The following is a 72,089-nucleotide window of genomic DNA, read 5'->3' as shown; positions in this document are numbered from 1 at the left end:
CCTTTTTGAAGCCATGGGAACCCGCATGTATTAGGTACAAGTAATGTATATAAGCTCAACTAGCGTTCTCTCTAACATAACTCATGCAGCTCTACAAAGCTAGTGTTAGCCTGGAAATAAGTTACAATACGTTAGATTGATTGGTGCATCACTCCTCTGTCTAAGCACTACAAGTTTAAACATTAATCACTCTACTGATTCACTGGCGACTAAACTCTGCATTGCTATATGCTGTTTTATACTGAATTACCAAATGTTATTGATTTACTGGTGACTGAAATGCGTATTGTATTTTCTACTGTTTTATACATATTTTCCCTATGTGTTGAGTTCTTGCCTTAAGGCTGAGTGAGTTTATATAGTATCCTCTGTGTTTTAGTACTACAACCACAGTGATTCTAATGTGCTATCTCTCTCCCTTGTATCATAGGAAGCCCCCCACTCTAACTAACCAACTCGTGGCTCCCAAGACCCAAAACGCTCCTACCTGGACTACAAACTAGTGCGAATGCACAGACCAGTACTCACATCCTTAAAACTACAAGTTAACCACTTTAAGTGCTTAAAGGGTAAAATTCATAGCCTTGCTATCTCTGAACTAGCTAGGGTTAGCGTTCCGGTGGCAGGAACCTGGCAGTACCCTTACATTACCTGAAAGTGCAAACTATATTCCCTGAAAATTGCTTCATTTCTGCAAGCAAAATAGAAACTTAACTACGCTGACTATTGCACTCACATACTGCTGCCTCTAAGACCCTGAGAACTCCTGGCGGTGTATTCCCCGCTCCGCTTTGCCCTCGCTTCACTCGGGCTTTGCTCCACTCCCCACCCTGCCCCCATATCCCACCCGCCCCCACTACCTCTACATTTATAAGGGTAGCCAGCCCCTCTCGCCTTCCCCCTAGCAAATCCGACAGCCCCTCAATTTCTCTACTACTCCTCCCACTCTCTAGGCCCTCCTCCATTACTAAAGTAAAATCTACAGTCCCTCCCCCCCCACTACCCTTTCCCTTTCTTATACCATGGCCAAAATCACATATACTATCACCCCTCTCACAACATTACTCCTTCTTACTGCTTATTTCTCAACAAGGTATGAAATCCAAACTCTGCTAGGAATCCCCTTCCGTAAGGGTTACACTAACTCCCAATCTAATCTTTCTACCATTACTATCCCACCTTCCCTCTACCCTGACAAAACACTATCCCCCAAAATAGTGCATCTCACCCTCCATCTCCCAAAGATACCAAATAATAAAGCTAATCTCAAATTACTATTCAAACTACAAAGATTCTTAGTTCACCTGAAAAATCGTATCACCATTGATGGTGATATCCATCCTAACCCAGGTCCCACTACTGTCCCTGACTCTATCCCCTCTAAGATAGCCTGAAATTCTTCAGACTCCCTACTTATACTACATCTGAACCTAAGAAGCATTAACAACAAGGTTCACAACCTGCATGCTATGTTAGCTACTCATTCCCCTGACATTATGTGTCTAACTGAAACATGGCTAAAACCCACCACTAAGGACGAAGAGATTCTCCCACCTGGGTACAATATATTCAGGTCTGATCGGGTAAAGAAAAAGGGTGGAGGAATAGCTGTAATGTTTAGGAATACCCTGAATATCATTAGGAATCCATTACAACCTCCTAAAATCTCTAATTTAGAACTTATTGCCCTAAAGATATGCCTAAACACTCAAAAATGCATCAACCTCATAGTAATCTATATCCCACCAGAGAAGAACACAGAAAACCTGGAGCAAACCCTATGCTGGTTAGCCACTAGTTACCCACAAGAAACCATAGTACTTGAGGACATTAATATAGACTGGTCCCACTGTTCTACCCATATAACCCCACATCCTATTAACCTACATGGTTTTTCCCAAAATATACTATCCCCAACTAGAATTGGCAATACTCTACAAAAAGAGAGCACCATTGATTGGATCCTTACCAATAAAGATTCAAACAACTATACCACCGGGACCCTTCCCAACGACCTCAGCGGCCATCTAATTACCTATATTATTAAACATAAATGCCCACCTTCCAACCCCCCCCTTTATATAGACTAATCAGAAACAAAAAGAAATTTGACCCACAACTATTCCTTGCAGATCTAAAATCCTGTAACTAGTCCATTCTAAAAACTCTACCCCTCCAGGAGAGCGTTTCCCACTTTAATGACACATTCCTTAAGATACTTGACTCACATGCCCCAAATAGACAAATCAGATCCAAAGTACGGATAGCACCTTGGCTAACCAGAGAAACCAAAACCAAAATTAAACTCCGTGACCAGGCCTGGGATAAATGGAGAGCCACTTAAACCCCCCAAGATCGCATTAAATTTCAACAGCTTAGAAACACTACTAAAACAGCCATTACCCAGGACAAAAAACAATACTTCTGCCACCTCCAGAATAAACACCAGAACAACCCAAAGAAGTTCTGGGCTGGATTTAACAACCTCCTCCACCCAGGTAAATCTACTACCCCAACCCCTGAGAAACTTATTGGGAAAGATCCGGAAGAAATAGCCAACACCTTTAACTCCTTTTTTACTGAGACTATCCAGTCACTAGCCAGTCAACTAACTTCTACTGCCTCACCCGCCACTCAATCTCATGACTCTGCTCCTACCTCCTTTAACTTAAAGCCAGTCTCTACCTCCTATATTCGCATCTCTTAAAAAAACTCAAACCAACCACCCTAGCGGCGGATCACCTCCCAGCGGAATACTTACAAATTGCATCTGATATTATCGCCTATCCCATATCAATCCTGATCAATAGAACTATAACTGAAGCTACCATTCCCTCTATTTGGAAGATTTCTTATATCATCCCTCTTCACAAAGGAGGTACCTCCACTGAAACATCCAACTATAGACCAATAGCAATACTGTCCTCAATAGCGAAAATTATGGAAAGATGTGTTCACAAACAACTCCTTTACTACCTAACCCTTAATCGTCTCTTGTCTAACTCCCAGCATGGCTTTCGCCCCCACCACAGTACAACTACTGCCCTCCTCTCCTTTGTTGACTCCATTAATAATAACCGTAATAACAAACTAATATCCTCCGCCCTCTTTCTTGATCTATCGAAAGCGTTCGATATGGTCAATCACCAGCTTCTACTTAACACCCTGGAAAGCCTACATCTGAACAACCCAGCACTAAGCTGGTTTAATGCTTACCTCATTGGTAGGCAACAAGCTGTCCAGTGGCAAAACAGACTATCTGACCTGCTCCCTAACACCATTGGTGTTCCTCAGGGCTCTATACTTGGTCCTCTTCTGTTTTCCATCTTCATAAACGACCTTCACTCAGGCATCCCTAAATCCACCTGCATTCAATATGCAGACGACTCCACCCTGATCTGTTCAGACGTCTCCCTCTCGAAACTCCAAACAACTACTCAACTCTGTTTTACTTTAGTAGAAAAATGGTTCACCGACTTGAAACTCATACTCAATCCAACAAAAACCAAACTGCTACTATTTTTCCCCAACGTATCCACACCCCTAGGAAAAGAACTCCCAAATACTAACAATATGACCTTCCATGTTGAATCCATTAATGGGACCATCATAGTCCCTGTCACCAGTACCAAACTACTAGGTGTTACTATTGACCATAAGCTTAAATTTGACATACACATTAGCCAAACCGTTAAATCTGTAAACAAGAAACTTGGATCCATGTACAGAATAAAGAACTTTTTAACCCCTACTGCCAAATTAACCATTGCCTGCACCCATCTCCTCTCCACCCTCCTGTGTGCCTCCCCAGTTCTCTCTTTCCTCAATAAACGTGAACTTAACATGCTCTCTGTTGCCTATAATCACATTGCTAGATTCATAACAGGATCCCCTTATCGCACTCACCATTGCCTTAACCTAAAGAAACTTGGCTGGTTGGAATTGCCCAATCTTCTCAAACTCAACCAACTCACTGAAACCTTTAAAATAATCAACCAACCGGATAGAACTCCCTCACTGTGCAGTATTCTGACCCCCTACTCCAACCTTAACTGCCTTCGATCATCAAATAGCGTTCAGATACTAACCATTAAATCTAAGAACTCGGGTGGTGATGCCCTCTACGTCAACTCCATTGGAAAGCCTTGGAATTCCCTCCCAAACTACCTAAGACTCATGACCCCGCATAATCAATTCAAAAATAATCTCAAAGAATATCTTAAGTCACACTAGCTATGCCCCTGTTCTGAACCAGACTAACCGAAATATCTCATAACATCCTAGTCTCATACCACCCTAGTCTCATCCCTTTCTCAGATTATTTTAATCCCTCGACCTCACAAAGTAACCATGTAATCCTTGTTCTAGACTATCTTCACTTAGTGAATGCAATATAACTAGTATGTATAACCTGCTGTTTTCTATCATGTTTATATAAAACCTATGTTAATCCTATTTTATTATGTATGTAAATGTAACATGTATTCTCATTATGTTGGAGCTTTTCTCCCCGGGCCTCTACTGAAAAAGGATATGTATCCAGCTAGACTAGCCCGGTCAACAAATGTAAAATAAAATAAATAAATAAATGTCAGTTAAAACTTATATAATTTCTGCTTACAGTTTGCTTCAAAACTTCAACGGGATACAAAAAAAAAACAATGCAGTGTAAACAATGTAGCTATTTTCAATGCAGTGTGTAAACAATGTAACTATTTTCAAACCTTTTTTATAATCAATGGATCTTATTCTATCTTTTTATATTATAGTAAGTATGATTGCACAAATTTGTTTGACAGAGTGTACAGAGCTCACCTAGCGCCAGGATGTAATAATAACATCAATATTAAGACAGTGTTGGATGCACGCTCTATTAGAGTTAAATAATATGTAACTATCTCTTTTAGAAGTTGATTTTATAATTGATTAATTGATGCACTTATGGTCATATGATGTGTATATATAAACTTGTTTGCATCATTTTAAAATTGTTAAGGATCTGAAGAAGCGTACATTTGGTTACGCGAAAGCGCTCATCCATTTTACTTTTGAATAAATCAAATATTGAGTACAACAGCTTGGATTATACAGCCGTGGTGGTTACTTCAGTTTCAGTATTCATTTCACTTTAAGTGTGTGTGTGATAGTAAAAAGTTATCCCTGGTGTCTAGTGTTCCCCCTGACCCTAAATGTGTGTGTGATAATAAAATGTTGTCCCTGTTGTTTAGCATTTCCTTCGATCGAAAGTGTCATTAAGGTACAATGTATAGTAAATTTTCACTGGGTGCTTGTCTTCCATCTCCTCTGCATATGACTCATTAAAGTGCCATCAAGGCACCAAGTTTGAGTTTTCCCTGGTGGCTAGTGTTCTCCCCTAACCCTAAGTGCCATTAAGGTGTGATAGTTAAAAGTTTTGTTCTCCTGTCTGTCTAGTTCCCCACTCGATCCTATGTTGTGGGATTTGCTCATTAGTCTAGGGTAAGGTGCAGGCATGACAACCCCAAACCCCCCCCAGACACATTCACACATTCATGCACAGACACACACACACACACACACACACACACACACACACACACACACACACACACACACACACACACACACAATCTACCTAACCTATGCTCTCACTATCCCCCCTCCCACTGAGACCTTCTAGGCAGACAAACATTCACACATACACTCATATATGCAGATATATATATATATATATATATATATATATATATATATACACACACACACACACACACACACACACACATATATGTACATACCACCTATCATTACCTGATTGCTAAATTCCCCAGCATTTACCTCTATCATAATGGGTGAATATGAGTAGCCAGGACTGGCCATGTAAATGCCTTACCACAGGTGGTTTGATGGACAGCACATGGCTAATTAGCATATGCCTCTCCCCCAGTCTGCCTCATTAGCATGCATCACAGCTCTGGAGACAGCCCACTGCAGTGCTGCATGTCTTCATGGAAAGGCATAATGGTAGGGTTGTCTCTCAGTATGGAAAGGTTACCTCAAGGTTTGCACCTCATAGACACCTCCCAGTAAACTTTCTGAATCTGGCCCATTCTGGTTATCTTAATAGCCTGTTATTTTAGTTTGTTACCATTTTAATGTATTTATTTATTTTTGTTTCATTTTTATTTTCTTATTCTCTTAAAAAGAGTATGAGCTTATTATTATGATATATGGCTATCTTATGTTACCTTATTTGTATTCTTTAAAATGAAAATAAAAAGGATATTTTGAAAACAGTGTAAAAATAAGTATACATGCACACTTAATAATGGAGAATTCCACATAATTATATAAAATGTATGTACTTCCCTAAACTTCTGTTAGAAAAGCATATGCGATCTCTCTGTGTAAAATATAATGTCCCTGACTTGCTATGAAAAGCATGGTTTCAATGGTGCAACAGGTAGCATACTCAGTTTTGGTTCTAGAAGACTGAAGACCAGTAAGCTGTGGGGGTCTTTCCCCATTTCAGACTGCTGACATTGCATTGCAACATTAGTGGGGTGCTGCACTCCCGACTTTGTGTCATCCTGTGGATGAGATGTTAATCCAAAGTCCCAGCTGCTTGAGTTGGAGGTAGCTGAAGTGAATATCAAAGATGCGATGAAACCTACTGAAAAGAGTAGGGGGAGATCCTTAGTGCCCTTATCAAATTTCCCCTAATAATAAAAATGATACCCCTACAGGTCTCCACTAAAAAGAAGTCACCAGCTGAGCTGATCAACAAAGGATAAATAAACAAAGAAAAGACTGACACTGAGATACGTAAACACAAGATGACAAGTGTAACTTATTTTCCTCACACTTATATCTGCATTATAGGCTGGCATGGAAAATCTCTCCTTTCACTAACTCTATACATTGATGTGACATCACACTTCCAACACTGCTTACAATAATTTTATCCAAATTACCTGAAAATATTTGTAGTTTCAGAGGTGCATAACTCTTAAAAGTTATTGCTTTTGATGGAGGATATTTGGCATCAATAAATTCCAGTATTCATACCCTCGTTCAGTAGCAGGGCAACACCTCCAGTTTCATGTTGCTTACACCCCACAGACCCTAGAGCATGGAACACCAAACTAAAATTGTCTTTGTTCTGGAAGTGATTTGTGCCATGCAATTATCCAAACAGTAGTTTGTGCTGTGCTGTTCGCTCCCCTTCTGACCAAGGAACAGTCACCACATACCCCAACCTCTCGCTCAGAGAAGAGCCATATAATTTACACATATCTGGATAAGTATACAATAAATACTGTGTCAAAATATCATAGCAATATTAAGTGACCAGTTGGACCAAATCAGCTGTGTAATACATGGACATAGGTGAAGTGGAGAATTATGTATGGGACATTATTTTTGGGTGGACAGTTGCCCTTTTTTCTAAGAAAGGGGAACATTGGGGAAGAAAGTCAGTGATGCCAGTGGTAAGTAAGAGTGGGAGGTTTGGTTACAGGACATGATAGACATGAATGACAAGGTTGGTAGTAGAGACAAGACAAGGGAGAACAGTGGGTATGGAGATAGGATGGGATACATTGAGATGCATAGCCTGCCAGCTTAAGACACAGTGGGGAGTCAAACCTCAATCTGTGAGCTGTCACCACTCTATCCAGCCTCAGTAATTGCAAGCAATACTGGGAAGGGAAACACCTCAACCAGATCCTGAAGCATACTTTCCATGAAGTTAGCATCATACCTCTTTTCAGGAATCTCCCCCATAAGCTCTGCCATTTCCTGATGAGTGACATAATCACCACTTCCAATGGCACTGCTCCCTGTGGGTACCAATGTACCATCACCCAGGGCAGAGCTACTTGACACAGATGATGCAGGTAGGGCAAAAGAAGTGGAAGCAACTCTGGCAGGCAGTGACCCAGGTGTGCTGGGTGCCTCTTGTTGTGGTGACATTGCAGTTGTCACTTGTGGGGGGGGGGGGGGCAGACCATGCTGAGTGGTCAGTGCAGATCACTGTATATAATAGTAATAAAAGCAGAGAAAATTAAAAACAGAGAGAGAGAGAAAAATAGGGTGGGAAAAGAGGCATAAAGAAAGTAATAAAATTTGTGTTCTCCAATATTTTTTCCTGGAACTGCTTTACAGTGATGGAGAATTATAACCACAACATAAGACATGCATTTATTATAAGATCTGAACTGTTGGTGCTGTTTACCACTGTACTACTGTTAAGCTAAATGAAAAATACATTTAGGCCTGCAACCCATTATTATCATGCAGGTATTTGTGGGGAATGAACCACCATCCATCACAGTATTCATCACTGCACGTAACAGTTAACATAAAGATCCATGTCTCTTCCAGGGTAAATGTTGACATTTTGACATCATCGGTCTTTACCTATGCAAAGTATTACCAATTACTGAGTGGAATGACATTACTAGCTAATTTTTTGTTGTGTCACTGTCAGTTAACATTATTGTACTGGTTGACATTTTGACAAATGAACAGTATATAGCAAACAAATTAAGAGTATATAGCAAATACTGACAAAGACTGCAGTGGATTAGACAAACAATGATTTCATGGCATTCATGAATCATCAAATACAGCCAGTGAGATATAAAACATTTACATCACTGAACATCATAGATTATTTAACTTGTCCACCCTTCACAAGGCATTTGACTTACTTGCAAAAAAAAAAGACATTTAAAAATAGACCATGTTAAATTCAAAGCTCTGTCTTTTTGTGGTGAGAACTCAACTCAAGCATCATTACAGTTTCACTGTATATAGACTTAACATGATTAGACACTTGTCTGACTATGCTGATGGTACTATGCAGAATCAACAATCTTTATTTGTGCAGTCATACTAATTACAATATTTACTGCCAGCAATGGCAGATGCTGTCTTGCTGTATAAATGTACTTTACCAGTATTGCATTTGTTATCTTTCTTTTTTTTTAATTTCTCCAAATCTTTTGGGTTTCTAATACCATGATGGGAATGGACCTCATTCATAAGTCAAAGCACGATTAAAGTTCATGAAATTAGTATTGTTTCACTCTTTAATGTCAGCCAAAAGTGCTCTTTGCAGTACCCTCAATGTGCCCGGTAATGACTCCTTCTGCAGTCTGTATGGAATTACATGTATTGAAAATACATCTAAATATGATTATAAACTCTTTTTTATAAGACCCATTGCTCCTACTACTATTGGAACTACCTGGGTATCCTTCTTCCACATTGCTCTCATTCTGCTTGCAAATCCTGATATTTTATAACTTTATGCCTCTGTATGCAGGACACTGTAGTCACTGGGTGTGGCGATTCACCAATCAATGCTATTTTTGTCTTCTTTTCTTGGACCACTATATCTGGTTTTCTAGCATCTATCATTTGAACTGTTGGTAATGGGCGATCCCATGCGATGTAAACCATCATTTTGTATGATGCTTTGTGGCTCAACTTTCCATTGTTTTTCAGCCACTTCAGTGCCATAATGTTTGCACAATCCCAAGTGCAACAGTCTTGCCACATTATTATGGCTTTCTGTATACAGTCCTTTTGCCATTAGTATGTCACAACCAGTAATGAAGGGTGTGGCTGGTTCCAATTCAGTTTTACAGAACCTACATTTGTTTGTTTCTCCCACATGTTCAATGGAATTTGTAAACCAGCTTGTACATAGCCCACTATCTTGACCCGCCAATATTAACCTTTCATCTCTTGGTTTGAATTCACCTCTCCTTAAGTATTTCTGTGTTCAACATGAGGTTCTTCCAGAAGATTTCTATACTTGGAACTATATTTATGTATTTTCCACATTTCTTGCCTTTTCAGGTCCTTCACCTTATATTATTTCTTTTGGTTTTTGGCACATTCAGTTGCTGCCTGCTTTTTATCTACTTCTGGTCTGATTTCCATTCCTGCTTGATGCCGATATGCTTCTGCTAGGTTAAGCAGAGAAGACATCTTAAATTTGTTCTCCTCCTGTTTCAAAACTTTCACTACATTTGGGTCTTGTGAGGTCAGCAGATATGTGTGGCGTCCCATGATTGCAAATCTATACATGTAATCAATTTCAAGGAGGCTCATCCCTCCTTCGGAATGAGAAACCTTGGTATGCACTGATTTTTATAGATCATTTGGTGAGCATGAAGCATCCTTCTTGTTTTAATATCTAATCTATCCAACACATTCTGGGGACAATCAATAAATCCAAAACTGTAAGTTAGGACAGGAAGAGCAAATTGGTTTATAGCTTGGATTTTGTTCCTAGATGTCAACACTGTTTTCAGGATTAATTTAAGTCTTCTAAAGTACTCCTTACTAAGTTTTATTCACATTTCTTCATGTTGTATTGCTGATCCTTCATCAGTTCCCAAGTATTAATACACACCCTCTTGCACACGTTCTTTTATATCACATTCTTGTCCCAAACTGATGCTTTCCTGGTGCTGCAGTTTTCCTGCTTTAAAGGTTGCTTTTGCACATTTATCAACACCAAATGACTTTCTAATATCATCTGAAAAAGTTTGACAACCTGCAGCTGTGCATTCAGTTCCTCATCTGATGAGCTATAGAGTTTTAAATCATCGCCAAACAGAAAATGAGAAGTCTTTAGACTAGTTGTTTTCTAGGAGCCAAATTATAGCAATGACCTAAGCTGTTAAGTAGACAGCTTAACAGGTTAAGGGCAAGGCAGAATAGCAACAGTGACAGAAAGTCACTCTGGAATATCTCCCTTTTAATTTTTATCCCTGGGATAATAATTTGTTCTTTATCATAGCTTAATTGCAAAGTGGTCTGCCAGTGGTTCATGGTCACTTTAATGTGGTCTATCAGTGTAGGGTGTATCTTATACATTTTTAAGCACTCTTTTATCCATGAATGTGGGATACTATCAAATGTTTTTCTTTGTAGTCAGTCCATGTCATACTTAGATTCTTCCCCTTTATACAGTTCTCCTCTGTGAATTTATTTAACAACAAATGATCATTTGTTACATATGACTTTCTTTTATCACCCTCTTGTTCTACTGTCATAATTGAGTTTTCTTCTAAATGACTGTAAACTCTGTTGGCATCAGTTCTGGTGTATAGTTGATACATCTTCAGAAGGCAAGTTATTGGTCTATAATTTTTGGGTAGCTTGCAGGTTCACTCTTAAGTAGGAGCATTGTTTTACCTGTTGTTAGCCAGATCGATGTCTGCTCGGGGTGCACATTTAAATAAATCTTGCTCATGGCTAAATCTTTTGCAAAGATGTTAATACTTTTAACCAGAAGTTAGGTGCTGCATCTGTGCCTGGTGTTTTCCAGTTAGAGGCTTTTCTTAACTTTGTTATAATCAAAGTGGCTGTTACTTCATCTCATTTCATGTCCTCAACCTTTAAACTTCTTATTCTTTCTTTTACTTCTTTTATCCATTTACTTATACATTTTACTGTATAAACATACAGATGTTTCAGAAAACTGACTTGATGAAACCCCACCACTCTCTTGGGTGATCCCTATTCATCCCCAAGTTAATTTGAATCTGTTCAGGATCTGCAAAGACTGAGAGAGCATAATGAAATATACAGGGTGCCACGCATTACCAGGTAGTATGGATAAGTGATTTATGTTAGACTGAGAGAGCATAATAAAATATACAGGGTGCCATGCATTACCAGGTAGTATGGATAAGTGATTTATGTTAGACTGAGAGAGCATAATAAAAATATACAGAGTGCAGAGTGCCACGCATTACCAGGTAGAGTGGATAAGTGATTTATGTTAGACTGAGAGAGCATAATAAAATATACAGGGTGCCACGCATTACCAGGTAGTATGGATAAGTGATTTATGTTAGACTGAGTGAGCATAATAAAATATACAGGGTACCACGCATTACCAGGTAGTGTGGATAAGTGATTTATGTTAGACTGAGAGAGCATAATAAAAATATACAGGGTGCCATGCATTACCAGGTAGTATGAATAAGTGATTTATGTTAGACCTTGAGAGCATAATAAAATATACAGGGTACCACGCATTACCAGGTAGTGTGGATAAGTGATTTATTTTAGACTGCGAGAGCATAATAAAATATAAAGGGTGCCACACATTACCAGGTAGTGTGGATAAGTGATTTATGTTGGACTGAGAGAGCATAATAAAATATACAGGGTGCCACGCATTACCAGGTAGTGTGGATAAGTGATTTATGTTAGACTGAGAGAGCATAATAAAAGTATACAGGGTGCAGGGTGCCACGCATTACCAGGTAGTATGGATAAGTGATTTATGTTAGACTGAGAGAGCATAATAAAATATACAGGGTGCCATGCATTACCAGGTAGCATGGATAAGTGATTTATGTTACACTTAAGTACAGAAGTGGTGACCAGAGCCAAACGTCATCCTTCCACTGGCTAAGGAGGTCAGGCCTTTGGCACTTAATGTCGCTGTAATGGTGACAGTACTGTTCACCTTTGCATGGGATGCTAGTTGCATAAGTGACAGCCTTGACCAATCTATTTCAGGCTTCAGCCTTGTTCTGTGACTGGGTATAGCCCTCGTGCAGTTTATGAAGGAGTCACATAGAAATCTTTGTCTCCTATTCACACTACTTTTGTGCTGTAAAAGGAGCATGACCATCATGTGGTCCAGTCATTGATCTCGTCTTCCAAGATGTCAGGAAAACTAGCATTGATTTGTTGCCCAAAAGATGTCTTGCATTTCACATCTTTCATGCAACAATACTAAATTGGGAAGATCTCATTTTTGTGATGGACATACAAAACAATCTTATGTATGTACTTTGCTGTTCTGGCTCTACTGATACTTTAAGGTGTGAAAAATGGCTTTCTTCCTTCCATCAATTTGCTGCTGAGATTACATACTCATCAGTGGCCCCAGATTAACATGGTTATTTATGGCATAGCTATTGCATTAACATTGGCAGTTGTAAGTTCCAGAACATATGCATATGGCAAGATTAATAAAACAAATAGATTTGCATAATCACCACAACTACTATTTACAATGGCACAACTCAAACATTAAGGGAATTGAATTCCTGGCTGCCTTCCTCCTGCTTTCCTGATCTGTCTAATACCTACACACAACACAGAATACATTTTATTGAAGTTGTCAGGCAGCACACCTCTACAGGGTTTTTGTCAACTGTAAGGAAAATGCAGAGTAATCAAAATTCAACAGCTTGAAAGCATCAGGGGATACAAATACTCAACATTACTTAATTCAAAGTTATTCATCACAAGTGCAGTACAATGGAACACGGGTGATGTTACAGTGCAAATAATTGTGACAGTCTGTGATTATATCATTACTGCTCTTTGAGGTTAAGATCACCCACACAATGGTTACCAAATTATTAGCATGTCCAACAGATTTTGCTTCAGTGTTTTCATGTGATTGGTAATGCCAGTTATCCTTAACAATGCATATCTGTCACTGCTGCTCTTTGCCAGACATTATGCAGCATTTGAGCAGCATAAAAGTTTTTTTTTATGGCAATCTGCCAGTCGTGTGTGTGTGTGTGTGTGTGTGTGTGCGTGTGTGCGTGTGTGCGTGTGTGCGTGTGTGTGTGTGTGTGTGTGTGTGTGTTTTGTGCTTATTCTGAGTTTGCAGCATGAAAACATCACTTCTATAACAGCACAGGTGTTAATATTGCCCATTCCAAGTTACAACAGAACTGGAAATCACTGTAAAGTTAATTCACATGACAGGATTACAACCTATGCATAGCTCATTCACAGTGTAACAAATACAGCTTTACAAAGTATGCCATTCAAGCTAACACAAAAATGTGTGAAGAAATTATCACTGTCATGGAGTGCACATAAAGATTGAAATCAATATTATGTAAAGGCATCCCACCCTCATTTGATTACAAATGTACATGCAGTACTCTGACATGTGGGTTTCACATCATTAGAACATTGAGCCATGATAGCTGTTGTAGAGAATATAATCACCTTACATTGACTAGATGTTTTTTGGGGTTTTTTTGCCACAGTTGCTTACTGACGCATGATATTGCTGAACTCTGGCATACAACTAAAGGCAAACCTCGGGATTCAATAAACTCCATGTAGGCTTTGCCCAGAGCCTACACAGAGTGTTAATGCAGACACAATGTTGCTCATCTCACAGCATCGCACAATGCATATTAATGAGTCACAGCATGCCTATCCAAGGGATAGTGGCTCGCAGCAGTTTTGCTGGCCATGAAACTTCTTAGGGGAATGCAGATAGCATTTCTATGTAGGCTTGCTGGCTGTAAAAGCTTGCAAGTGAACATGGATAGCAATTTCTTATAAGTCCAAGCAGCTCTGGTGCACACATTTGCACAAAAAGTCACAATGACCACCAGGACTACACATATCATACCTTAAATTGTACTTGATTACGAGGAACATACCTCATTCGGGGTCTTAAAAAGTTCATGTTGCATGAAATTCCACATTGAAATGATCTGTCACTCATCCAGTGTTATGAAATTTTTCACTGATATTCCGGGTAAATAGAAATGAATCACATTAATTCATTAAAAGACCTTTTATGTAGGTAAAATCAGCACATTTTAAGCATCATATAACCTTCCTAGTTTCAGATGTTAGTAAGCCATTAGTATGTTTTCCACATATTGCTCTTTTGTTCCACATTATGAGGGCTACTGTTCCTCATTTTGGAGATGGAAGGTTGAGGGCTATGACAGAGATAGCACTGATTTTGCTCAAGGATTGTATGACAGCACAGCAATTGATTTTCTTTGTCTTTAGTTTTCTTTATTTAAAATGTTTTGGCCACTGCTTGTGTGATATACCTCATAGTGTAAATACTGGAAGTGAAGTATCCAGAACAAAAAAATACTAAAATAGGGGACGTCATGTAACTAATCTATTGGCAGCGTATTGCTGCTATGCGCACCGGCATGCCCTTCAATTTTGCCTAAAACACATACACAAAGACTCGTACATCCAATAAACCTGAAATTATATTGCTAGCCAATGCTGCTCACCATTGAGGTCTCCCGAATACTATGTTTGCATGATGGTAAGCATTGCACAACATTTTCACACAATGTGCATATACCCAGTAAGCATGTGATATCTGGAATTGGCAGTAAAACATCAGGATACCAAATGCAATTGGTAGGAAAACCTCTTTCTACATTGGGCTTTATCTCTGGTACTCATAGCTGGTGTTTGTGGGCAGGGAGTGCACTTCTGAACGCAGAGGCAGAGCAAGCAGGAGTCCAGAATGTTTGTTGCACTCCTAGTTAAGCATCATGGGCCCCAGTTACTGCAAAGTGACTATTCAGGCTCAGAATACAAATATGAAGCATGAGATAGTGTTGCCAGGGCTTTGACCAATACATCTGGTGTTTCCCCATACTGGTGATCAATGTCAACACCATTTTAATGACCTCAGGAGGAGGAAGAGGGATACCCTCGACTGTTGGATCAGGGAACTTAGTACTGGGGACACACCACATATGTATATGTATCAATTACAGTGACTACTTGTAAGAGTTAAAAAGCTGAATGTAGTCAAGACTGGTATTCATAATGGTATTCTGTTCTGTTCTGTTTTTTTCCACAGCTGCCATGGAGAGAGCTTTGATTGTGAGGACCATGCCATGGGCCTGACAAGGATGAGAGAAGTATGTGATATCTATGCATCAGAACAGTACTGTTATTGTAGTATTAAACATTAAAGGCAGCTTATTTGGTATTTAATACAGTTGTATCAAATTGTGAATGCTTATCTCAGCTGTAAAACAATGTATACATGCATGCCTTAGTCTGTAGCACAAAGAAGCACTTCCATATTCTCAGCTAACAGTGAGCATGCATCTGTCAACTGTAAAAGGAAACTATGCATGCATTAGTGCGTATGCCAAAACAACAGCACAGTATTAGAGAGTAATCAGAGTTTGTGGGTTCAAAAACCATAATTCCTAAATATACAGTGCTGTTAAGTTTTCATGATTACTGCGATGTAACTTCAGACCTCTATGCCAGTGGCACAAATGACATTCTGTAATCAGTATAATGCAGACATGCATATGTACAATATACGCACACATCAAGGATTGCTTGCTGCAGTCTGTATTATAGTGTGCATTTGTTATGAAGTGGGTAGTGTTAGAAGTAATACATTCGTTAGGAGTTTGTAGTCTTAAAAGCAAAGGTAACAGAATAGAGTCAAATAATTGTATCAATGCTATGTATATCACATATGAAGTTACTAATGCTATCCTTGTTTTCCTCTCACTCCAACCCTTATTTTCTCTATTTATTTATTTATTTATTTATTTTTATTTTTTTCCTTTATTTTTCCCCACAGTACAGAGAGGTAGGCCTTTCCCACAGATTCCTCCTGCCCCCACTCCACCAGCTACAGCATTGCTGCCCAGCATGTCTGGGGTGCAACCTGGCAGCACTCCCCTCTCCTGCCCCTGCTCTACCTGGACCATCAGGTAGTTGCCGCCCCATAGGATAGGGTTTAATCCGGGAGCAGTAGTAGAGGTGATGATTTTATCACCCGTAATGAACTGCTAGGGTTTGTGCACTGGATTTTCTGCAGCACTGTTGGTGCACACCTATGCTGGATGGAGCACCAGCTCTCCATCCTTATACAAAATACCAGGAGGAGATGCAGACATTGGGCAGTGCAGCCATCAGTGCAGTGAAGTGACAGTGGTGAAAGTTCTGTGGGTGAGGACTCGATTTTCATGGTTGCCCATCTTGATGTCCATGGGTTCCATCATCACCCCAACTATGTTGTTCACCAACCTCTTGTGTCCTTCAACATCCAGAGAAATAGCTAAATGTCAAGCCCAGAGAAACCTGTCATTCATTCCTCTGTTTGCTGTGATTGTTCTAAGTGATGTATCGTGCAAACAATGAGAAAAATAATTAAAAAAATAACTTAAAGTGGACACTGATAACACATTTAAAAAAAATAAAGAGGATGAAACAGGACTTGTGAACTGTGCATTGCTTACAAGCACTTTCACCCTTCACAGACCTACATGCACTCCTCTATAACTGTAACTTTACACACCCTCTGATGTCATCATTCACTATTGCCATCCATTGAAAACAAACACTGTGGTAGTACCTATATGAAGTGAGCATCCCAACATGCTTACGATTTTTTGCAATTAAGCAATTCTAATGAGTTTTGACCTCATTTGCATCTTCACCGTGCTGACAGCCCTGAATCTACATGGTTGGTTACCACGTAGGTAGGAAAATTGAAGGGGAGTCCAATGTTAAAATCCCAAGGGAGGGTATTACTTTGCTATACATCTGCACAGAGGAATACAGTTTTTGATAAAATTTAACTGCATTCCATCAGCTACATATTGCACATGCTTACATGACAGTTCGAAAAGTCTGTTTCATGGAGTTTGCACTTTTAGCTGTCAACATTACTTATGAGTATATTCTTGATTTGGGGGTGAGGATTAAAGCTGAATTTATATCATGGCACTTAAAAAGGATTTTTGCTATTGTTACTCTACTTTTGTAGCACCACCCTGTCTAATAATGTAATAACGTGTCTGATGCTACATGTTAAAGTTAGTTTTGTACAAATCTAATAAATTTTACTTGTTTTTTTTTCCGTGTAGACTCCTTTCCATGGTAGTATTCAAAACATTTTGAAATACACAGCCAACATGAGCATGGAGTCTAAACAGTTGCTTTACAGCATATTTATTTTTTTTTATTTTATTTTATTTATTTTACATTTGTTAACCGGGAAAGTCCATCTGGACACAAGTCCTTTTTCAGCAGAGGCCCGGGGAGAAAAGTTCCACATAAAAGTCAGCTAATACAACAAAGGTACAATTAAAATACAACAAACACAGTAGAACAAAGTTAAATATACAATGTGAGACACATGGCATAATTAAACATAGTACTAGATATCATTTGTGTTTATATGTACAATTAGTAAGACTGAATCCAATATAGTATCAGCATTAGGAACAAGTAGGTTAGTCAGGAGCCATACATGGGCATATCCAGTTTTTGGATAGGTGAGTTTTTAGTAAAAGTTTAAACTGAGGTGAGGTTGTGGTGGATATTACACTGGGAGGTAATGTATTCCAGATTTTAGCTATACAGTTGGAGAATAGGGATTCTCCAGCCTGATTATTGTTTGATTACCACTACACAGAGTTTATTGAATCTAAATTTTTTCACGGCCACGTGGACATCTTGGTGCAATGTGCAGATGGTGAAAATGACCATGTAGGCTTTATTGAAACTCCCCAAAGTCTTAGTCCATGCATAAGAATTTTCTTTGTTTTTGCCATAAGATGAAATCTGTCATTGCCCTCTGTTCATCAATTATCAGCGAAGCTGCTTGATGTCAAGTGTCATACAATAGATATTTATATTAAAAAAATAATACAATATTGGGGGTGTGACCCATTTGTGGCAATGTATGTCTCACATTTAGATATATTTTGGCCAAATTAAATGTTGGAGCTGGGAGGATACAGCAGGGAGGTAAAGAGGAAGGAAGTGGATGGTTGCATAGATGCTAGAATGGCATATTAAGTACACTGCAGTTATGTCAGTCTTATGATTCCCATGCTGATGTCATAATAATAATAATAATAATAATAATAATAATAATTATAATAATAATAATAATAACAATGTCAGTGTAGTCAATATCATAATAATATGGATTTGTTAACCTGGCAGGTATAGTGAATCCACATAACTTTTCCAGGGTAGTCCAGGAACAACAGCTGTATAAATGACTTTCTCAAAGTCACCCAGGTGGCAAATGGGGACTGAGAGAATTAAACCTTCTATCTCAGGCACTACAGCTCACAACATTAGCCCTCTGCCCAAAATGTACTGTAAGATGTGCAGTATAGCAAAACCTAATATCTTTTTTCTACTGCTTTTCCTACTTAGAATATTATGGTTAATGTCAACTAAAACATTCTATGGTTATTTCTATGGTTAAGGTTAGCATGGCCTTTGAGATAAATTGTGATGTGCATACTGTGAAACACCCACCTCACATTAATCATTGGCCGCATAGTCAGTATGCTGACCTCTCTACTGGCACCTTTCATAAACCTGCAGGTTGGACTATCACAGAATTCTTCACATTGGGCAATATTGTTGCTTTTGTGTCTAGGACATGGATAAAAGAGTCTTCATGTGTTCTGTTCAAACAGCTTTATTATATACAAACACATAACTGTGAAGACTTACTTAAGCAACTTGTATACAAATTAGTGACTATGGCTATGCATGCTCTGTCTCTGGATGCTTCTTCAAAATGGCACTATGGAATGCACGTGTCAGGAATATAGATATATATATATATATATATATATATATATATATATATATATATATATATATATATATATATATATATATATATACATACATACATGCACGTACAGCCTAGCATGCTTCCTAAAGATATAGCATGCACACTCTTATGCTATGATCGACAAATATACTTTTTTTCCCAAATTTTATTTTGATGTATTGTTAGCATTTAGTTGTATGTAACATAGTTATTATGTAACATATATTTAGAGCACTGCAGTGTGTGACCATGCAGTTCAATTGCCCAGATTTCTGAAGAATGCACAGGTTTTTGCCTCATAGTCTTGGTCTGTTCCTCATAGAATTTGTGATTTTCTCGCAAATCACTGGGATGATCTGAAGACGGACGTCACTAAATAATGATACACATTTGTAGTTTAGACTTCACACCCTTTGGAAAATGCATGCTAAGAAAATCCTGTTATTCTAGCAATTTTCTAAGTGTATTAGAGCAATATTTAAAATCTGTCCCTATTTTTGGGCCTTTGTTCCCCCATTTTGTAAAGCTATGCCCAGATTTTTTGCACTAAGAGGTTGAAAGGTCCATGTTTGACAGACCTTTGTAATGTGTAAGTTTTAGGAGCATAGGTCTTTAACAACAAACAGATATAACAGTAGTATTAATGAGGTGCAGATGGATTGTATAAACCTGACTATCTCATGATAACTTCTTTCAGGAGTTTCCCCAAGTGCTCAGAGCTTTCCATGGCATTGTGTAGAACTCAGCACAATTTTATCTGCTTTGGCCATCATGCAAGTGCTGTGATTGTGAAATGCTAATGAGATGAGCACTAATTAGCCCACACATCATGGCCAGAGAGTGGAATCTACAGGACATGAAACTGACGTAGTGCAGGTATTACCGTGGAGCTACAGAAGACAAATCTAGATTTCTACAAACAAACTATTGCAGGATACCTTAGTTCTATTAAGGCACGAATCAGACACATTTCGGGTACATGTTACATTTTACAACTGATTCTTTTGATTGATGTTATAATTTTTTATGCTTTGTACTAGTAGTAGTACAGGATACAAAGTATTCTTTTTAGTTGTTATTCTGTATCTCACCATTACAAGTTGTCCACGTGTCCATTGTCCACCCAGCTGTACTGGTCATACTAGCATCCAAGCAAAGTAAACTTGCATGGTGTGAACTTTAGTTTTCCATATGCTATTGTAATGTTGCTTACCTTCAAAGATGTGCACACATGATAACTATAACGATAGTTTGTTGGTTGACTTTTGTGTATATTGCAACTATTTTGGTTGAGAGGGTTGTGTATTTGATGGGAATACAGTCATGCAGTTGCAATTATTACCCTTAAGTTGATTGTGCATGGGATATATAAATATATATATATATATATATATATATATATATATATATATATATATATATACACACATATATATATATATATATATATATATATATATATATATATATATATATATATATATATATATATATATATATATATATATATATATCTATATATATATATCTATATATATATATATATATATATATATATATATATATATATATAGATATGTATATGTATATATACAAATATATATATACATATATATATATATATATATATATATATATATATATATATATATATATATATATATATATATGGATCTACTTCATTTGATCGACAGACCATTTGATCAAAACTCATTTGGTCGAAAGTTCATATGATCAAAAACCAGTATTTGAGGCATAAAACTGGGATTTGTCCCCCTCCCGAATGTAGTGCAACCCTGGAGTTGATATATATTGTTGGGGGTGGGGGGCATAGCCCCCCACATTGGGAGGTGTGGGGAGCAAAGCCCCACACCTATTTTCATTTAAAAGAAGAAAATAAAGCAAAATGTAGACATTTTAAATGAAAATGGATGGGGGGTTTCGACCTCCATTGTGGGCGGCTGTGCCCCCCCCCTAACTATACATATCTACTCCAGGATCGCACTACATTGGGGAGGGGAACAAATCCCAGTTTTATGCCTTGAATACTGGTTTTCGATCATATGAAATTTCGACCAAATGAGTTTTGATCAAATGCTCTGTCGATCAGATGAAGTAGACCCATATATATATATATATATATATATATATATATATATATATATATATATATATATATAGATATATATATAGAGATATATATATATAAATATATATATTGGTCTTTGTTGCTGTAGGACAAATGTGACTGATACACCTTCATCAAGTCCTTCTGTGATCGTGTCTGCTGACTGGTTGTTCAGGATGTGAACATTGTTGGTGGCAAGGGGTACGACTATATTATACTACTATGAAGAGCCAGTGATGTATTTTGCAATGCCCCTAACAGAGTGGGGTTATGACATAGGAGTGGAGGGCTACAGGTGGTGGTCCATTTACTGAACTACCAGTTACCGAGACAGTGGAGTTCCTGGTCTCACCCAAAGTCAGTATCACCTCCTCAAAGTTCCATAGTGTTGTACTGGAGGTAGGTGTGGAGATAGAGAGGCCCAGGAGGATTTTGACTTGTGATGCCACAGGTATGTGTTCCTCCTTTTGGTATGCCCCCATTTGCAGCTTTTAGTAACATCACTTGTTTTGTAATACATCTCACCTATTATGGTTAGGTACATCTGGCATAGATTTGCAACAACCACCTGTATAAGGTATGGGCATCATTAATTTGCAGTCATCTTTCATTATAGTTGTCATAATATCTGTTGTTTGTGTAGTTGTGGTGATTATGCAAAGTTACACTGGATGACTTTTGTTTTCATATGTTCAAAAGTGATGTATTGACCAACACCAGCACTGCGTAAGTACATCATCTAATGTTGAAACATCCTTAGTCTGTGATGATGATGATGGCAAGGATGATATGGCACATGCCAGGAGCTGCACTGCATTTGTCAGACACAGGGAGTGTATCACCCACAGCCTGTCGACAGACTATGGGTACAGTCTCTATGTCTGTGCTTACCCATGTCACATTACCATATCAGAGTGGACAGGTTGATAGGTACACTGTAGATAATGTAAATGTGATGTCTGTAGGTGGAGACATCTCAGAACCTGCCCCTAGCCTTTGTAGGCAGCAGGTACAACACCGGCAGTGGGTCAGTATTGGTACTCGCAGGAGGTATGGTTACTGCTTTCACTTGAGGATAGTGTGTCAGTAGCTGCCAGCCAATGTGTATGCAGGACCATAATAGAGGCACAGGTGAATTTCACCAGGGCCTCAGAAGAGGCTGTGAGAGTCATCCAGGTGGTGAGTGCTGACTTACAGGACACCATGAGCCATGTGTGACAACTCGGATAAGATGAATGACAGATGAGAGCATGCAACATCAGTTCTGGATCATCTGTTGTGGTTGAAAGTCAGTCCTTGATACCCACTATCTGTATGTATCATCCTCAGATTTTAGCTGTTGTGGCCATGGAGAGGTGAATCTCACTCTGACAGTGCTACACTGGTGTGGATGTATATACACACAGAAGAGTCTATCCTTGTGGTCATGCTGACACCTCACACAGCAGACATGGGTCACATTCAAGAAGACCACCAACATGTAGCCAGGGTCATGGAACACACAGAGAAACGCCTGACAGAGTCACTTCTCATGTGTGGGGATGTGCATGACAGAGAATGAATTCCCTGTCTTGGACCTGCATAGCACAGCTCTGTGATGGTCTATATACACAGGCTGTGTCCCTGTAGAGGCACATGCAGTCCAACACTGCCCATAGTTCATCCCACCCCCACATACACACAGTGTACCAGACTATTTGACACAGTAATTCCCCAACACACCATATGTTTACACGCTGAACGCAACTTCAGGCCTTCATTTTGTCAGACATCATTATTCTCACACTGTGAAAGACAAGCACTCCTGTGCCCTTTCCCCCACCTGTGCGTGTGAGGATATCTGTTCCCTGTCCTTATGACATTCTAACTTTGGTTATTTATATTTGATGTCTAGAGTAGCTATGCTATTATGTGTTTGCACAGCAGGACAGTCTGGTGTTTTTGTATGCACCATTACTACTTGTGTATATTTGCTTAGGCAATGTACAGTAATACAGTTTCCTTCCCCACCTGTGCAAATGACGATAGCTGTGGCAAGACCTTTGTTCACTTTCTGATTCAGGATCCCTATGTCTTATGCACAGAATAGCCACATAACAGGTTTTCCATTACTGCATCATCCACCTTACATTTTTCAGAGTTGTTCTCTGCTTGAACATGTGAAATGATCGTGTACATTGTTAATATGAGTGCAAAGTGGTCTACATTTCTGAATCACTCCACCATGGTTTGTACTTCATTAGCATACACCATGTATTATAACATGGCCATTAATATATATCTCTGCTATGCCTTGTTTTCCAGCTGGCCATATCATGTTAGAGTGTTTTACCCCCTGCTCTCCCCTGTTCGCTGCACAGGTGCACTTAATGCATTGCAGCAAGCATTTGTGAATGTCAGCCATAGTCTTCATAGGTGGCAAGTTCTGCTTACCAAATCAGACTCCTTGACATTTAGAAACGAACAAGTAAACTGAATGTTGAGGTTTTACAGAAGTCTGTTTTGTACTTCCACATTACAGGTTCCACACAGATTTTTTTTCATTTATTTATTTACTATGGGCGTGGTGAGTTCTGTGCTAGCCAGCATGCACGTTTTAAAATACTAATCAGGCATCATTGTATAACTAAAAATATAACTATGTCCTTGTAGCATCTAATTTTTCCCATCTTAATGAGGAGCAGAAAATACAATTAGCAGAACTGCTATTTTAGCCAAGCTAGAAGTGTAAATCACAAGTTGATTTTTTAAGATAGTTTCAGAAGACCTTTACTCTCTTGTTGAAGAAATACCTGACGAAGTAAGGAATGGGTTCCATGTCAGTGCAAATAAGCAAGGATATTGGAACATAGTTGGATGTCTTGAGCAGCTGCAGAACACACAGTGCGCTGACCTTGATGTCTGTAGTCAGTATTAGCTAGTCACTGCTCTTGCAAGTTATGCTACAGTTTAGATGAGCACATGATTATGGCAATAAATACAATTAGGATTTATTTTAAAAGCGCAATTATATGGAAGGTGGCCACTTACTGAAAATGAATGTACACAACACTGCTGCATTCTCCTATCATTGTAATTTTATATTTCTTTGAGATATAGTCTCATATGACATAAAGCCTTAGAAGTGCACAGATAATGATTTACCAAGCATTCTAAATGTTCTTACCTGAAGTTCAGCATGGAATATTTTGCTGCTGGATGGACCATCTCTTTTAGTTAATATAAGAAACAAAATAAAATATCTACTGAAAACAGATGTTTTTCCTACCAAGTTGTCTTTCTTGCTCTATTCTTCTGCAGTGTCTGGCTTGCTTTACTTATTAATTCTGGCATGCTGGCTCAGTGGTTAATGCATTTTGCATTACAGATTCTGGTTCTAGGATTAAATCCTAATCTCGGGTAACTGCCTGTGGGGTGTATGCCTTCTCTTCCTAGGCATGCATCAATTTTCTTTATATACTCCAAATTTCTCACTTTCAAAAGCATCTTGGGTGAGCTAGAAGCATAAAATGTAACTGCATGTGTCTGGTTATACACGTGTACTGCTTTTACATGCACCTTTGTAGCTGGGGTTATTATGGAAAAGTTGTGCAAAGGACCAGTTTACTTAGTCAGTTAGGAAATGAATCCCTCTCCTTTACTTTCTTCTGCTCTTCTACTTGCCCTGTTAATTATTTCTCTATGCACAGGCTCTACTTGAACATTTCAGCCATTAAATGATATAGATAGATGGATGGATAGATAGACAAACAGATGCAAAGCACATCTTGGTGAGACTGTAAAAGACCCTGTTTTGAGAGTTGTCTTACTTTGCAAAAAAGCTGCAAAGAATGGGAAAGTTTGACTGCATTCATGAAGAGACTTTGGCTGCACTGTCAAGAGACCTGAAGGTATAACATTCACAATAGTAGATTACTTAAAGGGGTGATAGATCCTAGGGAAGAAATCTGCTCCATTTTCATGAGTGCATGGCTAAATTTTAGATGGTGAATTACTCATGACAGGATACACTGCTAAATGTATAACAGGAGAGAGTGGGGGGTGGAGACCTGTTCACTACTATTGTAAACACACACGTGCAGACACACACACACACACACACACACACACACACACACACACACACACACACACACACACACACACACACGCACATAAACATGCACACACACAAAACAATGTAGAGTATTAGGGCGTCAAATATGCAGATGGCCTCACATGAATGCATTGGCATGATATGACAAAATGTGGACATTTCATGGTAGAAGCTGACCGATTTTATGAGTTCGGCACACAGGAAGTGCATCCCAAAATTGTATCCTTTGTGGACAGTGAGACAGAGCTGATGGAGATACAACTGGTTCTAGACGAGGGGAGCTAAGCTGATGGATCCTCCCACATAAACTCCTTAAAGTCAAAAGACAGAGAATGAATGAATGTAACTGGGTCAGGGAATAGACTGGACATCTAAAGGGTACTGAGCTATGCATCTAAAGATCTGCTTGCATTGTTTTTAGTTACACGGTGTAAAATTAAAGATGAAAAATATGACAGATCAGAGTTTATAGGCTTTGCACTTAACTCTGTATATGTGATAGATGCCTGGTAAAACAACTACATGTTTTGCAGAATTAATGTGAGAGAATTTGATCTTCTTTAGAATAGAAACAGTCACTTCTCTTAAAGTTAAGTATTTTACAGAAATCCATATTAAGGAAGACAAACAGCATACTTTATTAAATTTTGAGTAATGCTTTATGATAAAAGGTAAACAGAAATTGTTGTCTAACTTTGAACAGATATGGATTTCTTTATTTGATATGCTTTTTCTCAGACTTAAAACAGATAGACATGAAGGCCTTTCCTTGCTAGACTGAAAGAGTAAATATCAAGTCAGTTCAAAGCCAGCTCAGTAAGTTGTGGGAAGGAGTTATCACATGACCTTACAGCACTGCAGCAAAAAGTTCAAAGCTTGAATTCAAAAAGCCACCTGAGCATACCTCTCAACATCTTAGCACAAGAAATGTGGACAAAGCCAAAAATCATGGCAGGACATTTTAAATATTGCTCATATAAACTTAGAAAGTTACTAGAATAAAATGTTTTATGTTACCATACATTTTCTAATGATACGAAGTCTGAAACTTAAATGACTGTTATTATTTAGTAAACTCAGTCTTCACTGATTTACCAGAAAAGCACAAGTTTATGAGGAAGAGACCAAAAATATGAGGCAAAAATCTGGACATTCTGCACAATCTGGATAGTTAACAGTAATGCACCTGAGTCATGGTGATTGCAACAGTTCTATCCTTCCATTATTTGCTGCACATTGCTTTATCACTGTCAAATATATTTTAGAAGATGGAAAATTAGATAACAATCATGATGTGTGCATACATTTGGTACAGCCATGTCTCATTAAGAATGTGTTTGTGAACTTGTTTATATCATACCAGAGATCACCAGTAGGGGTCGCCAATGTCTAAGCAGCATTATCCTTTCAGTACCTTTATTTATGCAAAGTTATTGCTTGAGGGAGGTCAATGAAGAGGACAGAAAAGGAGGAGTTTCAAATTGCTGAAAAGGTGGGTCTTAGCATATGTATTTAATACTGCAAGCATTTAAAGAGAGACATAAGAGAAGGCAATGGAATATGCTTACTTTGTCACTTTTCTTCTGACACTGTACACAAGTAAGGAAATACTAAATTGCCTGTTCATTGTTTGTTGTGTATCCAGTAATCTGTATTTTGTATTTTATACTTATTTTTGTTAATTTCCAGTCTGGTGGAGAACGATATATGAAGAAACATTTTTTTAAAAAGTATTTATTTTATTTTAGGTGTGCAGAGCCAGGAAGCAGTAACACAGACACCACATACACTTGCTGCAAATGAGGGTAAAGATGTGGAGTTTTCCTGCAAAGTCAGAGCTGCTGATGACACTATTGTGTGGTACAAACAGGTGCCTAACCACGGATTACAGATCATGATTCATACTTATGGTAAAACCAAAACGAGTGGTCGATTTAAATTGACAAAACACAACAATACTCTCTGGGTGTTCAGCCTCAGTAAGGTGATGTTACAAGATTCTGCCTTGCACTTCTGCGCAGCGAGTGGCACAGAGGTACAGATGCAGGAACTCTTGAGACATAAAGTATATCCTGTCACGAGCGTCTGTAGTACTGATACCCTCTGGCAAGGAAAAAAAATATCTCACAGGCTGTCTGTACTGCACCTTTTCTTACTGGAATGCAGTTTTCTGAATGTCAATCAAATTAAATATTTTAAACATCTACTTTATGAAATCTTTTGCTAATGATTATGAGATGCTGCAGTTGATCTTAAAATTAATTTAAAACAAATCTTTATGAAAGCATTGTTATATCAACTCTCTTTGCAAAAAACAAAAGGTAAATACATTGCTGTCCTGATGAAAATATGTAATGCCGTAAAACAATAATAACAAATAATATCAAAATATTGCATGAAAATATAAAATCCAGAAATAAACACTAAATCACTTAAGGATGGTCTTGCCACCATTGTGAGTTGATAAAAAATGAAACAAAAATAGCCAATGAACAAATATACTTTGCAGATAATCCATTTAATATACAAGATGCAAGTGCTATGAAACATTTTCCTTATGACCTGCTCTGTATGAGGATTTTTGTGCTTTAGCATACTTCAAGTTTCGATTAACTGACTCCCGAAATGTGGAAAGCTCTTGTTCTAGCTGACATGCTTCTTGTCTGATCTTTTTCTGGCAAACTTACATGGTTTACTTGTTGGAACAGATTCCAAAATGATTTACACTTGGGGTAGCAAGCTACCCTGAGCACTAACACCATGCCCTATTTCTGAAAAGATCTCTGTAATTTCTGAAACCATGTAAGCTAAAAAGAAATTGTAACTATCTACTCTCAATTCCAAAAACATTTTGTTGTTACTCTGGAATGCTTTGAAAAAAATACATTAAAAATGACATGAGAGGTGCTCCCGCTAAATGACAGTGTAACTACAGGCATTTGTTTTGTTAATTTACATTTTATGCTGGGTGAGTGGGATGGTCACTTAGAACAATTTCAGTCTTAGCCCAAGCCATGTGGTAATGGCAAAAAAGAGTAACAGAGTAGTTAAGTTAGATGTGTAATCAATATCCACGTGCAATCAAGAAAGTTATACAATTGCATTATGAAGATAACATGCTTAAGAAGCAACCAAAATGACAGAGCTATACGTTTCAAACCAAGGCTTTTGCTAGTATGAAATTATATGGAGATTAACAAATATTCAGTATTTAACTCATCTGTAACTTTTCACATCAAAGGCATTTTGCTAATATCACTACCAAAGTAAGCCACATAAAAAATATCTACATGTATAGTCCCTAGAAGTCAGTGTTTGTTAGAAATATTAGGGAACGACTGAAGCAGTTATTCTTGACTGAATTTGACTTTGTAAGATGGGACATACTTAATACTAAGATTCATGAAACTATTAGTATTTATAGATATCAAACAAGTGTTTCCTTTTTATAATAAACATAAATGTATAAACACTGCACATGCCAGGCAAACAAAAGTCATAAATTTATTTTCAGTTTTACTGAATGCAGCAGAAAATACTAGCAGTACAAACTGAGATTGAGTGAAACAAATGCAAAAAATGACTATATACAATAGTAAATACTAACAAAACTGAAAGCACAGCAATTTACAGAAGGACATGTAACAAATATGTGGAAAAGTGCCTATATTGCATATATCATCAATTATCTTAGATGTCAGCCAAAAGTGCTCTTTGCAGTACCCTCAATGTGCCCAGTAATGACTCCTTCTGCAGTCCGTATGGAATTACATGTATTGAAATACATCTAAATATGATTATAAACTCTTTTTTATAAGACCCATTGCTCCTACTACTATTGGAACTATCTGGGTATCCTTCTTCCACATTGCTCTAATTCTGCTTGCAAATCCTGATATTTTATAACTTTGTGTCTCTTTCTGTACACAGGACACTGTATTCACTGGGTGTGGCAATTTCAATGATCAATGCTATTTTTGTCTTCTTTTCTTGGACCACTATATCTGGTTTTCTAGCATCTATCTTTTGAACTTTTGGTAATGGGCAATCCCATGCGATGTAAACATCATTTTGTATGATGCTTTGTGGCTCAACTTTCCAGTGTTTTTCAGCCACTTCAGTGCCATAATGTTTGCACAATCCCAAGTGCAACAGTCTCGCCACATTATTATAGCAATAACCCACGCCTGGGTGTGGGTAATGCTAGATTTACCCACGGTTGGCGTGGTTTCGCCCTCGGGACCAAACAAAGCCAACCGTGGGTAAATACAGCATTACCCACACCCAGAAGTGGGTTATTGCTATTATACTATGACATTATTTAAGAAAAGAAACTATTACTTTTCTTAAATAATGGCATAGTATAATGCCTGTTTACTGCCCTTCCACAGATGTCTGGCATATGCGGCAGTTCTGATGTACTGCGCGCCTGTGCAGTACATCAGAGCTTTGGGCAAAAGCAACAGAGAAAGAAAGATCTCCGTTGCTTTTTTTTTTTACTGTTTCACTATGTTAAATGGGTTTAACATAGCGAGACAGCTTTAAAATAAGCAACAGAGATGTCCGTTGCTTATTTTAAAACTGTCTCGCTATGTTAAACCCATTTAACATAGCGAAACAGTAAAAAAAGAAACGGAGATCTTGCTTTCTCCGTTGCTTTTTTTAAAACCTGTCTCGCTATGTTAAATGGGTTTAGCATAGCGAGACAGCTTTAAAATAAGCAACGGAGATCTCCGTTGCTTATTTTAAAGCTGTCTCGCTATGTTAAACCCATTTAACATAGCGAGACAGTGTTTTAAAAGTAAAGTTATACTAATGGAAAAAAGTCCGGGCGACCGGACCTTTTTCCATTAGTATAACTCGATTTACAATGTGCACCCTGGCCGATCAGCGTGCACGTTTTGGGGGGGTCATGGTATAATATGGCTTTCTGTATACAGTCCTTTTGCCATTAGTATGTCACAACCAGTAACGAAGGGTGTGGCTGGTTCCAATTCAATTTTACAGAACCTACATTTGTTTGTTTCTCCCACATGTTCAATGGAATTTGTAAACCAGCTTGTACATAGCCCACTATCTTGTGCCGCCAATATTAACCTTTCATCTCTTGGTTTGAATTCACCTCTCCTTAAGCATTTCTGTGTTCAACATGAGGTTCTTCCAGAAGCTTTCTATACTTGGAACTGTATTTATGTATTTTCCACATTTCTTGCCTTTTCAAGTCCTTCACCTTATATTATTTCTTTTGTTTTTTGGCACATTCAGTTGCTGCCTGCTTTTTATCTACTTCTGGTTTGATTTCCATTCCTGCTTGATGCCGATATGCTTCTGCTAGTTTAAGCAGAGAAGACAACTTAAATTTGTTCTCCTCCTGTTTCAAAACTTTCACTACATTTGGGTCTTGTGAGGTCAGCAGATATGTGTGGAGTGCCACGATTGCATTTCTATACATGTAATCACTTTCAAGGATGCTCATCCCTCCTTCGGAATGAGGAACCTTGGTATGCACTGATTTTTATAGATCATTTGGTGAGCATGAAGCATCCTTCTTGTTTTAATATCTAATCTATCCAACACATTATGGGGACAATCAATAAATCCAAAACTGTAAGTTAGGACAGGAAGAGCAAATTGGTTATAGCTTGGATTTTGTTCCTAGATGTTAACACTGTTTTCAGGATTAATTTAAGTCTTGTAAAGTATTCCTTACAAAGTTTTATTCACATTTCTTCATGTTGTATTGCTGATCCTTCATCAGTTCCCAAGTATTAATACACACCCTCTTGCACACGTTCTTTTATATCACATTCTTGTCCCAAACTGATGTTTTCCTGGTGCTGCTGCTTTCCGGCTTTAAAGGTTGCTTTCGCACATTTATCAACCCCAAATGACATTTTAGTATCATCTAAAAAAGTTTGATAACCTGCAGCTCTGCATTCAGTTTCTCATCTGATGAGCTATACAGTTTTAAATCATCGACAAAAAGAGAATGAGAAGGCTTAGACTTCATTGTTTTCTAGGAGCCAAATTATAGCAATGACCTAACCTGTTAAGTAGACAGCTTAACAGGTTAAGGGCAAGGCAGAATAGCAACAGTGACAGAAAGTCACTCTGGAATATCTCCTTTTGAATTTTTATCCCTGGGATAATAATTTGTTCTTTATCATAGCTTTATTTCAGAGTGGTCTGCCACTGTTTCATGGTCACTTTAATGTGGTTTATCAGTGTAGGGTGTACCTTATACATTTTTAAGCACTCTTTTATCCATGAATGTGGGATACTATCAAATGTTTTTCTTTGTAGTCAGTCCATGCCATACTTAGATTCTTCCCCTTTTTAAAGTTCTCCACTATGACTTTATTTAACAACAAATGATCCTTTGTTAAATATTACTTTCTTTTATTACCCTCTTGTTTTACTGTCATAATTGAATTTTCTTCTAAATGACTATAAACTCTGTTGGCATCAATACCAGTGTATATTTAATACATCATCAGAAGGCAAGTTATTGGTCAATAATTTCTGGGTAGCTTGCAGGTTCACTCTTAAGTAGGAGCATTGTTTTACTTGTTGTTAGCCAGACGGGTGTCTGTTGCTTTGTCTGGGTGCACATATAAATAGTTCTTGCTCATGGCTAAATCTTTTGCAAAGATGTTACTACTTTTAACTAAAAGTTAGGTACTGCATCTGGGCCTGGTGTTTTCCAGTTAGAGGCTTTTCTTAACTTTGTTTCAATCAAATTGGCTGTTACTTCATCTCATTTCATATCCTCTACCTTTAAACGTCTTATTCTTTATTTTACTTTTTTTATCCATTTACTTATACATTTACATTTTTTATATAAACATACAGATGTTTCAGAAAACTGACTTGAGCAAACCCCACCACTCTCTTGTGTGACCCCTATTCATCCCCCAATTAATTTGAATCTGTTTAGGATCTGCAAAGACTGAGAGAGCATAATAAAAATATACAGGGTGCCATGCATTACCAGGTAGTGCGGATAAGTGATTTATGTTACACTTAAGTACAGAAGTGGTGACCAGAGCCAAACTTCATCTTTCCACTGGGTAAGGAGGTCATGCCTTTGGCACTTAATGTCGCTGTAATGGTGACAGTACTGTTCACCCTTGCATGGGATGCTAGTTGCATAAGTGACAGCCTTTACCGATCTATTCCAGGCTTCAGACTTGTTTTGTGACTGGGTATAGCCCTCCTGCAGTTTAAGAAGGAGTCACACAGAAATCTTTGTCTCCTATTCACACTACCTTTGTGCTGTAAAAAGAGCATGACCATCATGTGGTCCAGTCATTGATCTCATCTTCAAGATGTCAGGAAAACTAGCACTGATTTGTTGCCCAAAAGAAGTCTTGCATTTCACATCTTTCATGCAACAATACTAAATTGGGAAGATCTCATTTTTGTGATGGACATACAGAACAATCTTATGTATGTACTTTGCTGTTCTGGCTCTACTGATACTTTAAGTTGTGAAAAGTGGTGGTCTTCCTTCCATCTGTTTGCTGCTGAGATTACATACTCATCAGTGTATAAGCGCAGTCCAAGTCTGAAATGTCTGCAAACAGCTAAAGTTAACGTTGAACCTAACACCACTCTTAAGTATTCAACTGCAGTACCACCTTTATCATTCTTATAAGAAAAGTGCAGTCCGGTTCTGAACTGTCTGCAAACAGCTAAAGTTAACTTTGAGAATGTGTCTACCTGTTTGAGCCAATGTTCATTTTCCTCTGGAGAGCACTCTGCTTTGGCTTGTAAGCAGCCACCCCCCCCCCCCACACACACACACACACTCGCACTCATCTTTCACTTTCTCTGTTATTCCCTTCTGTTAGCAAATATATCCATAACTGATCAATACTGTGTGTTTGTTAATTTAAACTGAGACCACAGTAGCCTGCTGATACAAGGTTATCCTGTTTTTCCACCTGAGAAATGGTTAAGAAATGACTTACAGTTTCAGAGTAGTCCTTCGTCAATTCTGATTGTTTCTTAAACACAAACTTGTCTTTGCTTTGGCTCATTAGAAGCAGTACAAAAGAACTTGCTGCTCACACCCTTGTTCTCCTCCCCCCTTTCCCTGTTTATTACCTTAAGCCAATCCCAAAGTTAATAAATATTACCTGTCTCAGGCACCATTTTTAAAACTACAACCACCCTTTGTCACTATCATATGTTCATTTATCAGTTTACTCTGTTACCTGATTGTTTCCAGTCCCCCTCATAAGAGCTACTAACAGCGTCTCTACCCACTCCGCTCTCCACCCTGCCCCTATTCCCTCCAACCCCCAGTGGTCTTACCTTTATTACATTCACAAACCCCTCCTATCTTTCCAATAGCCAACCACAGCGCTAACCCAACACTACCTCCTCCATCTTCCCACTACTATCACACCTCCTCAACTAACATGTACAAGCATACCTTACCTATGCACACTGCATGCACTCTCCTTGCATATCTTACATCCTACCAAAGCTCCATCAATCCCCCACTCAACCACTACCACTGTACTACTACTCACACCACCACTCATGTCTCACCCATACTCAGCTCCCCTCCCACCAGCTCAAGAACCATCCCTATGCACCCTCCACATATTCTACCAACTATATTACTCAAACATAAAGCATCCCTACAACTTAACATAGTAACCCTCCCACCATACCTATTACCTACAGAGCACAATCATAAAGTTTCCCTAATAAACAAACACATTCAAAAATTGAGAAAACTAATAACCTCATGCATATCAAAACTAGCCTTAAGTGGAGATATCCACCCCAACCCTGACCCTACCATCTCCAACCCCAATCCTGATTATCAGACTAGAAACCACAACTTCTCCCATATCACAGCCAATAGAAAGCCAAGTGACTTCCTTCTACTAAGCCTAAATATTAGAAGCATATCCAAAAAAGTCCATGAACTCCATGCCACCATAGACTTTTACTCCCCAGATATTGTCATCCTGACAGAAACCTGGCTAAAACCTCACATTACCAGTGAGCAAATAATCCCTACAGGTTACGGCATACTAAGAGTAGACTGGCTTAACAAGAAAGGAGGCGGTGTAGCTATAATATTTAAACAGCATCTAAACATCCAGATCTTAAAATCATCAGCTCCACAAATAGGCAATGAAGAAATAATATATACCAACCTCAAAATAAACCAAAACAAAACCATCAACATTACTGGATGCTACTTCCCACCTGGCCAAAACATCCCTCCACTAGCAAACCTCCTCAGCTGGTCTACCCACTATCTCCCCCAAGAATCTATAATTTTAGCTGATTTCAATATTGACTGGCAATCTTGTTCTGGCAACCATCCAACCCATCATGTAAACCTTCATGGCTTCACCCAACTAGTCCAGTCGCCAACCAGGATAAAGAAAAACTCCAGGAAGCACACTACCTTGGATTGGATACTAGTCAGTAAGAGCCCCCGGTCATATATAACAGGCTGCTTATCAGATAGCCTCAGTGATCACTCTCCAACATTCCTACTCAAAAAAATACCTATACCAAGCTAAACCTGTCATCTACCGTCAAATACGTAAAAAACTAAACTTTAACCCACTCACATTCATCTCATCCCTGAAAGTATGTAACTGGCATCCTCTAAAGTACCTCAATCTTGATGACGCAGTTGAATTTTTTAATACTACCTTCCTGAGCATCCTTAATTACCATGCCCCCATAAGACTTTCCAGAACCAAAGCACAACCCTTCCCATGGCTACAGAAATCCACTAAGACAGAAATGAAAAACAGGGATAAAGCCTGGGAGCACTGGTGCAAAACCAAAACCCCCCTCAACTAGACAGAAATTCCTGGAACTACACAATAGAGTCAAAAAGCTAAGAAAACGGGACAAATTCCAATACTACCAGTCTGCCCAAGACTCCTCCCAACACAGCCCCAAACAATTCTGGTCCTCCATAAACTCCATCCTCCAACCAGGTAAAGTTAGTACCCCTTCTCCTAACATCCCTCTCTCCACCAAAAATATTGCTACCTCATTCAACACACACTTCACACAAACCATACTATCACTAGCTAAACAACACAAACTCCCTCCCCTCCAACCCACACCTTCAACTAGTAATCTCTCCACTGCCTTCTCTTTTTCTCCTGTACCTACCTCCAACATAAAAAAACTCTTAACTAAACTTAAGACTACCAAATTAGCAGCAGACAACCTCCCAAGTGAATGCCTGCAAATCACAGCTGATGCTCTAGTCTACCCAGTATCTATCTTGATTAACCGACCTCTGTCAGAAAATAATATTCCTACACTGTGGAAAGTATCACATATAATTCCCCTCCAGAAAGGCGGCCCCTCCACAGAACTAAATAATTACTGCTCCATAGCTATTCTCTCTCCACTCTCCAAAATACTAGAGAGATGCATACACTCTCAGGTCTCAGACTACCTCCTTACTAACAACCTCCTTTCCAATACTCAGCATGGTTTCTGACCAAACCATAGCACCACCACTGCCTTACTCTCCTTTACTAACACTATCCTTCAGCATAAAAACAATGGCTATCTCTCCTCTGCTACTTTCCTAGACCTATCTAAAGCATTTGACATGGTCCCACACAAACAACTCATCTCTGTCCTTAATAACCTATCCTTCTCTAAATCAGTCACCAACTGGTTTCAGAGTTACCTGGCTGACCACCAACAATCCATTGCATGGCAGAATGGCATATCTCCCCATGGCAGAATGGCATATCTCCCAAACTACCTGTCTCCATAGGGGTTCCCCAAGGTTCCATCCCTGGACCCCCACTCTTCTCTGTTTTCACCAATAATCTAGCCACTGCCACCAAACATGGCACACTCATACAATACGCAGATAACTCAACCATCATCTACTCAGCCCAGTCCCTACCCAAACTGCAAAAAGACACACAGGAAGCCTTTTTCTCTGTTGAAACTTGGTTATCTGATGCCCAATTAATACTCAACCCAAACAAAACTAAACTACTCATCTTCCAACCCACCAAACAGACTTAAAACAGCTCTCGCTTTAACATCACAGCAAAAGACAACACCACTATATACCCAACAGAACACACCAAATTGCTAGGAGTGAAAATAGACAATAAACTAAAATTTGACATTCACATATACATGACCATAAAAAAGTCCACAAAAAACTAGGAGCATTATACAGAAATAAGCAACTTTTCATCAAAGCAGCAAAGATTTCAGTAGCAAATTCCCACCTTATCTCCACCCTACTTTATGCCTCTCCAATATATACCAACCTTAGGCAATGCGATCTAAACAAGCTAGAGACCTGCTACACCAAAATCACCAAATTCACCACAGGGGCATCCTACCATAGTCACCACTGTCTCTCACTTGCTGAACTGGGCTGGCTTGAACTCCCTCACCTCCTTCAATTGTATCAACTCTCACTCGCCCACAAACTAGTAAACCATCCATTAAATGTCCCATCCCTCTAGAATCTTCTCCAACCCTATTGCACCACCAGACCACTAAGATCCAGCTACAAAAATCACTTGCAGATCACTAAAGCCAATAACTCTGCTGGTGAAGCACTATTCTCCTGTGCCATAGCCAAATTATGGAACTCCCTCCCACCCACAATTACCTCCATACCATCATGCACCCACTTCAAAACTTTACTAAAAGCGCACCTAAAAACATGCTGGCTATGCCCTTGCAACTCCCACTCTAATATCACCCACCCCATCCAACCACTACCTTTCTTTCTACCCCACTAACTTCCTTGATTATAGCAAGATCAGATGCTCATAAGCCTAGTACTTATTATACAGCAGGAACTTCTTATTGTAACATTTGTTAGTGTCTGTTATATACTTCGCAGATAAAAATTCTAGTTGTCTACTGATGTACTATGTTCTTCATCTGTAAATATGTTTGTAATTAATTGTTATGTTAATCTAATTGTTAATCGCTATGTAATCCAATGTAACTACTGTCTGTTTATTTTAACTGTGGAGCTTTTCTCCCCGGGCCTCTGCTGAAAATAGACCTACATGCAGTCAGACACTCCCGGTCAACAAATGTAAATAAATAAATAAATAAAATAAATAATCAGTGGCCCCAGATTAACATGGTTATTTATGGCATAGCTATTGCATTAACATTGGCAGTTGTAAGTTCCATAACATATGCATATGGCAAGATTAATGAAACAAATTGTTTTGTATAATCACCACAACTACTATTTACAATGTCACAACTCAAACATTAAGGGATTTGAATTCCTGGCTGCCTTCCTCCTGCTTTCTTGATCTGTCTAATACCAACACACAACACAGAATACCTTTTATTGAAGTTGTCAGGCAGCACATCTTTATAGGGTTTTTGTCGACTGTAAGGAAAATGCAGAGTAATAAGAAGTTATGTACTCACCATAACATTCCATCTGAGTAGGTGACTTCATTTGTCTGCAACCTTTGGGTCTTGGATCCGACTTCGGATCCGAGCCGGCAACTTATTTTACAGCTTATGGATCCTCCCCTTACCCATAATCCCCTGCCAACCCTGATTGACCTTAGATCAAGTTTGCCCTTATACCAAATCTCAGACCAAAAAGTGTCCCGAAAGGGACCAAGAAAGGACATTCAAGAATAGACTTCTGAAGGCCAGGGGGAAGGAGGGGGGGATGGTTGCAGACAAATGAAGTCACCTACTCAGATGGAATGTTATGGTGAGTACATAACTTCTTAATCTGAAGGGACTTCATTTGTCAGCAACCTTTGGGACAGAGTCCCCAGCTACCTGAATCTTGGGAGGCCATCATGGAAGGATGTTCCGGAGCACTGCGGAGCCAAAGGATGCTCTCCCTCTGGAAATAACGTCCAGCTTATAATGGCTGATAAAGGTATGAGAAGAGACCCAAGTGGCTGCAGAGCAAATATCATCCAAAGATACTCTAGATCTAAAGGCAGCAGAAGTAGATATGGAGCGAGTAGAATGCGCCCGTACTCCCTGAGGTGCGGGCCTCCCCGAAGTTTCATAGGCCAGAAGAATACACTGTGAAATCCATCGTGATAAGGTGACCTTAGAAATAGCTTTACCCAGATTGAATTTGGCAAAGGAAATGAACAACTGATTGGATTGTCTGTGACCAGCAGTCCTATGAATGTAGAAGCGCAGTTGTCTGTGCATGTCTAAGGAATGCAGCTTGTATTCTTCTTTATTCTGGTACTTAGGGAAGAAAACTGGCAGGTTAATGGACTGATTGATATTGGTTTCTGAGGTCACCTTAGGAAGAAAGGAGGGATTGGTCCTGAGGTACACTCTATCCTGATGAAAAATCAAGTAGGGAGGTTTCACACAAAGGGCCTGAAGTTCGGAAACTCTTTTCGCTGAAGTGATGGCGACAAGGAATGCCGTTTTCCAGGAAAGATATTTAAGTTCAGCCAAGGCAGCTGGTTCAAAGGGAGGGGCAGTCAAGGCTTGAAGGACTAATGATAGATCCCAAGGGGGTACAGCTTCCTTGACAGGAGGCCTGAGCAGGAAGGTACCCTTGAGGAAGGTTTTACATAATCTCGCAGTCATCAAGGGACCTGGCTCGTGTCCCACATGGTAATGAGAAATGGCTGCCAATTGAACCTTGACCGTAGAACAGCTAGCTCCCCATTGAAAGAGTCCGGTGAGGAAATCCAAGATGGATGGCAATGAAGCCGTGAAGGGATCTATGTTATGGTATTCCACCCAGATGGAAAAACGCTTCCATTTACTGCGAAAGACTCTTCTAGTGGAAGGTTTATGTGCTGCCACCAAGATGGCTTTAACTGGTGAAGAGATGCCGGGAGTCCTGACTAAGAGTGGAACTGGAGCAGCCAAGCTGTCAGCTTCAGGTTGTCCAGATTCGGGGTTGGTAAGCCTAAGGGATGAGATACTAGATCCGGAATGGGATCCAGAATCCAGGGAGGATTCACCAGATGAGACCACAGGTAAGGGAACCAAGTTTGATGAGGCCAGAATGGGGCAATGAGGATCATTCTGCTCCCCAACCAAGAGGCTTTCTGTATCAGTTTCAGCGTCAGGGGTAGAGGAGGATAGGCATAAAGTAGACCGGGAGGCCAAGCATGCACTAAAGCGTCTCTAAGGGCTTCTCCGAGGGGGGAATCAGAGCGAAGAAGCTGGAGCATTTTGTGTTTGAGGGAGTGGCAAAATGATCGCAGCAGGGTTGTCCCCATTCAGCAAAAATCCACTTCGCTACCTGGGAATTGAGAGACCACTCATAAGGGGAAAGAATAGTGTGACTGAGCTTGTCTGCCAGAATGTTGGACAATCCCGGAATGTGCGTTGCGATAAGGAAGCGGTTGGTGGAGATCGCCCATTCCCACACCCTCATGGCCTCTTGACAGAGAGGGTAGGACCTGGTTCCCCCCTGTTTGTTGATGTACCAAACAACTGACATGTTGTCCATCTGTATTGCAATACTTCCTACGGGGAGAAGGTTCTGAAGTGCTTGCAACGCCAACAGCACCGCCCTCATCTCTAGAACGTTGATATGCAAGGAGGTCTCTGTGTCGTTCCACGTGCCTTGGACCATTCTGCCTGAGCAATGCCCCCCCACCCAAGGCGAGAGGCGTCCGTGGTCACCGTGGCGATGGGAGGCGGTGTGCAGAAGGGTCGTCCCGTATCAAGGTCCGGGCACTGGAGCCACCATAAGAGGGCCCACCTGCAAGCCCTGCTGAGTGAGATAGGATGGTTGAGGGGGAGAGACTGAAAGAATCATTGGACTAAAAGGGTCCACTGTAGCACCCTCATATTCAGATGAGCGTATGGAAGAAGAGTTACTGTTGCTGCCATGGAGCCTAGCACCCTCAGGACCAATTCCGCCGGTGGGGCTTTTAATTGGAGGATGGCCCGCACATGAAGTCTCAGGTTTTGAAGTCGCTCTGAAGTGAGGAATGCTCACAGGCTTCTCGTATCTATTTTGGCCCCTATGAAATCTATCCCTTGTGTTGGATCAAGGGAGGATTTGTCCAGGTTGATCATAATGTCTAGATGGGGAGCTAGCCGGAGAAGGTGATTTCTGGCTGCGCAGAGTAGATGCCTTGTTGGGGCAGACAGGAGCCAGTCGTCCAGGTACGGAAAGACCTGCATTCCCTGGAGTCTCTGGTGGGCCGCCATCAATGCTAGCACTTTGGTAAATACCCTGGGGGCTGTGGTGAGACCAAAGGGAAGGACCCTGAACTGATAGTAACTGGCTCCCAGCCGGAAGCGGAGAAACCTCCTGGATCGTCTCTCCATTAAAATGTGGTAGTACGCATCCTTGAGGTCTATTGAGCACATCCAGTCGCTCTCCCGCAAGAGGGGGAGAATGGATTGAAGGGTGACCATCCAGAATTTTTCTTTGGTTACTGACAGGTTCAAGAGTGAAAGGTCGAGAATCAGTCTCAAGTCCCCCGTCTTTTTTGGCACCAGAAAGAACCTGGAGTAAAACCCTAATCTGAGTTGATCGGGGGGACGGGCTGGATGGCTCTTTTTTCTAGCAGCTGCTGAATTTCTGCAGCTGCCGCCTCCCTCTGATCGGGTGGTACATCGGGGAGGTTTTTGAGTCTGGGGACATGGTGCAGTGGGATTTTGTAACCTCTGGATATGATACGAAGCACCCAGCGATCTGACGTAATGGACTCCCAAGCTGCCAGGTGCTTCAAGAAGCTCCCCCCGACTGCCTCCAGAGTGGAGCAGTCGGGCAACCCCTCAGGGCTGCTGCATGGGCCGATCAGAGAAAGTTTCTCTGGACCCAAAATTTCTCGGCGCCCCTCTGCCTCTAGGGCGGTGACCTCCCTGTCCTCCTCTGCCACGGAAGGGCTGGTTGTCCGGAGCAGGATGGGAATGTTGCGATTTCCAGAACCACATCTTCTTCTGTCCCTTTTGGTTCTTGGAGAAGGACCTCTGGGGAGCAGAGAAGTGGACTCCGACGGCAGACAACATCTTCCTGTCCTTTTCCCTCTGGACAAGTGTCTTGCGAACGGTCTTGCCAAACAAGGTAGAACCATCAAAGGGGGCATTCACAAAGGATGCCTTAAAGGGCTCCGCGAAGTCACAATGTCGGAGCCAAGCCTGACATCTCATGACTAGACCCGCTCCACTGGCCCTAGCGGCTCCCTCTGTGGCATGGGACAAAAGCTGCATAGAGGTATTTAAAACTGAACTTAGAGTGGCCATACGAGTGGAGTACAACTGCTTGTCCTCCGCTGACATGGACTCTGGGGGGGAAGCAACATATTCTTTGATAAGATCTCGCTGCATCCTGATGACATGCGCCATGTAGTTCAGGGACCTTACTGAGAAGGTCGCTGAACTAAATACCTGCTTCCTGAGGCGATCTATCGAGTGGGACTCCTTGCTCGGTGGATGGACCAAGGGGCTCTCCTGAGCTAATTCCCTCTTCGGGGCTGCCGCCATCAACATGGCATCTATGGGGGGACCCTTGCTCCAATGGGACCGGTCTGCAGGGGGACTCAGAATTCTATCCGGGCATTTGGGGACTGGCTCCACAGTGTCCGGCTCCTTCCACGCCCTGGTGGTGATAAGGTCCACCAGGGGGACGGCCGGATGGGACACCCAAGAGGTAGACGGGTCTGCTTCGAATGCCTCCAGGAACACAGACTCGTCGAAGGAAGCCTTTGGGGCAGACCACCCCCCCTGATCCTGAGCATTTCCATGATGTCTCCAAAGGAGACATCCTTGGGGGGGTGACCTTGGGGAGCCTTTTCCTTCATCCAAGTCAGTGTCCTCTGTTAAGGACTCGGGGGAGTCCACGTGTCTCCTCTTACACTTATGCTTGCGAGGCACATCCTCGGGGGGACTGTCCGAGGAGGACTCACCAGCAATATCCTGTTCCAATGGAACGACCTGGGACATCGAAGCAGGCTGTCCCTGTGGCCGGGTGATGGAAGCCTGACCCAGCAGAGAGGGAGTGCAGGGTGGAGCCGAAGCAAGGATCGGGGGTCCGGATGCTCTTGACAGAGCCCTCTCCACTGCATTGAAGGCCGAGGGGGAGCCGCTCTTCCTGAGCTCTGAAAGCCGACTCCCACTCAGATCCGATGAAGGGATCGGAACCGGAGCCGGGACTGTCGGATCCGAAGGACCCGTGTGCTCCGACCTGGACGGAGCTGAAGGCACACTGAATCCCCCGGATCCGAAGCTCGGCCCACGGCTCCGAAAGGTCAGATTCGATTATGGAACTGACAGACTCGAGGGCAGGGTCGAATCCGAAGTACCCAGTACTATCGGTGCCGACCCACCCCTGGCTCCAGTGCTGCCTGGCTCCGAGTGCTCCAAACCCGGGAAGCGAGTCGGAGAAGGAGCTATCGGGGCAAAAAAAGGTGTCGAGCTCCCCCCGAAGGGGGGGAGGCAAGAGCACACCCATCTGCAGCTGGGCCTGGATGAACCTTCTCATCATCCGGCCCAAGTCTGCGTCAGAAAGGCTGTAAGTGGATCTCGACTAGGCCACCAAGGTGGGCCTGGAATGCCGCCTCAATGACCTCGATGGAGATCAGGTCTCCTCCTCCTCTGGTCCTGGGGAGAAGCAGGGTGATCGGAGCCGAGGAGGAGGGGACTTGGAAGCCGTGGAAGGAGAAGCCCACTTAGCAGGGGGGGGTGAATCGGAGGCCTCGGCCCGCCGCTTGTGGTGCTTCTCCCTCCTTTTCTCCCTCCTGGCCTCCCTGTCCTCTGGCGCCTTAGTGGGAGTTTGAATCCTGGCCAGTTGAAGGGGGCAAGAGTAGCCACCACCGAAGGCTGAGGAGGTGCCACAGGAGCGGCGGAGGCCGAAGCCGAATCCGGGGGCAAAAGTCCCGCCAGGATCAGTTTCGAACTCCGTTCTTTCAGTGCCCTGGGGTTGAACGCCACGCAAATGGCACACAAAGAGGACAGGTGTTCAACCCCAAGGCACTGAACACACCGAGTGTGGCCATCTGCTGGTGAAAGCTTATGGCCATACTCGGTGCACTAGGAAAAAATGGGTTTTGGGGCCTCTGACATGATAACAAAAAAAAACTAACGTAAGCTACACAATCACACTAGGCCCCAAAAACACAAGCAACACACACACACTCTACGAACCAGCAAGGGGAGGGATTACACTAAAAATTAAGAAAATATCAAAAGGGAAACCTAAATCACACACACTGTTTAACAAACTTAGAAAAACTCTCTAATTTTACAAGATTTTAACCACTTATCTGGTAAATCGCCAGGAGCTCAAAATCCAGCTGTCTCTACTAAGAGCGGCAAACTAGATCTGAGGTCAATCAGGGTTGGCAGGGGATTATGGGTAAGGGGAGGAGCTAGGAGCGCGGATCCATAAGCTGTAAAATAAGTTGTCGGCTCGGATCCGAAGTTGGATCCAAGACCCAAAGGTTGCTGACAAATGAAGTCCCTACTTCAGATTCAATATTCAACAGCTTGAAAGCATCAGGGGATACAAATACTCAACATTACTTAATTCAAAGTTATTCATCACAAGCACAGTACAATGGAACACGGGGGATGTTACAGTGCAAATAATTGTGGCAGTCTGTGATTATATCATTACTGCTCCTCGAGGTTAAGATCACCCACGTGATGGTTACCAAATTATTAGTATGTCCAGCAGATTTTGCTTCAGTGTTTTCATGTGATCGGTAATGCCAGTTTTCCTTAACAATGCATATCTGTCACTGCTGCTCTTTGCCAGACATTATGCAACATTTGAGCAGCATAAAAGTTTTTTTTTTATGACAATCTGCCAGTCGTTTGTGCGTGTGCGTGTGTGTGTGCAAGTGTGTGTGTGTGCATCCGTGCGTGCGTGCGTGTGTGTGTGTGTGTGTGTGAGTGTGTGTGCGTGTGTGTGTGTGCTGTGCTTATTCTGAGTTTGCAGCATGAAAACATCACTTCTATAACACTACAGGTGTTAATATTGCCCATTCCAAGTTACAACAGAACTAGAAATTACTGTAAAGTTAATTCACATGACAGGATTACAACCTATGCATAGCTCATTCACAGTGTAACAAATACAGCTTTACAAAGTATGCCATTCAAGCTAACAGACAACAATGTGTGAAGAAATTATCACTGTCATGCAGTTCACTTAAAGACTGAAAACAATATTATGTAAAGGCATCCCACCCTCATTTGATTACAAATGTACATGCAGTACACTAACATGTGGGTTTCACATCATTAGAACATCAAGCCATGATAGCTGTTGTAGAGAATATAATCACCTTACATTGACTAGATGTTTGTTTTTTGGGGGGGTTTTTGCCACAATTGCTAAATGACGCACAATATTGTTGAACTCTGGCATACAACTAAAGGCAAACCCCGGGATTCAATAAACTCCATGTAGGCTTTGCCCAGAGCCTACACAAAGTGTTACTGCAGACACAATGTTGCTCATCTCACAGCATTGCGCAATGCATATTAATGAGTCACAGCATGCCTAACCAAGGGATCGTGGCTGGCAGCAGTGTTTCTGGCCATGAAACTTCTCAGAGGAATGCAGATAGCATTTCTATGTAGGCTTGCTGGCTGTAAAAGCTTGCAAGTGAACATGGATAGCAATTTCTTGTAAGTCCAAGCAGCTCTGGTGCACACATTTGCACAAAATGTCACAATGACTGCCAGGACTACACATATCATACCTTAAATTGTACTTGATTACAAGGAACTCACCTCATTCGGGGTCTTAAAAAGTTTATGTTGCATGAAATTCCACATTGAAATGATCTGTCACTCATCCAGTGTTATGAAATTTTTCACTGATATCCAGGGTAAATAGAAATGAATCACATTAATTCATTAAAATACCTTTTATGTAGGTAAAATCAGCACATTTTAACCATCATATAAATTTCCTAGTTTCAGATGTTAGTAAGCCATTAGTATGTTTTCCACATATTGCCCTTTTGTTCCACATTATGAGGGCTACTGTTCCTGATTTTGAAGATGGAAGGTTGAGGGCCATGACAAAGATAACAGTGATTTTGCTCAAGGATTGTATGACAGCACAGCAATTGCTTTTCTCTTTCTTTAGTTTTCTTCTTTTAAAATTTTTTTAGCTACTGCTTGTGTGATATACCTCATAGTGTAAACACTGGAAGTGAAGTATCCAGACCAAAAAAATACTAAAATAGGGGATGTCATGTAACTAATCTGTTGGCAGCGTATTGCTGCTATGCGCACTGGCATGCCCTTCAATTTTACCTAAAACACATACACAAAGACTCGTACATCCAATAAACCTGAAGTTATATTGCTAGCCAATGCTGCTCACCATTGAGGTCTCCAAAATACTATGTTTGCATGATGGTAAGCATTGCACGGCATTTCCACACAATGTGCATATACCCAGTAAGCATGTGATATCTGGAATTGGCAGCAAAACATCAGGATACCAAATGCAATTGGTAGGAAAACCTCTTTCTACATTGGACTTTATCTCTGGTACTCATGGCTGGTGTTTGTGTGTAGGGAATGCACTTCTGAACGCAGAGGCAGAGCAAGCAGGAGTCCAGAGTGTTTGTTGCACTCCTAGTTAAGCATCATGGGCCCCAGTTACTGCAAAGTGACTATTCAGGCTCAGAACACAAATATGAAGCATGAGATTGTGTTGCCAGGGCTTTGACCAATACAACTGCCAACACCATTTCAATGACCTCAGGATGAGGAAGAGGGATACCCTCGACTGTTGGATCAGGGAACTTAGTACTGGGGACACACCACATATGTATATGTATCAATTACAGTGACTACTTGTAAGAGTTAAAAGCTGAATGTAGTCAAGACTGGTATTCATAATGGTATTGTGTTCTGTTCTGTTTTTTTCTACAGCTGCCATGGAGAGAGCTTTGATTGTGAGGACCCATGCCATGAGCCTGACAAGGATGAGAGAAGTATTTGATATCTATGCATCAGAACAGTACTGTCATTGCAGTATTAAACATTAAAGGCAGCTTATTTGGTATTTAATACAGTTGTATCAAATTGAGAATGCATATCTCAGCTATAAAACAAAGTATACATGCATGCCTTAGTCTGTAGCACAAAGCAGCACTTCCATATTCTCAAATAACAGTGAGCATACATCTGTCAACTGTAAAAGGAAACTATGCATGCATTAGTGCGTAGGCCAAAACAACAGCACAGTATTAGAGAGTAGTCAGAGTTTGTGGGTTCAAAAACCACAATTCCTAAATATACAGTACTGTTAAGTTTTCATGATTACTGCGATGTAACTTCAGACCTCTATGCCAATGGCACAAATGACCTTTTATAAACTGTAATCAGTATAATGCAGACATGCATATGTACAATATATGCACACATCAAGGATTGCTTGCTTCAGTCTGTATTATAGTGTGCATCTTTTATGAAGTGGGTAGTCTTAGAAGTAATACATTTGTTAGGAGTTTGTAGTCTTAAAAGTAAAGGTAACAGAATAGAGTCAAATTGTATCAACGCTATGTATATCACATATGAAGTTACTAATGCTATCCTTGTTTTCCTCTCACTCCAATCCTTATTTTCTCTATTTTTTATTTATTTTATTTATTTTTTATTTTTTTCCTTTATTTTTCCCTACAGTACAGAGAGGTAGGCCTTTCCCACAGATTCCTCCTGCTCCCACTCCACCAGCTACATCATTGCTGCCCAGCATGTCTGGGGTGCAACCTGGCAGCACCCCCTCTCCTGCCCCTGCTCTACCTGGACCATCAGATAGTTGCTGCCCCATAGGATAGGTCAGTGGTTTAATCCGGGAGCAGTGCTAGAGGTGATGATTTTATCACCCGTAATGAACTGCTAGGGTTTGTGCACTGGACTTTTTGCAGCACTGTTGGTGCACATCTATGGATGGAGCACCAGCTCTCCATTCTTATACAAAATACCAGGAGGAGATGCAGACATCGGGCACTGCAGCCATCAGTGCAGTGAAGTGACAGTGATGACAGTTCTGTGGGTGAGGACACGATTTTCACGGTTGCCTATCTTGATGCCCATGGGTTCCATCATCACCCCAACTATGTTGTTCACCAACCTCTTGTGTCCTTCAACATCCAGAGAAATAGCTAAATGTCAAGCCCAGAGAAACCTGCCATTCATTCCACTGTTTCCTGTGATTGTTCTAAGTGCTGTATCATGCAAACAATGAGAAAAGTAATTAGAAAATAGCAAAGTGGACAGTGATAACACATTTAAAAAAAATAAAGAGGATGAAACAGAACTTGCGAACTGTGCATTGCTTACAAGCACTTTCACCCTTCACAGACCTACATGCAATCCTCTGTAATTGTAACCTTACACACCCCCTGATGTCATCATTCACTGTTGCCATCCATTGAAAACAAACACTGTGGTAGTACCTACATGAAGTGAACATCCCAACACGCTTACAATTTTTTGCAATTAAGCAATTCTAATGAGTTTTGACCTCATTTGCATCTTCACCTTGCTGACAGCCCTGAATCTACATGGTTGGTAACCATGCAGGCAGGAAAATTGAAGGGGGGGGCCCAATGTTAAAATCACAAGGGAGCGTATTACTTTTTTTATACATCTGCACAGAGGAATACAGTTTTTGATATAATTTGACTGCATTCCATCAGCTACATACTGCACATGCTTAGATGACAGTTCAAATAGTCTGTTTCATGGAGTTTGCAGTTTTAGATGTCAACATTACTTATGAGTATATTCTTGATTTGGGGCGAGGAGTGAAGCTGCATTGATATCATGGCACTTAAAAAGGATTTTTGCTATTGTTACTCTACTTTTGTAGCACCACCCTGTCTAATAATGTAATAATGTGTCTGCTGTTACATGTTAAGGTTAGTTTTGTACAAATCTAATAAATTTTACTTGCTCTTGTTTCCGTGTAGACTCCTTTCCATGGCAGTATTCAAAAAGTTTTCAAATACACAGCCAACATGAGCATGGAGTCTAAACAGTTGCTTTACAGCATGTTTATTTTTTATTTATTTTATTTTATTTATTTTACATTTGTTAACCAGGAAAGTCCATCTGGACACACATCCTTTTTCAGCAGAGGCCCGGGGAGAACAGTTCCACATAAAAGTCAGCTAATACAACAAAGGTACAATTAAAATACAACAAAGACAGTAGAACAAAGTTAAATATACAATGTGAGACACATGGCATAATTAAACATAGTACTAGATATCATTTGTGTTTATATGTACAATTAGTAAGACTGAATCCAATATAGTATCAGCATTAGGAACAAGTAGGTTAGTCAGGAGCCATACATGAGCATATCCAGTTTTTGGATAGGTGAGTTTTTAGTAAAAGTTTAAATTGAGGTGAGGTTGTGGTGGATATTATACTAGGAGGTAATGTATTCCAGATTTTAGCTATACAGTTGGAGAAGAGGGATTCCCCAGCCTGATTATTGTTTGATTACCACTACACAAGAGTTTACTGAATCTAAATTTTTTCACGGCCACGTGGACATCTTGGTGCAATGTGCAGATGGTGAAAATGACCATGTAGGCTTTATTGAAACTCCCCAAAGTCTTAGTCCATGCATAAAAATTTTCTTTGTTTTTGCCATAAGATGAAATATGTCCTTGCCCTCTGTTTATCAATTATCAGCGAAGCCGCTTGATGTAAAGTGTAATACAATAGATATTTATATTAAAAAAATATTAAAATATTGGTGGTATGACCCATTTGTGGCAATGTATGTCTCAAATGTAGGTATATTTTGGCCAAATTAAATGTTGGAGCTGGGAGGATACAGCAGGGAGGTAAAGAGGAAGGAAGTGGATTGTTGCATAGATGCTAGAATGGCATATTAAGTACATTGCAGTTATGTCAGCCTTATGATTCCCATGCCGATGTCATAATAATAATAATAATAATAATAATAATAATAATTATAATAAAAATAACCATGTCAATGTAGTCAATATCATAATAATATGGATTTGTTAACCTGGCAGGTACAGTGAACCCACATAAATTTTCCAGGGTAATCCAGGAACAACAGCTGTATAAATGACTTTCTCAAAGTCGCCCAGTAGGCAAATGGGACTGAGAGAATTAAACCTTCTATCTCAGTCACTACAGCTCACAACATTAGCCCTCTGCTCAAAATGTACTGTAACATGTGCAGTATAGCAAAACCTAATATCTTTTTTCGACTGTTTTTCCTACTAAGAATATTATGGTCAATGCCAACTAAAACATTCTATGGTTATTTCTTTGGTTAAGGTTAGCATGGCTGTTGAGACAAATTGTGATGTGGAGATTGTGAAACACCCACCTCACATTAATCATTGACCGCATAGTCAGTATGTTGACCTCTCCACTGGCACCTTTCATACACCTGCAGGTTGGACTATCACAGAGTTCTTCACATTGGGCAATATTGTTACTTTTGTGTATAGGACACGGATAAGAGTCTTCATGCGCTCTGTTCAAGCAGCTTTATTATATACAAGCACATAAATGTAAAGTGTTACTTAAGCAACTTGTATACATATTAGTGATTATGGCTATGCATGCTCTGTCTCTGGATGCTTCTTCAAAATGGCACTATGGAATGCACGTGTCAGGAAGATATATACATATATATATATATATATATATATATATATATATATATATTTATATCTGGATCTACCTGATAACACCGACAACGAAATAACCGACACGACAAAACCGAAAAAAAGAAGTTCAAAAACATGAAACTTCACATGCCCGACAAACCACAATCCCGACAATTAACAAAACAAATACCTTTCCCGAAAAACACACACACAACACAAGCACACCAAAAACCTTACAAACCTACACTAAACCTTACATACACAACTATCTATGCACTAACCTTAACCCAAACTCTAACCCTAAGGTCCATCACTATCGCACACTTAGCTTACCCGCACCCTAACCCTAACTCACTTAATCCGCCCCTAACCCTCAAGTCCATCACTATCTCACACTTACATTACCCGCACCCTAACTCACTTAACCCGCCCCTAAACCTAAAGTCCATCACTATCACACACTTACCTGACCCGCACCCTACCCTGACACCCATCACTATCACACACTTAACTTACCCACACCCTGACCCTAACTTCCATGCCTATCGCACACTTATCTTAACATGTTGGTCTTCTAAGCGTCGGGATTCTCAACTGTCGGTTTTCTCAATTGTCGATCGGTGACGGTGTTCTCGTCGTCGGCGTTTACAACTTTCGGCATTTTCAGGTAGACCCATATATATATATATATTTATATTTATCTATATATATATATATATATATATATATATATATATATATATATATATATATATATATATATATATATATATATATATATATATATATATATTTATATTTATCTATACATGTGCACATACAGCCTAGCATGCTTCCTAAAGATAGAGCATGTACACTCTTATGCTATGATCTGCAAATATACTTTTTCCCAAATTTTATTTTGATGTCTTGTTAGCATTTAGTTGTATGTAACATAGTTATTATGTAACATATATTTAGAGCACTGCAGTGTGTGACCATGCAGTTCAACTGCCCAGATTTTTGAAGAATGCTCAGATTTTTGCCTCATATTCTTGGTCTGTTCCTCATAAAATTTGTGATTTTCTGGCAAATCACTGGGATGATCTGAAGACGGACATCACTAAATAATGATACACATTTGTGGTTTAGACTTCACAGCCTTTGGGAAATGCAAGCTAAGAAAATCCTGTTATTCTAGCAACTTTCTAAGTGGGTCAGAGCAATATTTAAAATTTGTCCCTATTTTTGAGCCTTTGTTCCCCCATTTTGTAAAGCTTTGTCCAGATTTTTTGCACTAAGAGGTTGAAAGGTACATGTTTGACAGGCCTTTGTAATGTGTAAGTCTTAGGAGCATAGGTCTTTAACAACAAACAGATATAATAGTAGTATTAATGAGGTGCAGATGGATTGTATAAACCTGACTATCTCATGATAACTTTTTTGAGGAGTTTCCCCAGGTGCTCAGAGCTTTCCATGGCATTCTGTAGAACTCAGCACAATATTACCTGCTTTTGCCATCATGCAAGTGCTGTGATTGTGAAATGCTAATGAGATTTTGTAAAGCTTTGTCCAAATTTTTTTGCACTAAGAGGTTGAAAGGTACATGTTTGACAGGCCTTTGTAATGTGTACGTTTTAGGAGCATAGGTCTTTAACAACAAACAGATATAACAGTAGTATTAATGGATTACCCTGTCCTCTATTGGTCCATCTTAAATTCAGTTTCCCTATATTACTCTAGCATGTCCAAAGGTCAGTCAATGGTTTCCTCTCCAGTCCAGCTGGTGAATCTGGGAATTTTGAGGCAATGTTACAACTGTCTCATGTACACGGACAACCTTCTCCTCCTCCAAACAGGTTCAAATATATGTGAGAGATGCAACTATTTAGCCAAACTGGAGGCTGAGCTCTCTCATCTCAAAACTGGTGTAACCAGTCAGGAGGAGAAGGTAACCTCACACAACACAATTCCAGTATCACATAGTCCCACCACATCAGCGAACCAAACACATAAATACACAAAAACATACTCAGAGGCTCTAAATAAAAATCTACCTAAGCAACAGAGACCTCCAAAGCAGACATCCAAGCAAACGCTACCTCAAAACAAAACACGCACAACACATAGCCCACAAAGTCAGTATGCCAAGCAGCCACAGCCCTTAAGGCTGAATAACACACCTGATACTCTTGTAATAGGTGATTCTATTGTCAGACACACTGATGTCCCACTCACCAGGCTAAATAAAGAGAAGGTCATGGTGAGCTACCTGTCAGGTGCTAGGATCTGCCACATAACGCAAGCACTCAGGTCACTCCAAAGCAAATACAAATATGACTCAGTCATTGTACATGCTGGTGTGAATGACCTGAGACGTACCTCCCTGGACTACATGAAAAGAGACATAGAGGAGCTCTCTGATCATGTAGCCCAGGCTGGTATGACCCTGACCTTGAGCAGCATCTTACCCTCACCTAGAATGATGCCATAGTACAAAGGCAAAATGATCGATTTTAACAATTGGCTAAAATGTTGGTGTCATTCAAAGGGGATCCAGTGTATGTCAGCCTGGGATGACATTCTTGACAAGCCACTTTGCTTCGCTAGGGACGGCTTGCACCTGTCACCACTGGGCTTTCGGATATTGGCAAAGGTTCTTGCCACCCCCATAGTGCCTTTTTTAGGCAAGGCTCAAAAGTCAAACCCACCCCCATAGACAGCACAAGGAACAAGAAACTAAGGGTAATGCTGCTTAACGCCAGAAGTCTTAACCTCAAGATGCACGCACTCGAAGCTCTCCTCAGTATGGAGAACATCGATATCTGTGCAGTGACAGAAACCTGGTTCAAGGCTCCATAGAGCACACCAGCACTACCAGGCTATACCTCATATCATGCTTTTCGGCCCCAAAACCCAGACCGGACCACAAAAGGAGGGGGAGTTTCCATATTTATCAAGGATATCCACACCTCCAGGTTAGTGGCATTGCACGAAGTATCGGAGACCATCCATGTGCAACTAACAGTGGGCAAGACTGCTTTTCAGTTTATAGCATCCTACAGACCACCCTCTCAAAGTCAGGAATCCCACTCGGCTTTCCTGAAAACATTGGAGAATATGAAGATCTCTCCGAACACCATTATATTGGGCGACTTCAACTACCCAAACATTGACTGGGAGCACTACTCAAGCCCCAGCACCTTAGCCCAAAGGTTCCTGGAAATTATAAACTCAAATGCTATGGAACAACTAGTCACCACTCCCACAAGAGGGGACAACATACTAGACCTGATCATTACCAACATGGGGACTCTATGCTCCACACCAGAAGTATATCCCTCATTGGTAAGATCAGACCATAAATTAATTTCACTGGATGTCCACATCCCGACCCCACCCCCAGCCCAGAAAACCACATTGAAAAACTTCTCAAAAGCGAACTTCTCACTTCTCAAAACCGAAGTGGAATCCTTCAAGGCCCCAGGGCCAGTGGCAACTATGGCCCAAACTGCAGAATCTTATATAAACGCATTCTACGGACATCTCCAGGAATGCATGGATCATGCTATCCCAAACAAAACCAAGACCCAATTATCCAAAGGCAGACATCCAGTCTGGTGGACCCCTGCCATAAATAATCTGTACAACAGAAGGAGGAAGCTACTACATGATAGAGCAAAATCCCTAATAGGGAAGGCGTCTCTGATCAGTACTAGCAAAAAATTACGATCCCTCATAAATTTCTCCAAGGCCAGCTTTGAGAGAAAAATTGCACAGGACACCAAAGACAATCATAAGGCTTTTTTCAGTTATGTTAGGAACCTGGGATGCAACTCCAAGACTTGTTCTGAGTTGATTCTAAATGACAAAAAATACACTGAACCCACAGACATCGCCAATATCCTGGCAGACAGGTTCAGTGCAAACTTCTCCACCCCCTCCCCCCCCAAGCCTCCCAAACATCTCTGATGCTCAGGTGAAGGCTGCCATCTCCAAAGCAAAAAACACTGCTTCCATGGAACCAGATGGTGTCCCAGGTTGCGTCCTACATGAACTCCAAGAGGAACTAATCCCTCAAATAAAACAGCTATACAATCTCAGCCTCATTACAGGATATGTGCCCACAGAATGGCGTACAGCAACAGTGGTCCCACTCCACAAAGGTGGAGCCTCTACGGACCCTGGAAACTATCGCTCCATAAGCCTGACTAGCTTATTCTGCAAGGCTATGGAGAGGATCATCATGGAGCTCATAAACAAAGACATTGGGGACCTACAGACACTAGATCCTACCCAGTTCAGCTTTGTCAAGGGCAGATCCTGCCTTTTGAACCTGGTTGACTTCTTCGAAACAGTCACCAAAGCCATAGATGAAGGGATGGTAGTCCACACAGCCTATCTGGACCTTGCAAAGGCATTTGACACAATACCCCACTCGGGCATCATAGATAAGCTATCCAGCTTAAATATAAACCCCTATGTCACAAGATGGGTCACAAACTGGCTCAAAGACAGAACCCACAGAGTGAGAGTTGCTGGAGCCATGTCAGACTCGAAACCGGTCACAAGTGGCATCCCACAGGGTTCTGTCCTGGGACCACTCTTGTTCGGTATATACTTTTCCGAGATACAGGCAAACGTGGGAGGACTATGGCTCACCAAGTTCGCAGACGACTGCAAACTGGGCTCCATAATCGACTCTCCAGCTGACACAAACATCCTTCAAAAAGGTTTCACAGAGACAGATAACTGGTGCCAGCGCCATGGTTTAAAGCTAAATGCCAAAAAATGTATAGTCATACCCTTTGGCAAAAACAATGTGCCCACAAATTACCACATAGGCGGAAACTCATTAAGTACAGAGAAAGTTATTAGGGACCTGGGGACCCAAGTTGATAGCAATCTCTCCTTTGAAAACCACATTGCCAAAGTGGTTAGAAAGACCTTATACATAGCCCACTTCATCACGAAGGGTTTCACATCTAGATCAAGAGAGGTAATTGTGCCCCTTTATTTATCCCTCATCAGGCCCATCATAGAATACAATGCCCCTTTTGAGATGTACCTTACCCGACACCTGCAGCAATTAGAATGACCCCAAAAGTATCTCACCAAGAGGATCAAGGGTCTCAAACAGATGCCATATGCTGCTCGGTTAAAAAAACTCCAGCTCTACTCAGTTGCATACCGCCTACTTCGAGGCAATCTATGCCTGACATACAAAGCTATGTCAAATCCAGAATTAATGGACATGCTCCACCTCAGTAAATCTAAATCCCTTAGAGCCACACGCTTGAGGGACTTGAACCTCAGCACAGAAATAAATAGAACTTGCTGGAGGGACAGGTTCATAAACCAGAGGCTCCCTTCACTCTGGAATAGAATTCCAGTTCATGTGAGGCAGAGCACCTCACTGAATCTCTTCAAGAAGAATCTCGATAGGTGTATGGGGGATCATAGGTTTGTCCCAGGGATTACTCCCGTGACACTATTAGACAGAGGCACAGTAAACTAAACCTTAAAAAGGGCACAGTATACTCAAATCAAGGGGTGGCGTAAGCCATACAGAATCGGGCTAGGCTTATAATTGCCCCAGGGCAGATAGCCTAGTATGAACCTATGAACCTATGAACCTATGAGCAATAATTAGCCCACACATCATGGCCAGAGAGTGGAATCTACAGGACATAAAATTGATGTAGTGCAGGTATTACCGTGGAGCTACAGAAGAGAAATCTAGATTTGTACAAACAAACTATTGCAGGATACCTTAGTTCTATTAAGGCATGAATCAGACACATTTCAGGTACATGTTACATTTTACAACTGATTCTTTTGATTGATGTTATAATTTTTTATGCTTTGTACTAGAAGTAGTACAGGATACATAGTATTCTTTTTAGTTGTTATTCTGTATCTCACTATTACAAGTTGTCCACGTGTCCATTGTCCACCCAGGTGCACTGGTCATACTAGCATCCAAGCAAAGTAAACTTGCATGGTATGAACTTTAATTTGCCATATGCTCTTGTAATGTTGCTTACCTTCAAACATGTGCACACATGATAATTACAACAATAGTTTGCTGGGTGACTTTTGTGTATATTGCAAGTATTTTGGTTGAGAGGGTTGTGTATTTGATGGGAATACAGTCATGCAGTTGCAATTATTATTCTTAAGTTGATTGTGCATGGAATATATATATATATATATATATATATATATATATATATATATATATATATATATATATATATATGGATCTACTTAATTTGATCGACAGACCATTTGATCAAAACTCATTTGGTCGAAAGTTCATATGATCAAAAACCAGTATTCAAGACATAAAACTGGGATTTGTCCCCCTCCCCAATCTAGTGCAACCCTGGAGTTGATATATATATTGTTGGGGGTGGGGGGCATAGCCCCCCATATTGGGAGGTGTGGGGAGCAAAGCCCCACACCTATTTTTGTTAAAAGAAGAAAATAACACAAAATGTAAACATTTTAAACGAAAATAGATGGGGGGCTTCGACCTCCATTGTGGGGGGCTGTGCTCCCCCTAACTATACATATCTACTCCAGGATAGCACTACATTGGGGAGGGGGACAAATCCCAGTTTTATGCCTTGATTACTGGTTTTCGATCATATGAAATTTCGACCAAATGAATTTCGATCGACTGCTCTGTCGATCAGATGAAGTAGACCCATATATATATATATATATATATATATATACATATATATATATATATATATATATATACATATATATATATATATATATATATATATATATATATATTGGTCTTTGTTGCTGTAGGACAAATGTGACTGATACAACTTCAACAAGTCCTTCTGTGATCGTGTCTGCTGACTGATTGTTCAGGATGTGAACATTGTTGGTGGCAAGGGGTAAGACTATATTATAGTACTATGAAGAGCCAGTGATGTATTTTGCAATTCCCCCAACAGAGTGTGGCTATGACATAGGAGTGGAGGGCTACAGGTGGTGGTCCATTTACTGAACTACCAGTTACAGAGACAGTGGAGTTCCTGGTCTCACCCAAAGTCAGTATCACCTCCTCAAAGTTCCATAGTGTTGTACTGGACGTAGGTGCGGAGATAGAGAGGCCCAGGGGGATTTTGACTTGTGATGCCACAGGTATGTGTTCCTCCTTTTGGTATGTCCCCCATTTGCAGCTTTTATAACATCAGTTGTTTATAATACACCTCACCTATTATGGATAGGTACATCTGGCATCGATTTGCAGCAACCACCTGCATAAGGTATGGGCATCATTGAATTTGCAGTCATCTTTCATTATAGTTGTCATAATATCTGTTGTTTGTGTAGTTGTGGTGATTATGCAAAGTTACACTGGATGACTTTTGTTTTCATATGTTCAAAGGTCATGTATTGACCAACACCAGCACTGCATAAGTACAACATCTGATGTTGAAAGATCCTTAGTCTGTGATGATGATGATGGCAAGGATGATATGGCACATGCCAGGGGCTGCACTGCATTTGTCAGACACAGGGAGTGTATCACCCACAGCCTGTCGACAGACTATGGGTACAGTCTCTATGTCTGTGCTTACCCATGTCACATTACCATACCAGAGTGGACAGGTTGATAGGTACACTGTAGATAATGTAAATGTGATGTCTGCAGGTAAAGACATCTCAGAACCTGCCCCTAGCCTTTGTAGGCAGCAGGTACAACACCGGTAGCGGGTCAGTATTGGTACTCGTAGGATAGTGTGTCAGCAGCTGCCAGCCAATGTGTATGCAGGACCATAATAGAGGCACAAGTGAGTTTCACCAGGGCCTCAGAAGAGGCTGTGAGAGTCATCCAGGTGGTGAGTGTTGACTTACAGGACACCATGAACCATGTGTGACAACTTGGATAAGATGAATGACAGATGAGGGCATGCAACATCAGTTCTGGATCATCTGTTGTGGTTGAAAGTCAGTCCTTGATACCCACTATCTGTATGTATCATCCTCAGATTTTAGCTGTTGTGGCCATGGAGAGGTGAATCTCACTCTGACAGTGCTACACTGGTGTGGATGTATATAACACAGAAGAGTCTATCCTTGTGGTCATGCTGACACCTCACACAGCAGACATTGGTCACATTCAGGAAGAACACCAACATCTAGCCAGGGGCATGGGACACACAGAGAAATGCCTGACAGAGTCACTTCTCATGTGTGGGGATGTGCATGACAGAGAATGAATCCCCTGCCTTGAACCTGCATAGCACAGCTCTTTGATGGTCTATATGCACAGGCTGTGTCCCTGCAGAGACACATGCAGTCCAACTCTGCCCATAGTTCATCCCACCCCCACATACACACAGTGTACCAGACTATTTGGCACAGTAATTCCCCAACACACCATATGTTTACACACTGAACGCAACTTCAGGCCTTCATTTTGTCAGACATCATTATTCTCACACTGTGAAAGACAAGCACTCCTGTGCCCTTTCCCCCACCTGTGTGTGTGAGGATATCTGTTCCCTGTCCTTATGACATTCTAACTTTGGCTATTTATATTTGATGTTTAGAATCACTATGCTATTATGTATTAGCACAGCAGGACAGTCTGGTGTTTTTGTATGCACCATTACTACTTGTATATATTTGCTTAGGCAATGTACAGTAAAACAGTTTCCTTCCCCACCTGTGCAAATGACGATAGCTGTGGCAAGACCTTTGTTCACTTTCTGATTCGGGATCCCTATGTCTTATACACAGAATCGCCACATAACAGGTTTTCCATTACTGCATCATCCACCTTACATTTTTTATAGTTGTTCTCTGCTTGAACATGTGAAATGATCATGTACATTGTTAATATGAGTACAAAGTAGTCTACATTTCTGAATCACTCCACCGTTATTTGTACTTCATTAGCATACACCATGTATTATATCATGGCCATTAATATATATCTCTGCTATGCCTTGTTTTCCAGCTGGCCATATCATGTTAGAGTGTTTTACCCCCTGCTCTCCCCTGCTCGCTGCACAGGTGCACTTAATGCGATGCAGCAAACATTTGTGAATGTCAGCCATAGTCTTCATAGGTGGCGAGTTCTGCTTACCAAATCAGACTACTTGACATTTAGAAACAAACAAGTAAACTGAATGTTGAGGTTTTACACAAGTCTGTTTTGTACTTCCACATTAATGGTTCCACACAGACTTCTTTTTATTTATTTATTTACTATGGGCATGGTGAGTTCTGTGCTAGCCAGCATGCACGTTTTAAAATACTAATCAGGCATCATTGTATAACTAAAAATATAACTATGTCCTTGTAGCATCTAATTTTTCCCATCTTAATGAGGAGCAGAAAATACAATTAGTATAATTGCTATTTTAGCCAAGCTAGAAGTGTAAATCACAAAATGATTTTTTTTAAGATAGTTTCAGAAGACCTTTACTCTCTTCTTGAAGAAATACCTGATGAGCGTGCTACATGAACTCCTAGAGGAGCTAAACCCGCACATAAGAACGCTGTTTAATCTTAGCCTTGCTACAGGATACATCCCTGAACACTGGCGTACAGCTACAGTGGTCCCACTCCTCAAAGGTGGCACCGCTACAGACCCTGGAAACTACTGCCCCATAAGCTTGACCAGCCTGGTCTGCAAAGCTATGGAAAGCATCATTATGGAACTCATAAACAAAGACATCAGGGACCTACAGACAATTGACCCTACCCAGTTCGGCTTTGTAAAAGGCAGATCCTGTCTTTTAAACCTGCTGGACTTTTTTGAAACAGTCACTAGAGCCATCGTTGAAGGCAAAGCAGTTCATACAGCCTACCGGGATCTGGCAAAAGCCTTCGACACACTACCCCACTCAGGCGTCATAGACAAGCTCAGCAGCTTAAATGTGAACCCGTTTATCACAAGATGGGTTGCAAACTGGCTAAAGGACAGAACCCACAAAGTCAGAATAGCTGGAGCTATGTCAGACTCTAAGCCAGTCACAAGTGGAGTCCCACAGGGCTCTGTCTTGGGACCCCTTTTGTTCGGCATTTATTTCTCAGATGTGCAGGCAAACATGGGGGGGTTGAGGCTGACAAAGTTCCAGGATGACTGCAAACTAGGCGCCAAAGTCGACACACCAGCTGACACATGCATCCTCCAGAAGGGCCTCACACAAACAGACAACTGGTGCCAGAGTCATGGCCTTAAACTAAATGCCAAAAAATGTATAGTCATCCCCTATGGAAAAAACAAAGTACCCACAAATTACCACATAGGTGGTAATCCATTAAGTACGGAAAAAGTAATCAGAGACCTGGAGACCCAAGTTGACAGTGACCTCTCATTTGACACCCACGTCGCCAAAGTGGTTAGAAAGACATTTTCTACCTTGCCCACCTTATCATGAAGGGATTAACATCCAGATCAAAGGATGTCATTGTACCCTTATATTCCTCCCTTATCAGGCCTATGATTGAGTACAATGCCCCATTTGGTATGTACCTCACCCGGCACCTGCAGCAGCTGGAGAGACCCCAAAAGTACCTTACCAAGAGGATCAAGTGTCTCCAGCATATGTCATATGCTGCCAGACTGAAAAAGCTCGAGCTCTATTCAGTAGCATACTGCCTGCTCAGAGGTGATCTGTGCCTTACGTACAAGGCCATGTCCAATTCAGAATTAATGGACATGCTCCACCTCAAAAAATCCAAATCCATCAGAGCCACGAGAGCTAAAGATTTAAACCTCAGCACAAATATGAATAGGACATGCTGGAGGGACAGATTCATAACCCAGAGGCTTCCCGCACTCTGGAACAGGATACCTGTCCATGTTAGGCAGAGCCCCTCACTGACTCTCTTCAAGAAAAATCTGGATGAATGGATGGGTGATCGTAGGTTTACCCCGGGGGGTCATCTCTGTGTCATTGCTAGATAGCGGCACAGTAAACTAAATTTAATTTAAATTGTACAGTTTTGTATCATTACATGGGGTGGCGAAAGCCACATACACTTTGGCTAGGCTTATAAATGCCCTAGGGCAGATAGCCTAGTACTATACTATGAAACTATGAAACTATGAAGTAAGGTATGGGTTCCATGTCAGTGCAAATAAGCAAGGATATTGGAACATAGTTGGATGTCTTGAGCAGCTGCAGAACACACAGTGCGCTGACCTTGATGTCTGTAGTCGGCATTAGCTAGTCACTGCTCTTGCAAGTTATGCTACAGTTTAGATGAGCACATGATTATGGCGATAAATGCAATTAGGATTTATTTTAAAAGCGCAATTATATGGAAGGTGGCCACTTACTGAAAATGAATGTACACAACACTACTGCATTCTCCTATCATTGTAATTTTATATTTCTTTGAGATATAGTCTCATATGACATAAGGCCTTAGAAGTGCACAGATAATGATCTACCAAGCATGTCCTAAATGTTCTTACCTGAAGTTCAGCATGGAATATTTTGCTGCTGGATGGACCATCTCTTTTAGTTAATATAAGAAACAAAATAAAATATCTGCTGAAAATAGATGTTTTTCCTACCAAGTTGTCTTTCTTGCTCTATTCTTCTGCAGTGTATTGCTTGCTTTACTTATTAATTCTGGCATGCTGGCTCAGTGGTTAATGCATTTTGCATTACAGATTCAGGTTCTAGGATTAAATCCTAATCTCGGGTAACTGCCTGTGGGGTGTATGCCTTCTCTTCCTACGCATGCATCAATGTTCTTTATATACTCCAAATTTCTCACTTTCAAAAGCATCTTGGGTGAGCTAGAAGCATAAAATGTAACTGCATGTGTCTGGTTCTACATGTGTACTGCTTTTACTTGTACCTTTGTAGCTGGGGTTATTATGGAAAAGTTCTGCAAAGGACCAGCTTACTTAGTCAGTTAGCAAATTAATCCCTCTCCTTTACTTTCTTCTGCTCTTCTACTTACCCTGTTAATTATTTTTTCTCTGCACAGGCTCTACTTGAACATTTCAGCCATTAAATGATATAGATAAATGGATAGATAGATAGACAAACAGATGCAAAGCACATCTTGGTGAGACTGTAAAAAGACCCTGTTTTGAGAATTGTTTTACTTTGCAAAAAAGCTGCAAAGAATGGGAAAGTTTGACTGCATTCATGAAGAGACTTTGGCTTCACTGTCAAGAGACCTGAAGGTATAACATTCACAATAGTAGATTACATAAAGGGGTGATAGATCCTAGGGAAGAAATCTGTTCCATTTTCATGAGTGCATGCTATATTTTAGATGGTGAATTACTCATGACAGGATACACTGCTAAATGTATAACAGGAGAGAGTGGGGGTGGAGAACTGTTCACTACTATTGTAAACACACACGTGCAGACACACACACACACACACACACACACACACACACACACACACACACACACACACACACACACACACACACACACACACACAAAAACGTGCACACACACAAAACAATGTAGAGTATTAGGGCGTTAAACATGCAGATGGACTCACATGAATGCATTGGCATGTTATGACAAAATGTGGACATTTCATGGTAGAAGCTGACCGATTTTATGAGTTCGGCACACAGGAAGTGCATCCCAAAATTGTATCCTTTGTGGACAGTGAGACAGAGCTGATGGAGATACAAGTGGTTCTAGACGAGGAGAGCTAAGCTGATGGATCCTCCCACATAAACTCTTTAAAGACAAAAGACAGAGAATGAATGAATGTAACTGGGTCAGGGAATAGACTGGACATCTAAAGGGTACTGAGCTATGCATCTAAAGCTCTGCTTGCATTGTTTTTAGTTACATGGTGTAAAAATAAAGATGAAGAATACGACAGATCAGAGTTTATAGGCTTTGCACTTAACTCTGTATATGTGATAACAGACGCCTGGTAAAACAACTACATGTTTTGCAGAATTAATGTGAGAGAATTTGATCTTCTTTAGAACAGAAACAGTCACTTCTCTTAAAGTTAAGTATTTTACAGAAATCCATATTAAGGAAGACAAACAACATACTTTATTAAATTTTGAGTAATGTTTTATGATAAAAGGTAAACATAAATTGTTGTCTAACTTTGAAAAGATGTGGATTTCTTTATTTGTTATGCTTCTTCTCAGACTTTAAAACAGATAGACATGAAGGCCTTTCCTTGCTAGACTGAAAGAGTAAATATCAACTCAGTTCAAAGCCAGCTCAGTAAGTTATGGGAAGGCGTTATCACATGACCTTACAGCACTGCAGCAAAAAGTTCAAAGCTTGATTTCAAAAAGCCACCTGAGCATACCTCTCAACATCTTAGCACAAGAAATGTGGACAAAGCTAAAAATCATGGCAGGACATTTTAAATATTGCTCATATAAACTTAGAAAGTTACTAGAATAAAATGTTTTATGTTACCATACATTTTCCAATGATACGAAGTCTGAAACTTAAATGACTGTTATTATTTAGTAAACTAAGTCTTCACTGATTTACCAGAAAAGCACAAGTTTATGAGGAAGAGACCAAAAATATGAGGCAAAAATCTGGACATTCTGCGCAATCTGGATAGTTAACAGTAATGCACCTGAGTCATGGTGATTGCAATAGTTCTATCCTTCCATTATTTGCTGCACATTGCTTTATCACTGTCAAATATATTTTAGAAGATGGAAAATTAGATAACAATCATGATGTGTGCATACATTTGGTACAGCCATGTCTCATTAAGAATGTGTTTGTGAACTTGTTTATATCATACCAGAGATCACCAGTAGGGGTCGCCAATGTCTAAGCAGCATTATCCTTTCAGTACTTTTATTTATGCAGTTATTGCTTGAGGGAGGTCAATGAAGAGGACAGAAAAGGTGGAGTTTCAAATTGCTGAAAAGGTGGGTCTTAGCATATGTATTTAATACTGCAAGCATTTATAGAGAGACATAAGAGAAGGCAATGGAATATGCTTACTTTGTCACTTTTCTTCTGACACTTTACACAAGTAAGGAAATACTAAATTGCCTGATCATTGTTTGTTGTGTATCCAGTAATCTGTATTTTGTATTTTATACTTATTTTTGTTAATTTCCAGTTTGGTGGAGAACGATATATGAAGAAACATTTTTTTAAAAAGTATTTATTTTATTTTAGGTGTGCAGAGCCAGGAAGCAGTAACACAGACACCACATACACTTGCTGCAAATGAGGGTAAAGATGTGGAGTTTTCCTGCAAAGTCAGAGCTGCTGATGACACTATTGTGTGGTACAAACAGGTGCCTAACCATGGATTACAGGTCATGATTCATACTTATGGTAAAACCAAAATGAGTGGTCGATTTAAATTGACAAAACACAACAACACTCTCTGGGTGTTCAGCCTCAGTAAGGTGATGTTACAAGATTCCGCCTTACACTTCTGCGCAGCTAGTGGCACAGAGGTACAGATGCAGGAACTCTTGAGACATAAAGTATATCCTGTCACGAGCGTCTGTAGTACTGATACCCTCTGGCAAGGAAAATAAATATCTCACAGGCTGTCTGTACTGCACCTTTTCTTACTGGAATGCAGTTTTCTGAATGTCAATCAAATTAAATATTTTAAACATCTACTTTATGAAATGTTTACTAATGATTATGAGATGCTGCAGTTGATCTTAAAATTAATTTAAAACAAATCTTTATGAAAGCATTATTATATCAACTCTCTTTGCAAAAAACAAAAGGTAAATACATTGCTGTCCTGATGAAAATATGTAATGCCGTAAAACAATAATAACAAATAATATCAAAATATTGCATGAAAATATAAAATGCAGAAATGAACACTAAATCACTTAAGGATGGTCTTGCCACCATTGTGAGTTGATAAAAAATGAAACAAAAATAGCCAATCAACGAATATACTTTGCAGATAACGCATTTAATATGCAAGATGCAAATACTATGAAACATTTGCCTTATGACCTGCTCTGTATGAGGATTTTTGTGCTTTAGCATACTTCAAGTTTCGATTACCTGACTCCCGAAATGTGGAAAGCTCTTGTTCTAGCTGACATGCTTCTTGTCTGATCTTTTTCTGGCAAACTTACATGGTTTACTTGTTGGAACAGATACCAAAATGATTTACACTTGGGGTAGCAAGTTACCCTGAGCACTAACACCATGCCCTATTTTCTGAAAAGATCTCTGTAATTTCTGAAGCCATGTAAGCTAAAAAGAAATTGTAACTATCTACTCTCAATTCCAAAAACATTTTGCTGTTACTCTGGAATACTTTGAAAAAAATACATTAAAAATGACATGAGAGGTGCTCCCGCTACACGACAGTGTAACTACAGGCATCTATTTTGTTAATTTACATTTTATGCTGGGTGAGTGGGATGGTCACTTAGAACAATTTCAGACTTAGCCCAAGCCATGTGGTAATGGCAAAAAGGGGTAACAGAGTAGTTAAGCTAGATGTGTAATCAATATCCAGGTGCAATCAAGAAAGTTATACAATTGCATTATGAAGATAACATGCTTAAGAAGCAACCAGAATGACAGAGCTATACGTTTCAAACCAAGGCTTTTACTAGTATGAAATGATATGGAGATTAACAAATATTCAGTATTTAACTCATCTGTAAATTTTCACATCAGAGGCATTTTGCTAATATCACTACCAAAGTAAGCCACATACAAAATATCTACATGTATAGTGCCTAGAAGTCAGTGTTTGTTAGAAATATTAGGGAACGACTGAAGCAGTTATTCTTGACTGAATTTGACTTTGTAAGATGGGATGTATTTAATACTAAGATTCATGAAACTATTGGTATTTATAGATATCAAACAAGTGTTTCCTTTTTATAATAAACATAAATGTATAAACACTGCTCATGCCAGGCAAACAAAAGTCATAAATTTATTTTCAGTTTTACTGAATGCAGCAGAAAATACTAGCAGTACAAACTGAGATTGAGTGAAACAAATGCAAAAAATGACTATATACAATAGTAAATACTAACAAAACTGAAAGCACAGCAATTTACAGAAGGACATGTAACAAATATGTGGAAAAGTGCCTATATTGCATATATCATCAATTATCTCAGAACATCAAAAAATTGGTGATGTAGCGTACCAAATTGCATCATCATTGTTGTATACATCATTCATGTAAAATATGCTGGCAGCAGGATGTATTTGAGAAACGTGCAAACAACTCAAGAAATGGAGGAATTGGAAACTGAAGTGGTAATGGGAAAACAGGAAAAAACATTTGGAAGAAAGGAAGGTCGGCAGCAAGATTGTAAGAGGGACATGGGAATTTTTCTTTGGTGGGGATAGGCCTCTCTTTTTCTGGATAGAGGATGGATGGGTGAATCAGTAGGAAAAGGGGGAAGGATGTGAATAAGAAACAGAGAAGACATATGACAAGACAAGACGGAGGTGCAAAACACATGGATGGGGTCATGAAGATATACACAACCTAGGCAGACAGCTGACAAATAGGGAGGTGGAGGAAAATCAGCAACTCACATAAACTGTGGGGGGAACCCATGTATTTGCTAACATGTTAACAAATGCTACTGAGTGTGCCAATGGAAAGCTGCAGTGTTGAGAAGGGTTGAAGCAGCTACAGCAAAGATGGGCTCTGAATGGATGTTGGTATAACATGTCTATCATGAAGGCTGTTTATTCCCAGAATAGCACATTCTGAACTACAGACATGCCACTTGCATGTGGGCATAGCTACGTACACGGATCTGTCATACAGTGGCATATACACCTAAAAATGTGTCAGACGCTCACGAATGCTATGCCAGCTGGCAGTGTAAACAACATTGGCTGTGCAACTACAAAGGATATTACTGTTTATTTTGAGTGAAACAATGTTTATGCAACAAATATGCACATGCACATGTTACGCTACATGACTGAAAACTGCATGCAAAAGTAGTAACGCACGACATGATCTAGCCTACTCTAGGTAGGTTTGCTGTATACAATGGCACAAATCTCTCTACTGGAAACATAATTTTGCATAGTATGAATGTTTGGCATTACTGTGTGCAGTGTGGCAAGCATAGGCACAATGGAGGTGGAGTCATCATGTGACCACACTGCTGGATATGTAATGGAAGAAGAGTCATCATAGACCATAACTGAGCAGTACAGCATACTTTAGTACATACAGAAAATAGTTGGCAGATATCAGTGGAAAGTCTCTGTAGGCAGTCGATTATATGTAGTTAAGTATTAGGTGGTAGGTATGGGCAGTGGCACTGAGTTGTAGGACAGCACACAGTCCAACATACACCATGTCCACAGAAAATGTAAATGGTGACACACCATGTGCACTGTACAGAAACATACATGAATTTAAAATGATATACATGGTTAGTTACACATCCAAAGAAATACATTAGTGCATGAAAGAGGTTCATGTGTGTCCCTGGCTAAAGCTATTGCGATGGTGTATCAGTACCTGAATGTGATAAAGGTGAATACATTGAGGAAAAGCAGTAGACACCATTCAGGGCCCAAATAGCATGCACTTTTATGGTATTTAAAATTAAACATGTAGTACACCAAAATATTCCAATCACACATAATACTTGTGTAGAAATGCCTGTCATATCACTTGCTGCAGTATGGACAACCAGTAATGGTGGTGTATGAAGACTGACTCAGTTATGGTAAAACGCTCACATGATGAGAGTATATTTGTATATGAGACCAAGGTTGCTAGCATTTAACATCATAATACAATATCATGTAACACTGGCCCTTGTACATGCACTTGTTACAAAGGACTGAGTCACATGAATGAGAAAAGGGTTTTTTAATGAAAACGAAGAGAACCTTGGTGTGCCTCATGTTAATTGGTAGGTTAGTAGATGAGAAACAAGATAATTGGCTGCACTGATGGGACAAATTAGAGAGTGCAACACAATGAGCTATAGCATATTAGTAATGTACAATGCCCGTCGGTAATATGTCATTAGTTTACACCATAATTATAAGTATTGTCATGCAAGCATATTGGAAAGGGCGAATCACAATCATAATAACCCTGATGTGTGAGTCTGGTTATGTGACCACAAGCCAACAGAGGTACATGGCCAGGGTCCATGTCAGTGTCATGTATATGTGTTACAAAGGTGCAATGTGTAGCACGTTTACATTCTGTATAAATTAAATATGAGAATGTGGCTAGATGAACACCTTTAAATGTGGGCAATCTGTCTAAATCGGGACAATGAAGTATTACAAAGTTAGGTATACTGTGTGGGTACACACACACAGAGGAATAACTGTGACAGTACAATCTGCACAGGACAGCACTGAACATGGTGTGGAATGGTAGGCAGAAGAAAGTTATAGTTGTAACTCAGCACATTACAACACTGAGTGATTATTGTTTCAGAATGACACAGTCAAACATGAGTATGTTCAGCACAGATACAATCTATGCATAGTTAAACATGCAATATGGACATTAATCTGCATATGTGGCATATATGTGGCATACATGTATACAGCCACACAGCTGACAGACTGATAAGCATGGAATACACACAGAATATGCAGGATACACATGAAATGGTGACAACAACAGGGAAACATGCCAGTGCAGTGGCAGTGTGGCCCTCGTCACAGCTGCATACAACCATGTATATGTGACAACTGTAAATAGTATCAGGATGAACACACAATTTTGCATGCACTGTTGCCACCCAAGTACAGACAGGTTTATTAGTAGCCTTAACATACACTATAATGCAGATGGCTGGCCTTACCTGTAAATACACAGAGCATAAAGAGTGTCAGCATATGAGATGGCATATGTTGTACTAAAAACACAAGACTTGTACTTTGATGGTCTTCCACAGGTAGTAGCAGAGGAACTCATGCACACTGCAAAGCATATCATCAAATGTATGACATGCCAAGTACTCAGTACCTGTATCACATAGGGATTCATGACCTTTCATGTTGTATCTATGTGTCACATGTGAGTAGAATGTAACTTATGTTCTCTATACATGTGGAAAGCATTGCTACAGTTGTGTTATTACTGAGTAATGACTGTCACATACACACAGTGAATGAGTATAATTACCTCCATGAAAGCACTGTCAAAGCACAATATGTTGCAGTTCACACAAATGTTGCCAGACACCCAAAGGACCATTGTTTGCCTTGTAATAATAGACACAGAGTCCCAGCAAGAGCAATGGATAATCATACGCTGGTAGACAAAGTATATAATGTGCCAAGTGATGGCAGCATAAGCAGTAACATTAATGTCACTGGCTATCATGTGTCATCATTACAATATCAACATGCTCTACTAGACAATTACATCTGTGTGTGTTAGGAACTGACATCTAGTGAGTACTGTAATAAAATCTATATGCATATCTGGCATGTATATTTAGGGCCTATGGAAATGGCTAAAGAGCACAGAGACAATACTTTTAGGGCCCATCTTCCATGATCAGGTCAGTAAGAGCATCATGGAATGTCTGCTGCATGGATCAACTCATTTCTATAAATATGTTCTGTATCATCACCTGTATCTCCTTCCAGGAGAAGATGTCATTAAAAACCTGTCACATTTATTTCCTGAATTGATCATCCATGGTGAGGGGAATATTAAAGGGTCCTGGTGGAATGACAGCATGGGCTGCAGATTGTGGTGATGATGACGATGTCCCATGCTTCTGTATACTTGAAGCATGATGTCAGCATGGGCACTGTACAAGTCGACTTACCTCCCATGGTTCCTCTGAAAGATATAATGCAAAAAAAAAAAACATCATACAGCACAGGCATATCAGGAAGATGTTGAAATAATTCAAGAATGTGCACTGGCCCTCTGCATGTGACATGTGCTATGTTTCTAATTGTATATATCCATAATATAGCGAGTCACTGTGAAACGAGCATATGCAGAAGTGAGTGTGTTGAATGCTGAGCATTTCAAAACAAGACAAAAAGATTACATTTGTTAGACACTGCCTCTTTAAGAGATGTAGAGATGAAGTATGGGAGCACACATGTAGGGCTGCAACATGCAGTTAAGGCAATATGCACATTGCGAAAAACAGAATGATGTGCCGCATGCTACTGCTCAGATAGCCTACAGAAGAACTCACATAGGAACTGTATTCTAATCACATATTAGTAAAAATACTGCACGTATAGGGTGCCACCTTCATGACAATGCCACACATGTGCTAGAATATGGTCCATGTCTTCTCGTGGGCACATTGCATGCATGTGCTAAAGGATTAAATGTGATGTGTATATGCACCACATGGTAGCAATGTTATATGCATTTAAGAAATGTTCTTTTAATACAGAATTCCAGCATGACAAGTTGCACACTGCATAGCTTTGCTACGTATTACTCCTGTTCACATATAATGTCTGTGAATGCATATGTGCACATGCATCACAATATACATTATGACACACATACCAGAGTCATTGAAGGTACCGTAAGAGCAGTTTATGCATACACGTGACTTCATCAAGCATGCACTTTAATGAAGAAAGGTACTACGGTGTGTATTACACTACCCCAAACTATGCTGAAATTCTATTTATTTATGGCATTAGACTGTCAACATGTATGTGTTCCTTTGTCATCAAAGGGACTTGTGCTTATGGGACATCAGAGTTATAGTTCAGTGCAGAACATGTTGTCAGTCACAAATATTTAACTGTATTTGATCAGCCATAAGCATTGTGTGGATATGTTGATGGCATGCATACATGTGAGTACATACATACGTATACTCCAAGGCCATGTTTCTGACACACAGGAGATGCTATGTTAAGTGAACTGAAAAGGTCACACAGTGCCTACATGCATATAAACACACTGAACCTGTTGTTTCAATGCATATGCTGTTGCTGTAGACATGGAGTACCTTATGTGTTGTCAGTGGTTACACATGTACAGACAGTGTCAAATGAATGCATCTACATAATGGCCTTAATTTATGCCATACATGCAAACGTCAATGTGTTTTACAGAAAGTACACACTGCACCATAGGCTGCAGCTGTATACAGGTACAGATTATGTGCAATATGCCTACAAGTATATAGAGATAAGAGTAAATGATCATACTATTTTTATGAGCTGATAATGCACATATTTCAATAACATATACATATATCCACAGATCTTAGATATGCTAGACTTACATTACACCATATTCCAGTTTATACTATGGGGAAGGCCGGTGTTCCTTATGACACATAATGGCCTATCTAGTATCCATAACCCACAGTACCCTAGTCCATAGGAATAACAAAATCCTGTACATCACATAGGGTGGCAGCATTGATATTGGCTTGCATACTCACAAGGAACCTGTCACTGCCATACCTATCACAAGAACCAGAGACCTGTCACTGCTGTACCTATCACTAGTAAAAGCAGTGCAACATCTCCTCTATAGAAGTTGGTAAAGCTGCACACCAAAGCAATGTCACTATTAACACAGCAAGAAAGGAAGATTTGCCCTCATATACATGACGAGTGAAAATTAATCTACTGTAATACCATTGCACACTGCCATGGCCGGTGTGAATATCGACTGCCCACAGCAGTGTAAACACACTTTAACATTAACACATGCATACCTTGATGCACAACAAAAAGCATACATTCAGGAGCTTAAAAGGCTTTGCTTTATATTCAAAATCTGGAACATGCATTATGTTATAAATGTTTCAAGGATCACTTTCTGCTTATGCTGAACATGTTTTATTACAATATGAATACAGAGCAGCAGACAACGTTATTAATCCTAACTAAAATCTGGCTCTGTTCTTGCTCAAAATCAGGATAAACTATGGGCCGGATTCACGAAGGCTTGCACGGAGTCT

At 40.2% G+C, this 72,089-nt stretch overlaps 2 gene segments (V, D, J or C); both read left to right on the top strand.

Annotated features, from left to right (window-relative positions):
* The first annotated feature begins 27,155 nt into the window (after positions 1–27,155).
* LOC122790563 lies at positions 27,156–46,543 on the top strand. The segment is given in 3 exon segments: positions 27,156–27,201; positions 27,351–27,708; positions 46,474–46,543. Coding segments are annotated over 3 exon segments (474 nt in total).
* A 17,602-nt stretch (positions 46,544–64,145) lies between these two features.
* LOC122790684 lies at positions 64,146–64,802 on the top strand. The segment is given in 2 exon segments: positions 64,146–64,195; positions 64,345–64,802. Coding segments are annotated over 2 exon segments (417 nt in total).
* Positions 64,803–72,089: the final 7,287 nt, after the last annotated feature.

The sequence above is a fragment of the Protopterus annectens genome, chromosome 16.part0, assembly GCF_019279795.1.
Source record: "Protopterus annectens isolate FY-2018-M chromosome 16.part0, PAN1.0, whole genome shotgun sequence".
Lineage (NCBI taxonomy): Eukaryota > Metazoa > Chordata > Ceratodontiformes > Protopteridae > Protopterus > Protopterus annectens.
Note: the sequence above shows the minus strand (reverse complement) of the source record. Positions and strands in the feature narration are given on the sequence as shown.